The following is a 72,089-nucleotide window of genomic DNA, read 5'->3' as shown; positions in this document are numbered from 1 at the left end:
GAGTGATCACACCATTGTGGTTATCTAGGTCATGAAAATCTTTTTTGTATAGTTCTTCTGTGTATTCTTGCCACCTCTTCTTAATATCCTCTGCTTCTGTCAGGTCCATACCATTTCTGTCCTTTATTGTGCCCATCTTTGTGTGAAATGCTCCCTTGTATCACTGATTTTTCTTGAAGAGAGCTCTAGCCTTCCCCATTCTATTGCTTTTCCCTGTAGATCCTACACTTGAGAAGACATGAGACATTACAGAAAACAGTTTTCTGTACTTGAAGAGATAAGTGTACGAGGTAGGAAGGAGAAGGATTAGAGAGGGGTAAGAAAGTGAGTGCAGATGCATATTCCTGAATGCAGGCTCTGGTCTTGTGCCTCCTTAGTAATGAAACAGTGAAAGAAGAAAGGCAAGAGTTAGGGTTGAGGGTCTGAAGAAAGCCCTGCTTCTCCCCCGGAGTGCTAGGAGGCAGGAGCTCTCCCAGCGTTATGTGCCCATGTGGGGTGGCCTCCAGGGAGTAGAAACAGTGGCGGGGCTCACCTGGACAAAGCAAGGGCCCTGGGGGACTCCGGTGACAGCAGAGAAGGCTGGCGGGAGAGGTCACTACGGCGAGGGGTGCAGGGACCTGCATTCGACGGCCGCAGACTGGATGCTCCAAAGCCACAGCCAGGTGTCAGAGAGCTGCCAGAAGTGAGGTGAGGCCCGAGGCTCCCAGGGGCCCTCGGGCACAGGTCAGGGCAAGGAAACAGACTAATTACTGCCCTTGGTCACCAAGAAAGAAGGCCACCACCAAAGACCAAGCCGGACAAGGTTGTGGAGTAAAGTCCAAAGCCATGAGGTTACCTGAGACTTTTAAACCTAAAAGAAACTCAGGAAAATGTGAAGGCAACCTTGGTAGAGAAGAACTTTCTTCATATTTAATATCTCTGGGATGGGACGCAATTCACAGCCAATGGCCTCTCACAGGCTCAGTGGCCAGTTAGCAGTCATAACAGGTGCCATTGCCTCTATGTGTGAAGAAACAGAAGTACCAGCTTCAGAACTCGCAGATTGACGGCTGTCCGCAGCTTAGAAGAAAATGTCAAAGTAATAGAAGAGCAGTGACCACCCTTTGGAGTAAAGTTCTAGGTGAAAGAATCTGTCAATTATGAGCCAAGCACGAACCAAAAGTGTTATCAGTCAGGTTCACCGGGAAGCAGACTCTGACATGGGAGATAAGCATGCAGAAGTTTTATTAGGAAAAGCCCTTGGGTCAGACCTATAGACAGGAGCAGAACTGGGCAGAGAGAAAAACTGGGCTATGAAGCCCTCAGTCCAACCCACAGGGAGTTCTGAAGCTGAGAAAACCTTTTTGATTAGTTCCCAGTTGGGGCAGAGGCCAAGGCTTTCCACCCCTGTGTCAGTCAGCTTTTAGAAGGAGACACAACTTTGGGTGAGGTGGCCCTCTTCAAACAAGGCAGTGCCCAAAGGGGACTAACAGGTAAGGGCTGTCTGCCAGCAACATTTCTATCAGCTGAGGATATAAGAGTTTCCTTACTGAAGGAGAATTGGGGTGGCAGACCATCCTTTCCACCCAAGAAGCCTGGGTCTACCTCGTGGTCAATTCAGCCTAATAAAGCCCAGCCCCAAAGGCTTTGGGATTTCCTATGGATTCATTTTAAGAAATGTTGTGCCTCCATAGCTCTTGATGGCATTAGTGGATATTATGTGGAAAACACAACACCAATGACTTAAAAAAAAAAAAGATGCCCCTGGAAGATGGTGCTCCATGAGGCTCTGTGGGTATGAAAGGCAGACCCACACCCAGAATAGGGTCTGTTGTTGTGAGGACAAGTTGCCGTCAAGCGGTCAGTTGGTCTCCTGAAGGAGCAGTGCTGTGTCAGGGGCTCGGCACCGGCCTCTGTGCCGGAAGGTTGCGCTTTCAGAGAGGGTGGTAACTGCATCAGTCTTTCTGCAATGTCAGTGTCCGTAGGAATACATTTTTCCTAAGAATTATTTTAAATTGTTGTTATTAGGTCTTTTGAAGCAAGGGAAACATACATTAGTGATCTTGAATATATCTTTTAAAATTCAATTTTAAAATTCATTGAGGTTCTTCAGAATTCAGAAAGTTTATAAAGTTGGATGGGAAAAGGTACATCTTTATCTTTCAGTTCAGTTCAGTTCAGTCGCTCAGTCGTGTCCAACTCTTTGCGACCTCATGAATTGCAGCACGCCAGACCTCCCTGTCCATCACCAACTCCCAGAGTTTATTCAAACTCATGTCCATCAAGTCGGTGATGCCATCCAGCCATCTCATCCTCTGTCATCCCCTTTTCCTCCTGCCCCCAATCCCTCCCAGCATCAGTCTTTTCCAATGAGTCAACTCTTTGCATGAGGTGGCCAAAGTACTGGAGTTTCAGCTTTAGCATCAGCCTTCCAATGAACACCCACTGATCTCCTTTAGAATGGACTGGTTGGATCTCCTTGCAGTCCAGGGACTCTCAAGAGTCTTCTCCAACACCACAGTTCAAAAGCATCAATTCTTCAGTGCTCAGCTTTCTTCACAGTCCAACTCTCACATCCATACATGACCACCAGAAAAACCATAGCCTTGACTAGACGGACCTTTGTTGGCAAAGTAATGTCTCTGCTTTTCAATATGCTATCTATGTTGGTCATAACTTTCCTTCCAAGGAGTAAGCGTCTTTTAATTTAATGACTGCAATCACCATCTGCAGTGATTTTGGAGTCCCCAAAAATAAAGTCTGACACTGTTTCCACTGTTTCCCCATCTATTTCCCAGGAATTGACGGGACCAGATGCCATGATCTTCGTTTTCTGAATGTTGAGCTTTAAGCCAACTTTTTCACTCTCCTCTTTCACTTTCGTCAAGAGTGTTTTTAGTTCCTCTTCACTTTCTGCCATAAGGGTGTGTCATCTGCATATCTGAGGTTATTGATATTTTTCCTGGAAATTTTGATTCCAGCCTGTGCTTCTTCCAGCCCAGCATTTCTCATGATGTACTCTGCATAGAAGTTAATTAAGCAGGGTGACAATATACAGCCTTGACGTACTCCTTTTCCTATTTGGAACCAGTCTGTTGTTCCATGTCCAGTTCTAACTGTTGCTTCCTGACCTGCATATAGGTTTCTCAAGAGGCAGGTCAGGTGGTCTGGTATTTCCATCTCTTTCAGAATTTTCCACAGTTTATTGTGATCCACAGAGTCAAAGGCTTTGGCATAGTCAATAAAGCAGAAATAGATGTTTTTCTCGAACTCTCTTGCTTTTTTGATGATCCAGCAGATGTTGGCAATTTGATCTCTGGTTCCTCTGCCTTTTCTAAAACCAGCTTGAACATCTGGAAGTTCACAGTTCACGTATTGCTGAAGCCTGGCTTGGAGAATTTTTAAACTGTAACTGAAATTTCACATTTCCTTCATTCTACATGTAAATTACACACAATAGGGATGTTAGTAACACCTGTGACTATCACTAAGTGAAATCACAGATATTTTTATGCTATATTACAGTTACATGGTAGATATCTTAAAATACTGCTTATGCTCATCATTGCTTTAAAACTATTGTAGTCAGTGGATCTGCTACTGGATCTCAATATCTCATGTGTTAGTAAAGAAGCACTTTTGGTACCATATTATATTTTAAATATTTTGATAGCTAGACAATATAACACTATATTTTTTAATTAATTCACTCATTTATTTTGGAATATAGATGATTGACAATGTTGTGTTAGTTTCTGGTGTACGTCAAAGTGATTCATTTATATATACATTATATATATATTCTTTTTCATATGTTTTCAATTATTGTTTATTGTAGGATATTGAATATAGTTCCCTGTGCTATACAGTATATACATATTTTCTTTTATATAGTATGTTTTACCCACTCCAGTGTTCTGGCCTAGAGAATTTCATGGGTTGTATAGTCCATGGAGTCCTAAAGAGTCAGACAGGACTGAGCACCTTTCACTTTCACTTTTCACTTACGCATTTCAAAATCTGTTGTGCAAAGGAGTCCAGAGGCTTCACTGGATTGCCAAAAGGATCCGTGGATCAGATAAGATCAAGACCTCCTGCTCAAGACTGGGCAAGAGTATTTGTGCAAACAGCTTTCCACTATCCTTTAAAGTAAAAGTTCTGTTTCTTCTGCCCCCTCCCCCCAGACTGGCGTCTTCCCCCACCCCACGCCCCAGTTTTTGGGGCCCTAGATTGTCCTGGTAGCTGCTCAGAGGCTCGGGGAGAGCCAAGGGGGTGCATACAGAGCTCATTAGGGCCTGAGCCAGGGGGCGCCCCAAGGGATGGGAACACCGGGGAAACGTGTTCATATCTGATTCCTCCATTTCACATCCAATCACAGCACACGCCTGAACTGTGTGGACACTCTTCCGGATGACCTGTGGGCATGAAAGCTGCCTCCAGTTCCAGCTTCATTTTCCCTCCCAGCAGCCCAGGGTTTTCGCCTCATCAGACAAGCTTCTGCAATGAGGTGTGCAAGAATTGCTTTCTTCCTTGGCAAACACTCACAGCTTCTCCCTGCTTGGTTCCAGGAGTTGCTAATAAGTGCTCTTCTCTGGGACCTGATTTGCATACCTTATGGATTATTTGTGGTTTGTAGCTAATGGGGATCAAAGCTTGCACAGATAACCCCACCACAGCTACCCCACAGGACTCTGGACTGCCCCAGTCTGCACCTCCATGCTTGGTGTAAACGGGGTTATCAAGCTGGGGCCAGGACGCCCCTGGAAATGAAATCGACACACTTCCTCCTGCTCCTGCCTGACACAAAGGAAGCCCTTCCCCTGGGCATGTTTGGGAGGGTGGCTGCCCGACACAGGGTGCTGCGTGATTTAGTCCACTCTAGGAGATTTCTACTGGCACCCCTGCCCCCAAGCGATGCAATCACAAGCATGCTGGCATTAGAATTCCGGAGAGGTTTTCTTGGTTTTGTTCAGGGATTTTTTTTTTTCCCTCCTTCTTCTTCAAATCATAGCCTTTAAGTGCTCTTTGTGTTTATAATTAGCCATAAGCCCTGGGATGGCCCCATTGGCATCACCGTGCAGGCCGGCCCGTCCCCCCAGCTTGCCCAAGTGCTGTTAATTAGCCCTGCAAAGATCGGCGAGCTTGATTGGCAGCAGCTTTTGCAGAAAGGCTTCCAGCCCTCTGCGCAACAAAGGAAACCAGCTTCTCATCTTGGCATTAGACCTGTCATCTGGATTCTTTGCGTTTTCCCTCTGCCGCTGCTGAGAATTTCATGGATGCATTTATTTATTTTGAAATGTTAGCACTGATGTTTTGGTAGAAATTTGTAAATCTTGCAGTTGAGAGAGAATGTCACCTTTGAAATTTGTTACAACTCTAAGAAGCGATAGAATGAGGGCAGGACGAGTCTTTGTAGATGAAGAATAGGGTTAACAGTTTGGGACACTGACTATCACCAGGGCTAAACAAAGACGTACCCAGTGACCCAGCAATTCCACTCCCCAGTAATTCCCACAGAAGCGTGGTGTATGTATGTTTCCCCCTGCAAGCGTGGTGTATGTATGTTTCCCCCTGCAAAAGTACTAAGATGTGCCTAGCTGCCCTGCCATAATAGACACAAACTGGACTCTGCCCGAATACCCATCAACAGTAGCATGATTTTTAAAATTGTGGTGTATTCACACAATGGAACACTGCACAGCTGTGAGAATATGAACTACAATTACACACAACAATATGGATGAATCTCAGAAGGGCAATTTGAGTGAGAGAAGATAACAGAAAATATTCTGTTTATATAAGGAATGTGTTTAGTCACTCAGTCCTGTCTGACTGTCTGCAACCCCGTGGACTGGAGCCTACCAGGCTCCTCTGTCCACAGGATTCCCCAGGCAAGAATACTGAGTGGGTTTCCATGCCCTCCTCTAGGGGATCTTCCTGACCCAGGTCTCCTGCATCTCCTTCATTGGCAGGCAGATTCTTTACCACTGAGCCACCTCAGTGGCTAAGCACCTCTTCTAAGTGGAAGCCCTATGTAAGGAATAAAAATTGGTAAAAACTAAACAATGTTATTAATTCAAACAGTGGTTAACTTTGGGGGAGAAGAAGCATTAGTTAGAATAGAACGGTTTCCTGGGTGTTGGTGATGTTCTATTCCTTGATCTGTGGGTTGGTTATGGGAGAATGTGCGTGCTGTGCTTTGCTTAGTCGCTTAGTCATTTGCGACCCCATGGACTATAATCTGCCAGACTCCTCTGTCCATGGGAATTCCCCAGGCAAGAATACTGGAGTGGGTAGCCCATCCCTCCTCCAAGGTATCTTCCCAACCCTGGGATCGAAGCTGGCTTCCCTGGTGGCTCAGACGGTAAAGAATCTGCCTGCAGTGCAGGAGAAGGGTTGGGAAGATCCCATGGAGGAAGGAAGGCATGGTTATGGGAGAATGTTTAGTGAATGAAAACTTATTGAGTTGTAAATTTGTATGTGTACTTTTCTACATGAATACTGTAGTCATTCTACATGACTACATGAATAGTCAATAGTGAAAAAAAAAAAAAAAGGCTAAATTGAGGCTACCTGTTCAGTAGGAAAGTTTGTGGAGTAGTAATTAGAAGAGACAGGGTTGATTTTATCCTCCAAACCAGGTCTGGGATGTGATATGCCTGAAACCTGCCTTGAGGCCTGGGGTCCCTCAGGGAAGAGTTCCTACGAGAGCAGGTAGGTGGCCTGAAGAATCATAGCTGAGGGGGGGAGAAGGATTGGAGCCAAAGGGGATGTGACGATGTGTAGGGTTTATGAATTCATCCCCAAGGTTCTCTAGGCACCGTGGCTACCACCTGGGAGTGTCTTCAAGTCCCATGAAAAATTTTGAGGGTTTATAAAAACATATAATGACTCCAAAATGCAAAACAAAATTATATTCTCAAAATCAATACATGTTTAATTGAATATCTACAAAACATAACATAGGTCAAGTAATTCAGTGTTTCTCAAACATTAATAAGATTCCAAAAATCTGAGGTTCTTGTCTACATACAGATTCTAATTCTGTAGATCTGGGCTCCAGCCTGAGATTCTGCAATCTCACAGGTGCCCAAGTGATGCCTGTGTTTCCAGTCCATGCACGCTACTTTGAACTGCAAAGAAATAGTTAACTGCAGCTCAACTCAATTCTTACGTAGCTATAATAGAAACCAAAAATGTAAGATGAATATTTTATTTTTATAAAACTTAAAATTACATTTTATTATGGTAAGCCATACATAACATACAATTTAGCATTTTAACCAGTTTCAAATATACAGTTCAGTAGTATATTCAATAAGTACCATTTACATTATTTTGCAACCATCATCACTCCCCATCTCCAGAATCTTTTCATCTTCCCAAACTGAAAAACTTGGTACCCACTAAACAATCACTCCCGTCCCTTCCTCTCTCCAGTCTCTGTAAGTGCTATTCTACTTTCTATCGCTGTGAATCTGACTGCCCCAAGCACCTCATACAAGCAGAATCATGCACTGTTCGTCCACTTATGAGTGGCTTACATCATTCAGCATAATGTCTTCAGATTCATCCGTGTTATAGCATGGATCAGAATTTCCTTCCTTTTATAGACTGAATAATATATTCCATTGTATGTATGGACCACATTTTGTTTATCTGTTCATCCATCGAAGGACGTCTGGGTTGTTTCCACCTTTTAGCTACTATGAACAACGCCACTTTGCACATGGATGTGCCAATCAAATCACTACTTTCAAATCTCTCGAATATAGATGCAGAAGTGGAATTGCTAGTATTCCTGTGTTTGATTTTTGAAGAACCAAAATCCTAATTATTTACAAACTTGTTGGAGACTGTCATTTCGATGACCCAGATGGTCACATGTCCCAGTGCTTATGCCCTTGCGTAGGTCTCTCCCTCATTAACTGTGGGCCAGGCAGAGCCAGACATGACTGAGCGACTGAATAACACGGTCAGTCACTGCCTTGACTAGCAAAATACAGAGAAAGCAATGCTATGCCAATTCCAAAACTAGATTTTAATTGATCCTACAGCTTCCACTTCCTCCCTCTTGGAAGGCTTACTCTTGGAACAGTCCTGCTAGAACTTAGCCACCATGCTGTGGGCCAGGCCAAGTGGCCATCTAGAGAATCCTGCATGGAGAAGAACCAGGTGCCGCAGGTGACAATCCAGCTGGGCTCCCAGTCACGTGCCAACTGACTCAGATGCTCAGGGATCCCGGACATTTTAAGTTCAGCTGAGTTCCTGGTCAGTGCTTCAGATGATTACAATTGCCCACCGACCCAGCTAACCCTACCTGGAGAAGAACCACCCCATGAAAGACAATGCATTGTTTTAAGCCACTAAGTTTTGAGGTGATTTGTTATCCAGCATTAGCTAGCTGAAACAAAAATCCTTTCAAATGTTTTGGAACAAGAGCAAACTACATTATACCTAATGTAAGATTGGTTAGAATTTAAGATATTTGATACAGAGTGAAATAGGCCCAGAGTCTCCAAAGACCTTAAACATCTCAGGCACTAACCATAAAATTGTTGTTGTTCAGTTGCTAAGTCATGTTTGACTCTTTGTGACCCCATGGACTGCAGCATGAGACTTCCCTGCCCTTCACTATCTCCCAGAGTTTGCTCAAATTCATGTCCATTGAGTCAGTGATGCTATCTAACCATCTCATCCTCTGCTGCCTTATTCTCCTTTTGCCTTCAATCTTTGCACCATCAGGATCTTTTCCAGTGAGTCCACTCTTTGCATCAGGTAGACAAAGTATTGGAGCTTCAGTTTCATCATCAATCCATCCAATGAAAATTCAGGGTTGATATCCTTTAGGATTGACCAGTTTGATCTCCTTGCTGTACAAGGGAATCTCAAAAGTGTTCTCCAGCAACACAATTTGAAAGCATCAATTCTTCAGCACTCAGCCTTTTTATGGTCCAACTCTCACATCCATCCATGACTACTGGAAAAACCATAGCTTTGACTAGCTGGACCTTTATTGGCAAAATGATGTCTCTGCTTTTTAATATGCTATCTAGATTTGTCATAGCTTTCCTTCCAAGAAGCAAGCATCTTCTAATTTCAAGGCTGCAGTAACCATCCACAGTGATTCTGGAGCCTAAGACAATAAAATCTATCACTCTTCCACTTTTCCCCTTCTATTTGCCATGAAGCAATGGGACCAGATGCTATGATCTTAGCATTTTTAACATTGAGTTTTAAGCCAACTTTTTCACTTCCCTCTTTCACCCTCATCAAGAGGCTCCTAGTTCCTCTTCACTTTCTACTATTAGAGTGCTATCATCTGCATATCTGAGATTGTTGATACTTCTCCTGGCTATATTGATTCCAGCTTGTGATTCATCCAGCCTGACATATCAGATGATGTACTCTGCATTTCTGGAGGAGGGCATGGCAACACACTTTATTCTTTCCTGGAGAACCCCCATGGACAGAGGAGCCTGGCAGGCTACAGTTCATGGGGTCACAAAGAGTCGGACATGACTGAAGCGACGGAGCATGCATGCATGCACTCTGCACATAATTAAGCAGGGTGACAATATACAGCCTTGTCATACTCCTTTTCCAATTTAGAACCAGTCAGCTGTTTCATGTAAGCTTCTATTTGCTGCTTCTTGACCTGCATACAGGTTTCTCAGGAGACAGATAAGGTGATTTGGTATTCCTATCTCTTTAAGAATATCCCTCAATTTGTTGTGATCCACACAGTCAAGGCCATAGTATAGTCAATGAAGCATATGCTTTTCTGAAATTCCCTTGCTTTCTCTGTGATCCAATGAATGTTAGCAATTTGATCTATGGTTCATCTTCCTTTTCTAAATCCAGCTTGTACGTCTGGAAGTTCTTGGTTCGCATACTGCTGAAGCCTAGATTGGAGGATTTTGAACAGCACAAGCATGCAAAATGAGTGCAATTGAATGGTAGTTTGAACATTCTTTGACCTTGCCCTTCTTTGGCTTTGGAATGAAAACTGAACTTTTCCTGTCCTGTGGCCACTACTGAGTTTTCCAGATTTACTGGCATATTGAGTGCAGCACTTTCACAGCATCATCTTTTAGGATTTAAACTAGCTCAGCTGGAATTCCATCACCTCCACTAGCTTTGTTTGTAGTGATGCTTCCTAAGGCCCCCTTGACTCACACTCCAGGATATCTGGCTCTGGGTGAGTGGCCATGCCTTCGTGGTCATCTGGGTCGTGAAGGCCTTTTCTGTGCGGCTCTTCTGTCTGTCTGTGCCGCCTCTTGTTTATCGCTTGCCTCTGTTCTGTCCTCACCATTTATGTCCTTTATTGTGCCCATCCTTGCATGAAATGTTCCCTTGGTATCTGCAATTTTCTTGAAGAGGAAAAAAAAAGTCAAACAAAAAGATGAAAAGTAACTGGTGGAATTTGGGTCCCTAGAACCAACAGCAGCAACAGGAGTTTTGCAGCTGCTGTGGTTGTTGTTGTTCTGATTGAGTTAGAAGCCTGGCTGGCCCAGACCAGCATGCCAGTTAGCCCCTATCATCCGTATAGTAAAGACGGCAGCCAGGGATTTTTTCACACATGTAACTTGGCATATGGCTTTTTGGGGGATTTGAACTCTTAATTGGAAGCTTCCTTTTGCCCAGAAATTAACGTGTAACTGAGTGATAAGAATGAATTCAGCCAAGACAGATCTCAGATTCCCATGAACACAACAGATAAGCAGCCTGAACATGAAGCCTTGCAAGCCGTGGCTGAGATGAGGCTCGCTCACCTGGACCCTGAGTCCCCAGCCCTGTCTCACTGCCAGACGCTACAAGGGAACCAGCTTCTGCCTCGCTCCATCCTGCCAAGCTGAGGCCCCATGGCCCACACCTGCGGGAACAGTCCTGGTCTTAGGCGGGACGCGCAGTGGGCAGCGGTTCACTCGGGATTCAGTAATGTATAATGAGTGCATGCTTTGTGCCAGGCAGGTGCTATGCTGGCGACTGGGCGTATGATGTGTTGGTAAATAAAACAGACATGGTCCCTTCTGTCATGGAGACTGCAGCTCAGGGGAGAAGACAGATGGTAAACACACAAGAACAATACAAATGCTGCATTTGTTCATGCTTCGGGGACCTTTGCTTGATTTTGTCTTCTTGATGTTGCTCTTTATTCTAATGTTTTTGTCATTAAGTGTCAGCTTAAATACAAGCTCCTCACTCTCCTTGCTACAGTCACTCTAATACCTCCCACCGATATTTTTTCCTTTTCCGTTATGCTTTATCACAGGATATTGAGTGTAGTTCCCTGTGCTGTACAGTAGGACTTTATCCAATTTTCTCATAGTTGTGTGTGTTAGTCACTCAGTCGTGCCTGACTCTGCGACCCCATGGACTGCAGCCCACCAGGCTCCTCTGTCCATGAGATTTTCCAGACAAGGATACTGGAGCGGGTTTCCATTTCCTTCTCCAGGGGATCTTCCCAACCTAGAGATTGAACCCAGGTCTCCTGCACTGCAGGCAGATTCTTTACCGACTGAGCTGCAAGGGAAGCCCTTAGAGAACTTAAGAAAAGTTGTTTATCCATTCTCTACATAATAGATTTCATCGGCTAATCCCAAACTCCCAAACCATCCCTCCCCCACCACCCCTCCTTGGCAACCACAAATCTATTCCCTATGTTTGTTATGTTTCCCTTTCATAAATAAGCTCATTTGTTTCATATTTTAAATTTCACATATAAGTGATATCATATGATATGTGTCTTTGTGTGGCTTACTTCACTTGGTGTGATCATCTCTGCTGCTGCTGCTGCTGCTGCTGTTGCTAAGTCGCTTCAGTTGTGTCCAACTCTGTGCCACCCCATGGACTGCAGCCTACCAGGCTTCTCCATCCATGGGATTCTCCAGGCAAGAACACTGGAGTGGGTTGCCAGGCCCATCCATATTGCTGCAAGTGACATTCTTTTGTTCTTTTTTATGGCTGATTAATGTTCCATTGTATAGATATACCACATCTTCTTTATCCATTCAGCTGTCGATGGACACTTAGGTTGCTTCTGTATCTTGGCTGTTGTGGATAGCATTGCTATGAACACAGAGCTGCGTGTATCTTTTCACATCAGGATTCTGTCTAGCACATCCCTTTGATTTTGTTCTCTGAGTAGCACTCACTGTTATCAGATATTTTCTTGTGTATTTTTTAATGATTATTATCTATCTCTCACCCACAGGGGGTCAACTTCAAAAGGATGATCTTGTGTCTCTCGTTCACTGCCACATCTGGGGCCCTAAATCACTGACCTGCGTGTAACAGATGCTCAGGAAACTTGAATGACTAAATGAATAGGCAATGACATAAAATTGGCACCTCACCTTTCTATCACATAAAAAAAGATTTTATTTTTATCATGTGCAAATTAGCTGGTGATTTTACTTACTCCTCCTCACTCAAAAAATTGCACTGGCGTGATAAAAGGACAATTACATCTTCTGTTCCTCACGAAAAACCTAAGGACATCAGAGAGGACTGACATGACTCCAGCTGGATACAACACAAGTAAACCTTCATTCAGGGGTGTTTCTTAACCTGGGTCACTGTATGATATCCAGTTGGCATTTGGAAATCTTAAAACTGTGCACAGACCCATATTACAGTTCTCACAATTCCGGGCGGGCATGATTGACTCGAGGAGCTCCAGCTGACACCCTAAAATTCATTATCAAGCATTTCAGAGCCTTTGTTCATCCAGCCGTCCTGGTATGGAACAGGCACTGTGCTGAGCATGGCTGTCCAAAGACACACGAGACAGTCTGGCCTCAAGGTGACCATGGGGGGAGACTGAGATCACAATCAGCAGTATTATACCCTGTGATTCACGCAGTGATAGAGCTGGCAGCAGAACACGCTGGAAGGAAACCGAATATAATCTGCGACAGTCAGGGTGGGGAGCTGCCTGGAGGAGGCATTCTGCTCGTTGAATGTTAACGGATAGAGGAATGGAATGGGGGTAGCTGGGAGGAGAAGACAGCAAGGGGACAGGCACGGGGGAGACACGTCCTGAGTACTCAGAAAATGAGAAGCTGCTGTGGGAGCAGGAAAGAGTGGGAAGGAGGGGGTGAGCCAGGCAGGAGGACGCATCTGATGTGATGCTGCACCCCAGCCCAGAGGACCAGCTCCTTTCGTGTTCCTTCCGCCCTCCTGTCTCTGAATCCTGCCCAGGACCTAGGTGCCTGCTGTGCGAGAGCCAGGATCCAGATTCATGAAGAACAGGGGAGCATTTTTGTTACTGCTGTTCATTCCTTTGGGAAGAATTTTTTGCCTACCTTGGAGAATCTGAAGGTAAGCATTTTTTCCTTGTGCTTCTTTTTGCTTCTGGTAACAGCAAGCTTTTTAAAAATCAGCATATGTCCATTAACTTTGAAAACTGCAGCAAGGAATCCAGGAAATTTCCATTGTTTGGACAACAGGCAAGGAAGAGTAGCTTCCTCCCAGGAGCATGCAATACCCTTGTACCTACGCAGTTCATGGGGTCACAAAGAGTCAGACACAACTGAGCAACTGAACTGAACTGACCCTCCAGTTAGACATCAGGACAGAGAGACAGACAATTAGAAGAGATTAGCATTTAACACAACCGGGTTTTTTTTTTTCTGGTTTATTAGAAACCTCAGAGATCCAAATTTTGCTTTCCTCTTCCATGATGAAAATGTAAGTACTTCTTGTGGTTTTACTGCTTTGTTCATCAAAAACTTGGCTGTCAAAATAGCATCCATGTTACTGTAAAACCTGAAAGCAATTTTGGGAGAAGCACTGCAGTGGTAGATCTCCAGCTACCCTCCCAGGCTTCTCACCAAGGGACACACTAAATTCCTTTTAGCGTGAACTGCTCAGCAAGAAATCTTTTGCCCACATTTAAACCCATACCCAGAGCCCCCTGTAGTCTTCACATCTGTCTGTCCTGCTGTGCACATGCTCACACCGTGGCCGCTGACTTTGAGGCACAGCACTCCAGGAGACGGAAATTGGGGCAAGCGCTACTGAGTCACTGGGGAGAGACGGGCAGGGAGACCTCAGATGAGGGTGCTATGCCCCTGTTACTGCTGCCCCTGCAGCTTCCTGGAGCTGGGGGTCTGTGTGCAGGTCTGAGAGCAGCCAGAGAGGAAAGAATTAATGCCGGGATAGGAGCCACCAGAAAAGGCAAGATACAACTTTGCTAGATTTAGCAAATTGAAGTACAGAATCCTCAGTTAAATTTCAGAAAAAAATAAATAAATTTTAGTATAAGTATATCCCAAATGTTGCATGGGATATACTTATACTATATATATATATATATATATATATTTTTTTTTTTTTTAACTGAAATTCTAATGTAACTGGATGTCCTGCATTTAATCTGGCAACCCTTCCTGGTAGGTCTGCAGCTCACCCTCCACCTAGTGTCCCAGCCCACCCCTAGCCCTGCTGTTCTCTTCCTTCTTTCCTCCTCTTCTGGCCCGTCCTCCTCCTGTCATTCTTCTCCAGCAATACCACAGAGGATCTGACAGTAGGTCCCAAATCACTGAAGCTCATTCATCAGTGATATATTCTTTTCCCTCCATGCACATGTTTACTTCTTTGTGGCTGTCCAAAGCTTAAAGACTTTATTCCCTGCTCAAATCACCCCAAGCAACATACAAGCAAAGAGGGGAAATACAAGGACAACTGCTTTAACAATTCAAGCAGCCCCTTCTGAAGCCCTGGAGAGCATAAGTGGTCTGCACCAGGCCCCCTACTTTGACGGCACCTCCCTGGAGAAACCCCAGTTCACAGCCTCCACATCCAGTTTTTGCCACCCAAGCCCAAGCCACTCAGCAGCTTTCATCTGGGGAGCAGAGAGAAATAGAAAACACTGGGAACAGGAGGCCTAGACAAAGCACCCAGCTACTGCAGAGTGAGATCCAGGATCGTTGCAACTGCATTTATGTGAGTGTCAGCGTTCACACGTGGGGTGACAAGTGGTAGGTGGTATTGGGGATAACTTATGATCATGGAGGTTGATGATAGATACTGGTGACCTAAGCTAACAGGAAAAGTTAAATGGGTTTGGCTGTGTTGAAATACCACTGATTACATTTTGGTGAGCCTTCTGCCTTGGATGCCTAATTACCATATGGTGCCATGATACTTATGTATATCATTTTATATGCCTTAAATTAATTTTGTTAAATTAACTTTGTTATTAACTTTGTAATTTGATTAGAACAGGAGACCCAGCCTGTATTGAACTGCAGGATGGATATCTGCTGCTCTGAGAAATCCAGGGCAGCTACGGGCTGAGTCATAGTGAGAAGGCCCCCGTCCACAGCTCCCAGTAACTCTCCACTTTCTGGGTTCATGTGTACCCTGGGTCTCCTGACTTGTTTCTAACAGAAGGGATGGGGTGTCACTTCTGAGACTGGGTGGAATATGCCTGTGCCTTCTGCCCTTTTAGTTATCTCTCACCCTCTCTTGTTCTGGAAAAGCCAGTTGCCATGTCATGAGATGCCCTGCGGAGAGGCCCACACAGCAGGGACCTTGTGGAGGCCTCTGGCCAACAGCTACGGGGAACCTGAGACTTGGCAACAGCAGGGGAGTGAACTTGGTAAAGGATCCGCCCCCAGGTGAGCCTTGAGATGTAGACAGACCTGGTGGAAATTTCATACAATCTTGTGAAAAGCTCCAAGCCAAAGGCATCCTGACCACAGAAACTGAGATAATAATTTTTAGTAACAAAAATTCATTAATAATAACTGCTTCCCTGGTGGCTCAGTGCTAAAGAAACCTCATGCAATGCAGGAGATGAGGGTTCGATCCCTGAGTTGGGAAGATACCCTGAAGAAGGAGGAAATAGCTACCCACTCCAGCATTCTTGCCTGGAGAATCCCAAGGACAGAGGAGCCTAGTGGGCTACAGTCCGTGGGGTTGCAAAGAGTCAGACAAGATTTAGCAACTAAACAACAAGTTCAGTTCAGTCACTCAGTCGTGTCCGACTCTTTGCAACCCTATGAATCACAGCACGCCAGGCCTCCCTGTCCATCACCAACTCCCGGAGTTCACTCAAACTCATGTCCATCGAGTCGGTGATGCCATCCAACCATCTCATCCTCTGTCGTCCCCCTCTCCTCCTGCCCCCAATCCCTCCCAGAATCAGGGTCTTTTCCAATGAGTCAATGCTTCACATGAGGTGGCCAAAGTACTGGAGTTTCAGGCAATGGCACCCCACTCCAGTACTCTTGCCTGGAAATCCCATGGACGGAGGAACCTGGTAGACTGCAGTCCATGGGGTCGCTAAGAGTCGGAAACGACTGAGCGACTTCACTTTCTCTTTTCACTTTCATGCATTGGAGAAGGAAATGGCAACCCACTCCAGTGTTCTTGCCTGGAGAATCCCAGGGACGGGGAAGCCTGGTGGGCCGCCGTCTATGGGGTCACACCGAGTCGGACATGACTGAAGTGACTTAGCATAGCATAGCATATCATTCCTTCCAAAGAAATCCCAGGACTGATCTCCTTCAGAATGGACTGGTTGGATCTCCTTGCAGTCCAGGGACTCTCAAGAGTCTTCTCCAACACCACAGTTCAAAAGCATCAATTCTTTGGTGCTCAGCTTTCTTCACAGTCCAACTCTCACATCCATACATGACCACTGGAAAAACCATAGCCTTGACTAGACGGACCTTTGCTGGAAAAGTAATGTCTCTGCTTTTTAATATGCTATCTAGGTTGGTCATAACTTTCCTTCCAAGGAGTAAGCGTCTTTTAATTTCATGGCTGCAGTCACCATCTGCAGTGATTTTGGAGCCCCCCAAAATAAAGTCTGACACTGTTTCCACTGTTTCCCCACCTATTTCCCATGAAGTTATGGGACCAGATGCCATGATCTTAGTTTTCTGAATGTTGAGTTTTAACCCAACTTTTTCACTCTCCTCTTTCACCTTCAACTAAACAACAAAGCAAACAACAAAATAATAAATGTGGGTTGTTTTGCACCGCTCAACTCTCGGGTTATTTGCAGCAACAGGTAAAAGAATACAGTCACTCCCTGAGGACTGCACTTGTGTGGTACTTCACTGAGAGCTGAAGGTGTAACCACTCTGCAGTGCAGACCCCCCCACACACACCAACAGCTGAGGAGGCTCCAGTGTGCATGGTGATGGCGGGTGGGGGCTGGGAAGGAAGACAGACCTGGAAACGGGCAGTTTACTGCACCCACATTGCCAGGCTCTCGGGAGCTCTAGAAATGCTCCTGCATGTCACTGAACTTTATTGAAATCCTGCTGTCATAACCCTGATTCCTATTTACAAACTGAATACCCAATCGCCCATGGAGCCCGGGAACTGTTTGGCCTTTGCCTTTGATTTACATTCGTGACCAGGTTCCAGGCCACTTCTGCCTGAGACTCCCCAGATACAGACTCTTGAGGGAGGGACGCCCCCTATTCAAGGCTCTCGGTCTCTTGCCTCCAAGTCTCCTGTTGTGACCTCAGCTGTGTGATGCTGGAGGCAGCTCCTCAGAGGGTAGCCCGGCTTTGTCTGCGGCGCCGGGCCGGCCAGTTGGAGAAGACTCTTGAGACTCCCCTGGACTGCAAGGAGATCCAACCAGTCCATTCTGAAGGAGATCAGCCCTGGGATTTCTTTGGAAGGAAGGATGCTAAAGCTGAAACTCCAGTCCTTTGGCCACCTCATGCGGAGAGTTGACTCATTGGAAAAGGCTCTGATGCTGGGAGGGATTGGGGGCGGGAGGAGAAGGGGACGACAGAGGATGAGATGGCTGGATGGCATCACCGACTCGATGGACATGAATTTGGTTGAACTCCGGGAGTTGGTGACGGACAGGGAGGCCTGGCGTGCTGCAATTCATGGGGTCGCAAAGAGTCGGACACGACTGAGAGACTGAACTGAACTGAGAGGGCGCCGCAGGGCTGGAGGCAGCTCCTCAGGGTAACCCGGCTTTGTCGGCGGCGCCGCCGGGCCCACAGGGGGCGGTAGAGGGCGCCGCGGGGCTGGGGGCGGCTGCTCAGGGTAACCAGGCTGTGTTGGCAGCGCAGTGCCGGGACCGGCCAACAGGGGGCGGTAGAGGGCGCCGCGGGGCTGGGGGCGGCTGCTCAGGGTAACCCGGCTTTGTCGGCGGTGCGGTGCCGGGCCCGGCCAACAGGGGGCGGTAGAGGGCGCCGCAGGGCGGGGGCGGCGGGGCTGCTCCCTCTACTTCCCTACCCAGGGACTGAATCCGGTTTGCCGTTTCCTCGACCCTGACCCTCGCAGAGTCAGCTTCATGGGACCCCGCAGAGGCAGCAGCACCCCACCCCCCACTTGGAGACTGGAGTCCCAGCGGCCGGAACCCGTCGTCGAGTTTCTAAATTGGCATCATTTCAGTCTCTCCCTTATTTCTCGAGCACCCCCAGCCTAAGAGGCGGCTGCCTCGCAGATGCTGCCTCCGCAACCCCTTTGAGTTCTCCGGGGCCTCTGCAGTTACCTCCTCAACAAGCCTTCCGCCTACATCGTCTCTCTTGGAAAAGCAAGCCGCCGTGATTTCTGTCTCCTGCGTGGACCCTGGCGGACACGGCCCTTGGCATCCACACCTGGCCTCAGGCCTGCTCAGCGTCTCCTCTCCGGACCGGCACGCCGAACCCTCCACGGGAAGCCTGCTGTCTCCGTGCCCCAGGCTCCTGCGTCTCCTCACCCCCGGCCCAGCCCTACCCTCGGGGGAGGTGAGGACCGCAGACAGGCCAACCCCAGAGCCGGTGACAAAGAGGGCTGAGGCAGGGGGGAGTCAGCGCAGAGAGGCGGCAGCCCAGCGCTGGCAGTGCTGTGCCCGGTGTGTCCAGCCTCAGTGGGAACCACAGGGGCTGCAGAGAGCAGGGGACAACAGGCAGCAAGCGCTGACCACCCATCTGGGAGACAGTTCAGTGCAGTTCAGTCGCTCAGTCGTGTCTGACTCTTTGCGACCCCATGAACTGCAGCATGCCAAGCCTCCCTGTCCATCACCAACTCTCGGAGTCCACCCAAACCCGTGTCCACTGTGTCAGTGATGCCATCCAACCATCTCATCCTCTGTCGTCCCCTTCTCCTCCTGCCCTCAATCTTTCCCAGCATCAGGGTTTTTTCGAATGAATCAGCTCTTTGCATTAGGTGGCCAAAGTAATGGAGTTTTCAGCTTCAGCATCAGTTCTTCCAATGAACACCCGGACTGATCTCCTTTAGGATGGACTGGTTGGCTCTCCTTGCAGTCCAAGGGACTCTCAAGAGTCTTCTCCAACACCACAGTTCAAAAGCATCAATTCTTCGGCGCTCAGCTTTCTTTATAGTCCAACTCTCACATCCATACATGACCACTGGAAAAACCATAGCCTTGACTAGATGGACCTTTGTTGACAAAGTAATGTCTCTGCTTTTGAATATGCTATCTAGGTTGGTCATAACTTTTCTTCCAAGGAGTAAGCATCTTTTAATTTCATGGCTGCAGTCACCATCTGCAGTGATTTTGGAGCCCAGAAAAATAAAGTCAGACACTGTTTCCACTGTTTCTTCATCTATTTGCCATGAAGTGATGGGACCGGATGCCATGATCTTAGTTTTCTGAATGTTGAGCTTTAAGCCAAATTTTTCACTCTCTTCTTTCACTTTCATCAAGAGGCTCTGTAGTTCTTCTTTACTTTCTGCCATAAGGGTGGTGTCATCTGCATATCTGTGGTTATTGATATTTCTCCTGGCAATCTTGATTCCAGCTTGTGCTTCCTCCAGCCCAGCGTTTCTCATGATGTACTCTGCATATAAGTTTAATAAGCAGGGAGACCAGTTCAGTTCAGTTCAGTCGCTCAGTCTGTCCAACTCTTTGCAACCCCATGAATCGCAACACGTCAGGCCTTCCTGTCCATCACCAACTCCCAGAGTTCACTCACACTCACGTCCATCGAGTCAGTGATGCCATCCAGCCATCTCATCCTCTGTTGTCCCCTTCTCCTCCTGCCCCCGATCCCTCCCAGCATCAGAGTCTTTTCCAGTGAGTCAACTCTGCATGAGGTGGCCAAAGTACTGGAGTTTCAGCTTTAGGAGACAGTGGGGGACCTCAACTCGTGGGCTGCTCACTGGTTTTACCTGCTGCAGGGGCACCTCCATGGTCGGCTCTCTCCTTTCTTTAAAGGGCAGTGTTACAAACCTCCCCAATGTTTTATGATGCTTTTGTATGAGTTGGGGACCCATCCATAACGCGGTTGCTTAGGAGGGGCGGCCTGAAAGGGAAAACGCGAAACTGTTAGTCGTTCAGTCGTATCTGAATATAAACTCAAATTGAGATGTAAAACGTTCTATCTGGCAATGACTAAGGCTGATTTCAGTATTTAAACAGCTGATGCAGTGAACTGGTTACACGGGCAGTACATAATCTGAGTGCTTGAAAGGGGCAGGGGAGAGGAGCCCCACAGGAAGCCGTGTGCCCAGGCTGGGTTCTCAGGAAGCGCACACTTAGGCATAGTTCGGAGTTCACGGTGTTCACCGGAAGTCAGCCCCTGGGAGGGAAAGGAGAAACAGGATGGCGGAGGAAGAAACTGTCCTGTGACGCAGACCCGCCAGAACCTCAGCCAGGTCTGGAGTGTTGCCCACCAGAGTGTCCGGCCTTGAGTCAGAATGGCTGGGTGCTTAATACCCAGCCCGTTGGTCCCAGGATGTGGGCTGGTGGGGAAGGGCGTGACCACCAGCAGGGCTGACCCTGCAGGGGCTGATGGCTGGAGGCGGGCTGCCCGCTGCGCCCCTGCAGCCGGGCAGCGGGTCCCTCTTTGAAGGGGAACTGAGCCTCTCTGTCGCCCACCGTACAGTCGCCAGAGCCCGGGGGCGGAGGATCCCTGATGGAGGCTGGACCCACACTAGGTCTGAACAGGGGTGCTGGAGCCGGGCTCCTGACGGGGATTCGGCAGGAAACAAACACCTGGCCTTGCCCTCCCTTCTGTTTACAATGTCTGACTAGTGACTGCAGCCATGAGATTAAAAGACGCTCGCTCCTTGGAAGAAAAGCTCTGACCAACCTAGACAGCACATGAAAAAGCAAGGACATTACTTTACTGAGAGGGTCCATATAGTCAAAGTTACGGTTTTTCCAGTGGTCATGTATGGATGTGAGAGTTGGACTATAAAGAAAGCTGAGCACTGAAGAATGGATGCTTTTGAACTGTGGTGTTGGAGAAGACTCTGGAGAGTCCCTTGGACTGCAAGGAGATCCAACCAGTCCATCCCAAAGGAGATCAGTCCTGAATATTCATTGGCAGGACTGACGCTGAAGCTGAAACTCCAATACTTTGGCCATCTGATGTGAAGAACCAATTCAGTGGAAAAGACCCTGATGCTGGGAAAGACTGAATGCAGGAGGAGAAGGGGACGACAGATGGATGGGTGGCATCACCGACTCAATGGCCATGAGTTTGAGCAAGCTCCGGGAGTTGGTGATGGATGGGAAGGCCTGCCTGGCATGCTGGAGTCCATGGGGTCACAAAGAGTCAGACACAACTGAGCAACTGAACTGACCGAGTGGCTCCTAAAGGTCAGACCTGGTCAGAAATAACCACGGGAGCTGGAGAAATCCAGCCTGCAGCTGTGAGTGCCTTGAGCTGAGTCAGGGAAGGGAAAGGACCCTGCAAGCAAACAGAGCCAGGAAATCCTCTCAGCAACTCTCCTGACTTTCTTTCCAGAGCATCAAGGCTTAGAACCAGGGCTTACTGACTGCCAGCCACCAACGCCCCAGCCTGTGTGCTCCCCGTCGGGTCAGGCCACCTTGACTCACTGAGAAAAGCTCCTTCAGGAATGAAAGCCTCAGCTCCTCAGCTGCCGGGAGTGCTGGTGACCCCTTAGGGGATGGTGATCACTGAGAGCCATTGTGCCCAAGGGCATACCCCTTTCTGTGGTTCGTGCGTGTGTGCCAAGTCACCTCAGTCTGTCCAACTCTGCAACCCTGTGAACTGTAGCCCACCAGGCTCTTCTGTCCATGGAATTCTCTAAGAATACTGGAGTGGGTTGCCATGCCCTCCTCCAGAGGATCTTCCCAACCCAGGGATTGAACTCACATCTCTTATATCTCCTGCATTGGCAGGGGGGTTCTTTACCACTAGCACCCCTTGGGAAGCCCAAGCTGACAGGGGTGAGGAGTCTGCCATCTGGCCAATTATTTACAGTGTTAAACTGTGTGTCTCCACCCACTCAAGAGCAGGGAGTTTGGTTTTGTTCATAGCTGTATGTACACAGTGCCGTGTTAACACACAGTGTGAATTCAGATAAATTTGTTAATGAATTCATTCACTGAGCGCTAAGCCTATGCCAGGCACTGAGGACATAACCCAGAGGAGCCTATGGTGCGTTCCTAGGACAGACTCCTCTCCCACATCCTCTGCTGTAACTCTTCCCTGAAGTATCCAGATAATAGTATCTCACGCATATATCCTGAGTTTTCCAGGTGCTAAAAGCCACCACCAAATGGAAGAAATTAAGCTTGATGATCAAGAAACTGCTTGATGATCATGAGCACGTAGCCCTCAGACCTACTGATGCCTCAAGATTGATAATGTTAACCCAACAGCCCTGTTACCACACCATCATCCAATCAGAGAGCTGTGCATGAGCTGATCGCAGGCCCTGGGAGGCCCCTCCGTTTCCTGGATTTTAAAAATGCTTCGCTGAAACCCTTTGAGGAGTTTGGGTTTGCGAGGACAATCTACCCATTCTCCTTGCTTGGCCCTGCAATAAACATTTCTCTGCTCCAAGCTCCAGTGTTTGGTATTTCAGTTTGTTTGGCCTCACTGTGCGTCAGGCACATGAACTTGTGTTTAGTCGCAATGATGCTTTCGGAAATTCTGATCTACTGGGGAAATTAGACCAGTAGAAAAATAATGGTAACACAGTGCAGCAAGTGGTCAAGTGACGTGAGCTGCTTGCTCTGCCGGGGCAGAGCTTCATTGAGAAGGAGATAAGGGACTGCTCCCCAGGGAGGAGCCAGGCAGAGAGGCCCGGCACTGGGTGAACCCCAGGATGACCTGAGCAGGCAGGCCGGTGATCGTAGAGGTCTCTAGGACATCAGGGTCAGGAGAACAACAAGACGGGGGAGGCCAGGCAAGCCCTAAGATCCCGCACCACCACTTCCGGAAACTTGTTGTCAGAACGCGAGCATGAATGTGCCAAGTCTCACACAGGAGGCAGATCACTGCCACGTCAGGTCTGCCACGTCGGGTACAGTGGCAGGAAACAAGGAGTAATGTCCATGTCGATCAAGAGGGAGACAGCCGAGTAAATAAAGCAACTTCCGTACTTTGGAACTGCAGCTTTCAGAGGGAGTTGCGTCGTTGGAAAGACTGTACATAATACATTAGAGGGGAAGGGAGATTATATACTGATACCCATTTCATTCAAGTATGTGCACACATTGTTTATATAAACAGAAAAAGTCATCTGGAAGGAAGCATACAGTTGGGACTGTAGAAGTGAAACAGACAAGGGGAGGCTATCACTTTGCGGTATTATATGAATCTGTTAAAACCAGCATGGATTAACTTTTAAATCAAGGGGGAAAATATATAAAAGAAAGTCCAGGGAGCTTGTGGTCACTGGGCATCAGGGACAAGCTGAAGGTGCACAAGATCAGGTCAGGATAATTGATCAAAACAGGTCACAGGAGTTAAAGCAAACGAGAGTCAGAAATCAGGGAGGTGAGCTAGTTCAGGAGCAGGACAGGGCGGTGGGGAGGGGCAGAGACCCAGGAGACCTGCGTCCAGGAGACGCACTGCTGACCTCTGCAGGGACCCGCTTCCTGCAGCCTCACGTATGCAGTAGGCCTCGGAGGGTGAGGGTGTTCTCAAAAGGAGGGCCAAGCCTTCTAGCTCTCTCTAAGCCAGCCCCTGCTCCATCCACCCCGAGGAAAGAGAAGATGGACGGCTTCTGCTGTTTCTCACCAGCTCCTTACACCAAAAAAAAAGGCCTTTCTATTTTGCTCCTTGCAGGACCCCTCAGAGCCTTATTTTTTTTTTAAAGTATTTATGTATTTAGGCTGCACTGGGTCTTAGGTGAAATACACAGAATCTTCGATCTTCGTTGCAGTGTGTGGGATCTTTTTTAGTTGCAGCGTACAGATCTCCAGTTGCAGCATATGGAGTCTAGTCCCCTGACCAGGGATCAAACCCCGGCCCCCTACATTGGGAGTGTGGAGTCTTCGCCACTGGACCACCAGGGAAGTCCTGTCTTAGAGCCTTTAGCAAGCTTATTGTTTGCCTTGTGAGTGTCTAAGGCATGCCACGTGCAGTATTTCCAAAAAGGATCTAACAGGGCACTCCTGCGTTAGGTGATAGATTTTACTTACCGCCAAGTTTTCATTACATGAGTATTATGTGGGTGCTTTCTCCTTGTCAACAACCCCAGGCCATCTTCCTGGAGGGAAAGGCCACGTGGAAAGGGAGGGCCTGTGGGAGAAGCCACGTGCCAAAGGCCTGTGGTGCCCAGCCTGAGAGTCGGGCCCTCCTAACCCTGCAGCCCAGCCCAGCGAGTGCAGCCCCCAAAAGAGCCAGCTGGTTCTAGTGGGACAGAGACCCAGAGAATCACGAGTTTTGTGTCAAGCCACTAAGTTTTGGGGTGATGTGTTATGCAGCCGCAGATAACTAATACTCGCCTATCCTATCCCCAGTGTCAATCTGCTCCACTTGCAAGGGAAAAAACCTCAAAATTTGTTCATATCATTACTTTGTTTTTAATAGTGCCATCAACTATCTTTTTTTTTTTTTTTTTTGCAATCCCTTTTAGCTTTTTGAGTAGTTTCTGAGCTTTATAAACATAGATCCACACTCCATGTATTGTAGTGAGAATGGAATTGTGGAAAACTCACCCAGTGAAATATCATTACAGCATGAAGTAAACGTTGCCACACACAATACCCAGGAAGGACGAAGCTTTGAGGCACGGTTATTGTATTGAAAACATCACCTTGCAGAAAACTAAAATACAGATCATTCATCTTTTTATATGGTTCTTGGCCATTTCTTCTTCAGTTTCTGCTACATTTCTTTTATCCATTTTTCTCTGGGATTGTCTTTTTCTTCTTAATTTGTTGGAATTCTTTATAAATTTTAATAAGTGTCCCCCAAGATTGGAATACTAGAAATTACTCGAATCTTGAGAAACATTTCTAAGGATAGAGTTTAAAATGACCAAACCAAACCAACCAATTAAAAAACACTCTGGAAGATATTGGAAAAAAGAACAAATAAAATTAACGTGTTACACAGCCTCTTTAACTTCTTAGCTGAAAATCCCAAGGCTCAGAGACCCAGTAGAAATTTGCCAGGAAGAGGCTATTTACATAAATCCACAATGTACAGAGGTTCTATTTCATATTTTCTTTCTACCAAAAGGAAATGCATCATTAAACTTGAGATATGACCCCCTTTTAAACTATTTGCTGGATAGACCAATGAATTACTGTTCTTTCCAGTAGTGAATTTATATAGCACTAAGGAAAGATAAACTCCTTTAACCCCTGTAGAGTCACATTTCTTTCGCTTAGGTCACTTGATAGGGCCATTATAGACTCAGATGACGCGAGGGACTCTGTTTAATATCTGGCAATTTTCTTGTGCCTCTTCACTTATTAAAAGAATGTATCCATTAGCAGTCATTAGTACATTCTGTCAAGATGGGAGCTAAATTCTCCTTAACAGCTTAAGAGAATGCTTTTTCAAGAGAAATAATGGACTTAATTGCTCAGTGAAATAGTTATTGCTTTCTTTGTCATAACCTCTCCCTCCTCCCCGCAGTGGAATCAGATACTGCTTACCCCGGTCAAAGATCCAGGCCGTTTCCTCGCTACCCTGTGAGTCAGCCCTTGCTCCAGCCTATGGCCTCTCTGGTGGCAGGCCACTGTCCCCAGGAATAAGCCGAGTTCCTCACCCATCACAGGGAGGGGCCAAGGCCTGGAGAAAGAGGAATAAGGCACTCACTGAGCAAGCAGCTTCGTTTGGAGGGACTGTGTTTTAGCAACAAGCCACATAACATGTTAGAGAAATGATCACCCGTCCTGGGACTCCACGCTGACATTAATCTCCTTTTTGACCTTTCATTTGAAACATATGCTCTGTGGAAAATGTGGTTCACAGGAGGGAGCTTGTAGGAGTGTGTGTGTGTGTGATTAAAAAGAGTTTTCTGTGTCGCTTATTTATATGAAACCTTAAAGTTTATATAGTGAAAAGCTTCTACCTCTTAAATACGGTATCTCTCTCCAGGCTTTGTCTTATTCTTACTCCTTTCCTCACAGGTCAGTCCACCCTCAGGGACATTTATAATTGGCACCCACATCAGCTGAAACATCTTTAGGTGCAAATAATAAAATACTAACTCACAGAGACAAGAGACATTTAATAAACGTAAGTGTCACAAGAAGTCTGCTGCTGCTGCTGCTTCTAAGTCGCTTCAGTCGTGTCCGACTCTGTGCGACCCCATAGACAGCAGCCCACCAGGCTCCCCCGTCCCTGGGATTCTCCAGGCAAGCACAAGAGGTCTAGATGTTGGCAAACAGATCTGCTGCACTTTGTCCAGCAGATCAACAAGGGCACCAGCGCCCGAAGTTCTTCCTGTCTGTCTGCTTTTCACCCTCAGTGTCAGCCACACCCTTCAAAGTGCTGCTCCAACAGTTTCCATTCTCTCCTGGGAGGTCACTGTCAGGAAGGAAGGAGGTGAGTGCAGAACAGCCCTTCTCCTCATGGAGAAAATCCTTCCCAGGAATCCACGAGTCTCACGGGCTAGAGCTGGATCATGTGGCTCACCCCTGGGCCAATCAGAGGCAAGTGAGGCACCACATCTGGACTCAGGCCGATCATGATTTTTCCTCTCTCTCTGGGCCCTGGCAACCCAAACACAGGCGGCATTCTACTCAGAAAGATGGAGGAAGAGCTGTTGAGGGGGAGACAGCTCCCAGATCCTTATTTCCAGCCCTGACAGTTCTGTCATCTGATTACACCTTTCCAACTGTCTGGACTACCTACCTCAATGTTCTGTTGCCTCAAACACAGTCTGTCAGGGGGAAATTCCTTTTCCCGTCTAATAGGTGGCTCCTTTTTCTGCATTTCTCAACTTTTCCAGTGGTAGTTTCATCCATCCATCCACCATGGAGGTTGCAACCCTGAGAGTCATGTATTTTTTTAACTTTTTTTGTTTTAAGAGCTGAAGTTCCAATACTTTGGCCACCTGATGCTAAGGGTCAACTCACTGGAAAAGATCCTGATGCGGGAAAAGACTGAAGGCAAAAGGAGAAGGGGATGGCAGAGGGTGAGATGGCTAGAGAGCATCACTGACTTGATGGACACGAATTTGAGCAAACTCTGGGAGATAATGAAGGACAGAGGAGCCTGGTGTGCTGCAGTCTGTGGGTTTGCAGGGTCAGACATGACTTAGCAACTAAACGACAACAGCTTATTTATTTATTTGGCTCTGCTGCTTGGCATGTGGAATATTAGTTTCCCCAACCAGGGACTGAACCCATGCCCCCTGCAGGACTGCCAGGGAAGTCCCCAGCATCATTTTTGACGCCCTTTCAGTCTGGACTGCCTTATCCAGTTGGTCTCCAGAGCAGTAGAACCTTCATCCCATGCTGGCTCACCACCCCCACCATCTCCACCACCTGTCAGTCACCTGTCCCGGATGTGCATGGACTACTTCATTTCACCCGCAATGGGCGCCAGCCTCCAGGGCCATGTGCTCTGCAAGCAGACCCACCTTCCTAAAAAAAAGCCTGCAGCCCTCATCCCTCCTGGTCTAGAATGAGGCTCCCATGTTCCTACAGGAGGAAAACCCATAGTACTTAGTTTAGGTATTAAGATCTTCTAAACACTATCTTTTAAAAAGGATTCCCCATTATTTTCTGCTCCAGCCACACTAGTTGAGTCATTGTTCCCTGAAGTATGTTTTAATGCCTTCCCATGACGACACATTTGTCCACATCATTCGCCGAGATAAGACCTTTCTGCTTTCTCTCTCCTTTCTGAATCCTACCTGGTCAACTCCTGTCTCACTGCTGAAATCTCCTTAAAATATCCTAGGCTTCGGTGAACGTTTTCTCCTCTGAAATCCTACCTGCTAGTGGAAATATGAGTCAATTTTTAAAAAGAAATTTCAGGATTAAATAATTAGGCAAGAATAATTCTCTTATGGCCATATTACAGTGCTTTGTAATATGCCATAATAATGCTTACATGGTAAATAATGATACAATACCCATTGTTCAATATTGAAGAAATTTTTAAAAAATATTCCATTCTGATTATTAAACTTCAGAAAGTTTGGAATCTTTTCAAAAGATTAAAGTATTAGTACTATAAAACAAGACTGCATCAGATTCTTCAAAAAGCTGCCAGTGAATCTATGCAATTTGATGTCATCTATCAGTGGAAAGACCATTCATTCATTCATTCACAGTCAGAAGATTGCAATTTTATTGCCTGACAACTGTCACCAGAATTCTTGGCAGGAGAACTCTCTATATTTAGGAGAATATCTTGACAAATTGCTTGAGGATAGAGAGTGAGATTCAGAAAGAATCTGACGACACTGTGTGTATCCGACACCATGCTCATGTCCAGGGAAGTGGAGGATTTAGCCTCCTCACCATTTCCTCAAAAAGAAATGCCAAGCCATTTAAAGAAAAATGACAACGTTATCAAGACAGAGCATTATGTAGAAAATCAGAAGACACACAGAACTCTTTTCTGTTCACATATTTTACAAGAACTATAGCAAAAGAGCAGAGGCCTTGAAATTGCTCCCAAACTTAGGTGAAGTGGCCCTGATACTAAGTCACCCATAGAGCTTCTCTGAAGCAGTTTGTGCAAATGTAGCTTTTGGTGGATATCTAGGATTTTTCTATTTATTCTGGCTGTGCCACTTAAAGCTTTGTCAAAACTCTCTGAACTTATTTCTTCATTTGGGAACTAGAAGAGGGAAGCCAACACTACACCCAAGCCTGTCTGTATTTTATTTTCTAGATGCACATATACATTTATGTTTCTTTTCCGTGACTGAGTTCTCACTTTTCAATTCACATTTCTTTGGTAACATTGTCTACATTTGTAGTGATGCTTTTGGTTGCAAGTAAAAGAAAACTGCTTTTCAATCAGCTTATACCCTAAAGGAGACTGATGTGTTCATGTAGCTGAAACAGTCCAGATGCTGGGTAGCCATCAGGTCTGGTTCCACAAGTCCCCCAATCTGCTTCTCTATGATTTCCTTGTCCCCTGCCTCTTTTGTGGGCTGATTGCACACTCAGGCTGACAGCAAGGTGACTGGTGCATTTCCTGACCTTGCTGCCTGGCCACAACAACGTCCATTAGAAGAATCATCTCATCCAGCACCACTCTTAAGATCAGAAACCCTCCTGACCAGAAACCCCTACCAAACCTTCCATTTCATCTCACTGGTCAGAATTTGGTCACATGACCACTTTTAAACCAATCTCCTTGGCCTGAGGAATGCCACATGCTGATTATCTAAGATCTAGATTCTGAAACTAATCTCTGGGGCAAGGGGGCTGGATTACCCATGGACCAATCAAAGCCCCGTGCAACTGCACGTGGAGTTCGCTTCTGTAAACCTCGGGCAGGAGGGGGGTGGGGGGCAGAGTATCTTTGAGCAAAAAAAAAACAAGGGTGCTTCCAGAACGAGGCGAGAGGAAACGGACGCTGAATCGGCATCTTCAAAGTTTGTTCTGTACAAAACTGTAGAATACCCACTTCAGCCTGGGGATCTGAACCGGATACGGCGGCGTCTGGTAACCAAAGGCCCTAATGTTCACAGAGTTCAAGTCTGCTAGATCTTTATCTAACAAAGTCTAAAAATTTCCACAAGGAAATGAGAAACATGTAAATAATTACAGCTCTGTGGGTGACTGTACAGCAGCATACGTGAAACCAATTGTTTCCACTCCATATGGGAAACTAATCAGCTTAATTACATGGCAAAAAAATTTCTCAAGAACCAAAACTGCCCCAGTGTTTCATCAGAGGCAAATAATAGAAGCTGAAAAATACACTTTCTTCAAACAGAAAAAATAGGTAAAATCTTGGAAAGGATCTATCAGTAGTGAAATGGTCTTTAATTGCTTTCTTTTAAAGGAGCTAGTAAATACACTCTTTTCAGATAGAAAAATAGATGAAATGTTGTAAAAAAAAATCAGAGACTGCAGTTTTTAATTGCTAATCATTAATATCCATTTTTATTCCTCCACCAAGCTTACATTCAGAATTTTCTTAATGCTTTCAAAAGACTGTCAGTTCTGTGGCAGTGGTGGGCAGTCTGTGAATCCCTTCCTGCTTTAAGCTCAAATTGACTTAGAAGTACAGTTGACCCATTCTTCCAACAAAACAGCTATTGAGGGCCTCTGAGGTACCAGGCTGCCCTGTGCCCGTCGCATCATCACGTGGTCAGCCAGCTGCCTCCCTCCCCTTTCAGAGGAAGGGGGCTCCTTGGAAGCCATCTTCCGATGTCCCCTGTGACATTAGGCCTTCTTTTGAGCTGCCTTGACCCTTCCTCTGATATCTGTTCAGATGGGTCACTGACTTACTGGGTTCCCCCTGCCAAGAAAGAGCTGCATAGAGTGCGATGTGGGAAGGGAAGACAGAAATCACTAACAGAGCTCTCACTCCAGAGACCCTGGCAGCCTTCCTGGAGATGGAGCTCCACCAGGAAAGAAAGCAGGACACACACAGATCAGAGAGCTGGAAACCTGAGACCCAGAGGATAGGCAGGACAGGAGGGAAATGCGTCTTTCAATCCCAGGTTAACTCGAAATGCATCTGGGATGAGAACAGCTCCTACTGCTAAGTCGCTTCAGTCGTGTCTGACTCTGTGCGACCCCATAGATGGCAGCCCACCAGGCTCTGCCGTCCCTGGGATTCTCCAGGCAAGAACACTGGAGTGGGTTGCCACTTCCTTCTCCAATGCATGAAAGGGAAAAGGGAAAGTGAAGTTGCTCAGTCGTGTCCGACTCTTCGCGACCCCATGGACTGCAGCCCACCAGGCTCCTCCGTCCCTGGGATTCTCCAGGCAAGAGTACTGGAGAAGGGAGCCTGCACCAATAGAGAGCAATGGGAATGAATGAGGGGAGTAAAGGCTACACTGTCGAAGGCTCTGGAAATTAGAGACAGAAGTAGGCCTGGTGAGCAAAGGAAAGGGCAAATAGCCTGCGTCTCAAAAGCAGGGGTGTGATGTATATACATGTGTGATTGTGTGTGTGTTGTGCCTATTACTGTATCTGTGTGTGTGTGTAAGAATGAAGTTACACTCAGTGCTCTGTGTGGTCTAAGTAGGAAGCAAATCCCAAAAAAGAGATGGTGGTGGTGGTGTAGTTGCTAAATTGTGTCTGACTCTTGCAACCCCGTGGACTGTAGCCCTTCAGGCTCCTCTGTCCATGGGATTCTCCAGGCAAGAATACTGGAGTGGGAGCCATTTCCTTCTCCAGGGGATCTTCCCAACCCAGGGATCGAACCCAGGTCTCCTGCATTGCAGGCGGATTCATTACCAACTGAGCTACAAGGGAAGCCGCCCACAAAGAAAAGGGGGGGTGGATATATGTAAACATAAAGCTGATTCACTTTACTGTACAGCAGAAAGTAACACAACATTGTAAAACAACTATACTGCGAGAAAAATTAAAAGCAGAATGAAGTTCCAAAGCTCACCCCCTAACAGAGACAAGATCGACAGGATCTGACCACATGTGCCTCTGCAGAAAATTGGAAATGGTCCACATGGGTTTTCCACCCAAGGTTTTCCCATCCTTTTGGACATAAAGTCCTCTATTCTGATGGCAAAAATAACTAGCCACCTGCCCTCTTCTGCTGTTTATCAATATCTGCGGATTGGGAACTTAGGTGATACCCGCAAAGCCCCTGCTGTGCTCACATGCCTTTATGGAGCTAAGGTAAGAGAGAGCTTCTTAGACGGACCTCTTCGGCAATGGTGCTCCTTCTCAGGGTGGGCTCAGCCCCAGAGCAGGACAGATGGCCCGTGGAAGAGAGCTGGGGCTGGTGCTCAGTCCTCGGGTGAGTCCCTCAGGTGGGCACCTTGGCAAGAGGAGAGCGGATGCCCCTATGCCGAGGCCCCGAGGACCAAAAGGCGCTGAGGGCTCAGGAAGACTTCATCATGAGACCGTGTTTGGGTCACAACACCAGCGTTCAGGTGCATCTGAAAAATAGTCATCCTGAGCTTCACAGACAAAGTTTTGGGCACTGAAAAGGATTCGGATACTTCTTGCCATGACTGCCCCTCCCCAAGGCTCTGCGGTCCACAGCAGGGGGTTCAGACCACCCCAACTTCTGTCTAAGGGCCACCAGGAGCATTAATCAGGGGGGGCACCCCACACTCAGTTCACAGCTGCAGACCAAGAGGGCGAACCGGAGCGAGAAGGAAGGCGGACTTAGCACTTTGCCCCAGCAAACAGATCACAGGACTTCGTGCTAAATGAATCCCTTCACATTTTGTTCACACATTTTTGTGTGTCTGTGGAAAACATGCCAACACATGAATAATCTTAACATAAAATTCTGAGTTATTAATATCCTTTAACTATAGCCATGAGTTAATTTATTCACTCAAGCATTCCAGCATAACCAAAATGTACCACTTTAAAACCTACTCGGAGGTATTGTTTTCCGCCCAAAGGGCACAGATTCCACTGCAACTTTGTCCCATCACTCCCACATCCAGCCAGACCCTGAGGTCAAGGAAATAGGAAAATAAGCCTTGATATCTGTTACCTGTTCTCTTGAGCCTTCACGATACTTTGTCACAAGGCCTTTTATACTGTATAAGGTATTCATTTTAAGGCTTTTATTAAACCACAAATCATAAACCGCAGAATAATTTTTGAGATTTGAGGAAGTTTTGTTTTCACAATAAACTTACGAGTTAACAGAGCGAGTATTATATCTTTGCCTGCTGAATAGATTGAGGATAGAGGGACAGAGATGATACTCTCAAAGTATTAGGGGAACGAATCCATGAAAAGGTACCTCCGCTGCATGAAGCCGCTTTATACAGGGCGAGTCTCATTCACAAGTACCGGAGTTTTCACCTTTTTAGTTGAAGATGGCCTCCTGTGGCGTCCAGTAGACTTTACCTCACACCCGTCCTATACGTAACAGTTTGCACCTGCTAACCCCCGACTCCCCAGCCATCGCTCCCCACCCCCTCCCCATGGCAACCGCCAGAATGTGCTCTGTGTCTGTGAGTCTGTTCCTGCCTCAAGCAACAGTCCCCTTGTGTCATATTTTAGATTCCCCATATGAGTAATATCATATGATATTTGTCTTTCTATGACTTACTTCGCATAGTATGATGATAAAGAATGAAGTAATGCCACTGCAGCTGATTTCCAGCTCTGAATGCAGAGTTGGGAAGAGATGTATCAATAGCACAAAATTATTGGTGTTTGTACCATAAAACGTAGTAAAATAACTGGGAAGTGAAGAATTTTGAGCTTTTGTTGAAACTGTTTTTGAATATAATTTATTTAATTGTGAGTGTATATAATTTGATTTTTAATAATTTGTTGTTGTTCAGTCACTAGGTCGTGTCTGATTCTTTGTGCCCCCATGGACGGCAGCACACCAGGCTTCCTTGTCCTTCACCATCTCCCAGAGTTTGCTCAAACTCATGTCCATTGAGTCGGTGATGCCATCCAACCATCTCATCCTCTATTGTCTCCTTCTCCTCCTGCCTTCAATCTTTCCCAGCATCAGGGTCTTTTCCAGTGAGTCAGTTCTTTGCCAAAAGAACTGGCCATCAGGTGGCCAAAGTATTGGAGCTTCAGCTTTAGTATCAGTCCTTCCAATGGTTGATTTCCTTTAGGATTGACTGGCTTGATCTCCTTGTAGTCCAAGGGACTCTCAAGAGTCTTTTCAGCACCACAGTTCAAAAGCATCAATTCTTTGGTGCTTCACCTTCTTCATGGTCCAACTCTCACAACCATGACTACTGGAAAAACCATAGCTTTGACATACCTTTGTTGGCAAAGTAATGTCTTTGCTCTTTAATATGCTGTCTAGGCTGGTCAAAGCTTTTCTTCCAAGGAGCAAGCATCTTTTTAATTTCATGGCTGCAGTCACCATCTGCAGTGATTTTGGAGCCCAAAATAATAGTCTGTCACTGTTTCCTTTTTTTCCCCAACTATTTGCCATGAAGTGATAGGACTGGCTGCCATGATCTTAGTTTTCTGAATGTTGAGTTTTAAGCCAGATTATTCATTTTCCTCTTTCACTTTCATCAAAAGGCTCTTTAGCTTCTCTTCACTTTCTGCCATTAAAGTGGTATCATCTACATATCTGAGGTTGTTGATATTTCTCCCAGAACTCTTGATTCCAGCTTGTGATTCATCCAGCCTGGCAATCTGCAGGATGTAATCTGCATGTAAGTTAAATAACCAGGGAGACAACATAGAAGTCTTTACATACTCTTTTCCCAACTTGGAACCAGTCTGTTGCTCCATGTCCAGTTCTAACTGTTGCTTCTTGACCTACATACAGGTTTCTCAGGAGGCAGATAAGGTGGTCTGGAAAATTCTCTTTAAGAATCTTCCACAATTTATTGTGATCCATACAGTCAAAGGTGTTAGCATAGTCAATGAAACAGAAGTAGATGTGTTTCTGGAATTCTCTTGCTTTTCTATGATCCAGTGGATGTTGGCAATTTGATCTCTGGTTCCACTGCCTGAAGTCCAGTGCCCACTCTGGACTTCAATGATGTGAAATAAATTGCTCTTGTTATTTTGAGTAAGCCCGTTTGACTCTGTTTTCTGTGACTTTCATTGGAAAGAGTTCTGTCTAAAAGGTCAAACAAAAGTCCCTATAGAGACTCAGCAGCACACCTAGAAACCAGGCCTGTTTTTACTAACATCTAGTATTTAACTCAGAGAAGGCAATGGCACCCCACTCCAGAACTCTTGCCTGAAAAATCCCATGGACGGAGGAGCCTGGTAGGCTGCAGTCCATGAGGTCGTTAAGAGTCGGGAACGACTGAGCAACTTCACTTTCACTTTCCTCTGCCTTTTATAAATCCAGCTTGAACATCTGGAAGTTCTCAGTTCACGTACTGTTGAAGCCTAGCTTGAAGGATTTTGAGCATTACCTTGCTAACATGTGAAATGAGTGCAACTGTGCAGTAGTTTGAACTTTCTTTGACATTGGCCTTCTTTGGGATTGGAATGAAAACCGACCTTTTCCAGTCCTGTGGCCACTGCTGAGTTTTCCAAATTTGCTGGCATATTGAATGCATCTTTTAGGTTTTAAAATATATCACCTGGAATTCCATCACCTCCACTAGCTTTGTTCGTAGTGATGCTTTCTAAGACCCACTTGACTTCACACTCCAGGATGTCTGGTTCTGGGTCTATGACACTATTGTAGTTATCTGGGCCATTAAGACCTTTTTTTGTACAATTCTTCTGTGTATTCTTGTCACCTCTTTTTAATCTCTTCTGCTTCTGTTAGGAACTTACTAATTCTGTCCTTTATTATACCCATATTTGCATTAAATGTTCCCTCTTATCTCTTACTTTGAAGAGAGATCTCTGGTCTTTCCCATTCTATTGTTTTCCTCTATTTCTTTGCATTGTTCACTTAAGAAGTCTCAGTTCACCGGGTTTACCAAATTCCTGAAAATGTAACAACTGTCTGTCACCAATCTGTGGGAACCAACACTGCGTGTCACTGACCCAAGCTCTCCTTTCAAGTTCTTTGAAATTTAAAACAAAATAAAATATTATCCCCTACCCAGGGCACATAACTAGTTGTAGGCCTTAATAGCCCTCTCACAAACCAACACACACCTTTTGAGAATTTTTAGATTGTGCAGGTGAAGACATAGCCATCTGTGGCTAAACTCAAAGTCCTTGAGCCAGTGGGACAAGGATTGTTGATACAGTTAAGGTATAAGGCAGCTGAACATTGTTCATACAAACTTCCTGAAGCACAGAACAAAGAAAATCCATCCTCCTGTTGCAGAGAAAGGGAGTATTTTTTGGTCTGGATTATTCAGCTTGGCTATTGACCAAATTCAACCAAATAATTACACAAGTCTTTATTTTATTATTATTATTATTTTTTGGCTAGTCCTACATTGGCCAAAGTTTTAGCCTTGGGACATGAAATACTGGCACTGGGAAGGACAGTAAACAGTCAAGCTCAGCTCATCATTTTACAGGTGAGGAAACTGAGCAGGCCCAAGACTAGACTAAGGCAAAGTAGACAGGAGGCTGCAGAATTTAAGGAGGCACGTATTCTAAGTATGGGGTAAGTACACTCAGCCCTGAGCAACCTCCTTAAATGTTGTGCCCTAACACCTAGCTTGCCTCACCCTTGATCTGGTCCAGAAACTGATGCCCAGAAAGGCCTAGTTCACCTGCCTAGTTGGAATCAGAGCTGGAACTAACACAGATCCTATAACCCCTGATCTGGCACCTGCCCCCATACAGCAGGTTGCCTCCAGATTTGTCTGCCCTTCCGAGAAAAGACCCTCAAAGCTAAGCAGGAAGTTTTCTGCACAGCTGGGCCAGTGGTTCTCAGTCTTGGTGGCAAACTAGATTTCCTGAGGGACTTTTAAACATTCTGATTCCTGGGTATCCATCTCTGAGACTTTATTTTATTTTATTGGCCATGCCACATATCACATGAGATCTCAGTTCCTGAACCAGGGGTCAAACCCATGCCCCTGCATTGGAAGTACAGAGTCTTAACCACTGGACCACCAAGGAAGTCCCATGTCTGAGATTTTAAATCAACTGTTCAGGAATGAGTCCTGGAAACATTTTTGCTTATTTACTTTTAAAGCTCCTCTATAATTATTATTGGAGAAGGCAATGGCACCCCACTCCAGTACTCTTGCCTAGAAAACCCCGTGGACAGAGGAGCCTGGTGGGCTGCAGTCCATGGGGTCGCTAAGAGTCGGACATGACTGAGCAACTTCACTGTCCCTTTTCACTTTCATGCATTGGAGAAGGAAATGGCAACCCACTCCAGTGTTCTTGCCTGGAGAATCCCAGGGACGGGGGAGCCTGGTGGGCTGCTGTCTATGGGATTGCACAGAGTCAGACACGACTGAAGTGACTTAGCAGCAGCAGCAGCATGATTATTATATTCATCCAAGGTTGAGGACCCTGCACAATAACAGTAACAATGACAGTAATAACTTTGCTTGTAGAAGACCATGTTAGTCAAAGAGAAGGTTGTATTTATACCAGGATGTTGAACATCAGTGTTCATGTCTTTTTCCATTATTATTGTTATTGTGCATCCATAAAGAACCATCCTGTTTTGTTTTGTTTTTTAATAAATAGAAATAAAATGAGCAGGGAACACTTTAGCCTGGATTAAGACCCTGGGCAGGAATTGCTCCTGGCAAAGGGACATTAGGAGTGTGGCAAGGTGATCACCCCATCCTGTTGGACTTAACTCTCATCAGGGAAAAAAATGCTTGTTAGGCAAATCAATATGTAAATAAGGGAAAAGTGTATTGTCCTTAAGAAGGCAAGCCAACAAACTATTTTTAAGTACTTGGAAAATTATTTTGAATTGAATCATTTGACCAAATGATGGCTTTACTCACTTACAGATCACTCTTCCTATTGATGGAAACACAGAAGCTCCTCCAAGGCACAGAGCGGCTTTACCTTTTACGTCACTGTTAACCAGGGATTAGAGAGTAAGTGTTCTGCACTTAGTCAAAAACATTCTAAAATATAGGCTTTTCCACAACACAGCATGTCCAGAAATCCCTATATTACTCAAGAGAAATGTAACCTCTATCAATCAAGTTGTAGTAGTAATTACTTGATTTTATGCATTTTCAAAAATTGTAGAACTGTATGCTAAAAATGGGGGATTTCACCATAAGAAAATAATATCTTATAATTTAACTATATAAATATCTATATAAATATAATATATAATATTATATTATCTATTTAAATATCTATGCATGCGTGAATGCTAAGTTGCTTTAGTCGTGTCCGACTCTGTGCGACCCTATGGACAGCAGCCCACCAGGCTCCTCTGTCCACGGGATTCTCTAGGCAAGAATACTGGAGTGGGTTTCCATTTCCTTCTCCAATAAATATCTATAGATATTATAGTATCTATAAAGAAAGCTGAGTGCTGAAGAACTGATGCTTTTGCACCGTGGTGTTGGAGAAGACTCTTGAGAGTCCCTTGGACTGCAAGGAGATCAAGCCAGTCAATCCTAAAGGAAATCAGTCCTGCATAGTCATTGGAAGGACTGATGTTGAAGCTGAAACTCCAATACTTTGGCCACCTCATGCGAAGAGCTGATTCAATGGAAAAGACCCTGATGCTGGGAAAGATTGAAGGCAGGAGGAGAAGGGGATGACAGAGGATGAGATGGTTGGATGGCATCACTGACTCTATGGGCATGAGTTTGAGTAAACTTCGGGAGTTGGTGATGGACAGGGAGGCCTGGCGTGCTGTAGTCCATGGGGTCACAAAAAGTTGGACATGACTGAGCAACTGAACTGAGCTGAAATTATATCTTAATTTTTAAAAAATGGACACAGAGATGGGTGCAGACATTGAATATATGCTTGCTAAGGAAAAGAAGACAAGGAAATTTTCTTCTTCATGTTACCAAATTAGAAATTTTTCTCAAAACAACTAAATTAGTCTCAGCTATTAAAATAGCTCTTCTGAAGGCACTGTGTGTATTGCAGCTCAGCATTGGCTCCGCTCTGAAACCCTGCTGCCTGCATCTGTGGGTGCATCTCTTCAAAGCACAAGCCATTCATCTTTGAGAACCATCAAAATTTAATAAAGGCATACCTGTGCTTTCTTTATGCTTCACAGATAGTGGGTTTTTGTTTTGTTTTGTTTTTTTGTTTTGTTTTGTTTTTTAACAAATTGAAAGTCTGTGGCAACCCTGCCCGGAGCAAATCTACTGACTGGCTCCATTTTTCCAATAGCGTTTGCTCACTTGATGTCTCTGTGTCATATTTTGGCAATTCTGGTGGTATTTCAAAGTTTTTCATCATTACTATATTGCTGATCTGTGACCCGCTATCTCTGATGTTACCATTGTCATTGTTGTGGGACACCACAGCGCATGCCCTTGTCAGGTAATGAACTTGACCCATAAACGGTGAGCGTGTTCTGACTGCTCTCCCTCCCTTTCGTCAGGCCTCTTGGTTCCCTGAGACACAACAAGATTGAAATGAGGCCAATTAATAGTCTTATGGTGACTCTAAGTGTTCAAGTGAAAGGAAGAGTCACACAGCTCTCACTCTGAATCAAAAGCTGGAAATGATTAAGCTCAGTGAGGAAGGCATGTCAACAGCCCAGGCAGGCCACCAGCTAGGTCTGCTGTGCCTAACAGTTAGCCAAGATGCGAATGAATGCAAAGGTGACTCTTGAAGGAAATGAAAAGTGCTGTTCCAGTAAACCAGTGATAAGAAAGCAAAACAGCCTTATTACTGATATGGAGAAAAGTTTGAGTAGTCCAAATAGAAGATCAAATCCCTTAAGCCACCAATTTCCTTAAGATTCCAGAGACATTAATCAGGGAATTAATTAATTCCACCAATTCCCTGATCTAGAGCAGGACCCCAACTCTCTTCAATTCTGGGGAGGCCGAGAGAGGCAAGGAGGCTGCAGAAGAGAAGTTCAAAGTTTGAAGTTCGCAGAGGTTGGTTCACAAGGTTTAAGGAAAGAAGCCCTCTCTGTAACATAGACGTGCAAAGTGAAATAACAAGTGCTGTTGCAGAAGCTGCAGCAAGTTATCAAGAAGATCCAGCCAAGATGCCATCAGCTACGCTAAACAGTATAGTTTCAATGTCAATGAAACAGCCTTCTACTGGATAAAGATGCCTCCCAGGACTTTCATAGCTAGAGAGGAGAAGTCAATGCCTGGCTTCAAAGCTTCAAAGAATAGGTTGACTTCCTTGCTAGAGGCTAAAGCGACCAGTGATTTGAAGTTGAAGCCAATGTTCATTTACCACTCCTAAAATCCTGGGGCCTTAATAATTATGCTAAACTTACTCTGTTCTCTGTAAATGGAACAAAGCTGGGATGACAGCACATCTATTTACAACATGATTTACTGAATATTTCAACTCCATTACTGAGATCTACTGATCAGAGGAAAAGATTCCTTTCAAAACATGACTGTTCATTGACAATGCACCTGGTCACCCAATGGCTTTGAGGGAGAAATACCATGAGATTCAAGCTGTTTCCACACTTGCCAACACAATATCCATTCTGCAGCCCACGAACCAAGGAGCAATTTTTACTTTCAAGCCTTATTATTTAAGAAATACATTTCATAAAGCTATAGCTACCATAAAGAGTGATCCCTCTGAAGGATCTGGGCAAAGTCAATTGAAAACTTTCTGGAAACGGTTCACCATTCTAGATACCATGAAGAACACTCATGATTCATGGGACTAGGTCAAAATACCAACATTAACAGAAGTTTAGAAGACGTTGATTCCAGCCCTCATGGGAGACTTTGAAGAGTTAAAGGTTTCAGTGGAAGAAACAACTGCAAATGTGGTAGAAACAGCAAGAGAGCTAGCATTAGAAGTGGGGCCTGAAGATGTGACTGAACTGCTCAATCTCATGATTACATCTGAATGGATGAGGAGTTGCTTCTTATGGATAAGCAGAGAAAGTGGATTCTTGAGATGAAACCTACTCCTGGTAAAGATGCCGTGATGCTTGTTGAAATCACAATGGATTTAGAGTAATACATAACTTAGTTGATAAAGCAGTGGCAGAGTTTGAGAAGAGCGACTCCAATTTTGAAAGAAGTTCTCTAAATACACAGGTACAATGCTATCAAACAGCATTTCATACTACAGAGAAATCATTCATGAAAGGAAGAGTCAGCTGATGTGGCAAAATTTATTGTTGTTTAATTGTTGTCTAAGAAATTGCCACAGCCATTCAGGCTGTCAGCAAGTACCACCCTGATCAGTTAACAGTCACTGAGGCCAGATCCTCCACCAGCAAAAAGATTACAACTCTCTGAAAGCTCAGATGATGGTTAGCATTTTTCAGCAATAAAATACTTTTAAATTAAGGCATGTACATTTTTTAAGAGATAATGCGGTTGCACACTTAAAATGCTACAGTATAGTGTTAAGATAACTCTTCTATGTACTGGGAAACAAAAAAAAATTTGTGTGACTCACTTTATTGAAATATTCACTTTATTGCAGTGGTCTGGAACTGAATCTACAATGTCTCCATGGTATGTCTTTATTAGACATCATGATATCATGTGGTAGAATAAATAGCCTGTAAATTTAAATGCAACAGTATGGCATATGCCAAACACTGTAATATGCATGAAATTTCTATGAGGTAAATGAAATGAGCTTTAAAATGTTCTCAACAGGATTGATCTGGCTGCTATGTTGAGATTAGATTGCAGGTGATGGGATGGGGATGAACAGTTGGGGTGGGAGACTTATTAGGAGACTATTGAAATATCCAGGTGAGAAATGATGATGGCTAAGTCCATAGAAAAGATAGTGGAGGAGCTAAGACGTGGTTACATGTGGAGTGTTTTGAAGGTAGAGTCCACAATCTTGGCCAATTGATTGGATCTGGGGGATGAAAAAAAGAGAGAACTCAAGAATGCCTTATAGGTTTTGAGCCCCTGAACAACTAGAAGGCTAGAGTTGTGTTGCCTGGGATGGGGGGATGAAGGAGAAACCAGTTGTAGAGGACAGAAGGCCAGAGGTTCAGCGTGGTGAGCTGACTTACCTACTAGCTGTCCGGTAGGGTTTTCAAATAGGCAACTGGATAAAGGAGACTGGAGTTTAGAGGCGGGGTCAAAGCTGGAAAGGGGTGATCGACAACCATGACACTGGATAAATCACCACTGAGGAGGGCAGGTAGGGAAGAGAAGGGGTCCAGGGACTGGGACCTGGGATACTGTGACATTGGAGGTTATGAAGAGAAGCCGGTAAATAAGTCTAAGGAAGCGCCGCGAGCAAGGCGGGAGGAGAACCAGGAGATAGCCGCGTCCTGGAGCCGAGGGAGGAGAGTGTATCCTGAAGGGGAAACACCCACTGTGGCAGAGAGCGTCAGAGGTCAAACCAGCAGCCTCCCAGGCTTCAGTCCAGGAGCTTGGCACTTTGCCTGTCTCCATCTCTGCCCACTTCTCATCACACTCCCCCGGAGTCAGCTCCCTTGTCCATGTTGAGCTTCTTCTCTTGGTCCCGTCAGGATTTGCAGGGCCCAGCATCTGCTCGATAGACGTTTGTCTAATAAACAAAAAGTGGATGAGGGACTCCAGGGGCTAAGAATCCACCTGCCCATTCAGGGGACGCTGATTTGATCCCTGGTCCGAGAAGATTCCACATGTCCCGGGTCAACTAAGCCCGTGCACCACAGCTACTGAGCACCCTAGAGCCTGTGCCCCGCAGCAAGGGGGCCACCGCAGTGAGGAGCCGCGCAGCACAAGGAAGAGGAGCTCTATTCACCCGAACCGGAGGCAGCCCGCAGGCAGCGACACAGACGCCCGCAACCGAGAAGAAACCAGTGAAAAATGTGAAACGATGAGTGAGTCAGTGAGCGGTTAGGCATGGGGCTGGACCTCAGAGAAGCTGACGGGCCTTCATCCCTGGTCCCCAAGGAGTGTGTGTTTTTTTCAAGTGCCACAAGGAAACTTGTGAAGGAAATGGCAACCCACTCCAGTGTTCTTGCCTGGAGAATCCCAGGCAAGAGAATCCCAGGCGGAGCCTGGTGGGCTGCCGTCTATGTTAGTCGGACAGGACTGAAGCGACTTAGCAGCAGCAGCAGCCACAAGTCAGGGGTGAGCTGGAGCCACTTGTATTGGCTCATATGAACTAGTAATTGCTATAATTTCAGGAATTCTGAGAGCTAGCTGTTAAACACAGCCATAATTAAAAATCAAATTATTGGGGCAGGGAGGGATAAATCAGGAGTTTGGGATTCACAGATACACGCTACTATATATATAAAATAGATAAACAACAAGGACCTACCGAATAGCACAGGAAACTATATTCAGGGTCCTGTAACAAACCATAATGATGGAAAAGAATACATAGCTGAATCACTTTGTTGCACACCTGAAACTAACACAACATTGTAAATCACCTATGTGTGAAAGTGTGAAAGTCGCTCAGTCGTGTCCAACTCTTTGCGGCCCCATGGACTATACAGTCCATGGAATAGCCTTTCCCTTCTCCAGGGGAATCTTCCCAACACAGGGATCAAACCCAGGTCTCCCGCATTGCAGGTGGATTCTTTACCAGCTGAGCCACCAGGGAAGCCCAAGAATACTGGAGTGGGTAGCCTATCCCTTCTCCAGGGCATCTTCCTGACCCAGGAATTGAACCGGGGTCTCCTGCATTGCAGGGAGATTCTTTACCATCTGAGCTATCAGGGAAGCCCAACTATATACTTCAATTAAATTAAATCAACTATACTTCAATTAAAAACTAAATTATATAAATTTATATCTAAATATATTTTTTTTAAATACTCAAAATTTCCAATTATTTTGCTACGTTTCACTATTATCTATGCTCCTGAGTTCATTTATATCTATGGTATCTGAATGATGGAAACCCTCTGAAGTGGTGTGTCCATCTCTCCCCAAGACCACATCCAGTGATGTCAAGTTGGTGACTTGAAATAGACTGTGTGAAAGTATTTACACAACAGAAATTAGCAATTTCTACAAATCAGGGCACCCCTCCCCCCAAACCCCCTGCCAACCGCCCTGCCCTGTGTGTTGTTATACATTTGCCACGTGGTTCTATTTCCCACAAAGCCCTCCAGGAAGCAGCCTTTCTTCAGTGGGGGGTGGGGGGTGGGGGGAAATCACTGAATTGTGCAGAAAGCAGGATTTCCTCCTCCCAGTCTCTAACGCTCACTTGTGTAAATCCCAGGTGGACAAAACCACCAGAGGCTTGACTAGATTTCCCCTTCTCTCCCACCGGTGGTTTGCTGGTGTGCAGACAGCTGATGTTCAATGCCATCAATCAAATGGGTTTTGACACCACTGCTGATGACTTAGCCCCAAGCACCACCCTGCAGCCTCTTCCACTGGGTTCTTCTGAGGGAACGTTTAGATTTATGAAAATCACTCATTATTATTTAACTGGGTCAGCGGCTGAGCTGGTTATGAAACGGGTGTCTGGATCGGAAATGTGAGTCTCAACTGCCAGACTTGAAAGAATCTTTTTAAGAAAACATACATGGCGAATGTGGAGAGGAGTGGGATTATTCCCTTTGAATGAAAGCTGCAACTCCAGCCAGATTCTTCTCCAGGGCCCGTTCCGCTCCTGGATGACGCGATCCCTCTTTCCGCTGGAGCGCGTTATGCTCTCTTTAAAGACTCGAGCTAATGGAATACTGAGAAAATCAATCTCTCCTTACTATGCTGGCCTGCTGTTTGGTAAATGGAAAGCAAATTCTTTCTTTTTCTAAGTAGGCAGGAATAACCCCTGGGGGATACCTTGATTATATCTTCCACATGTCCTGAATGAGTGTCCACATGTCATATCTATGCTTAACATACATTTAATTCAAAAAGGCCAATGTCCATATCCACTCACAACTCAGTGGGGACTCTGAGGGACAACTATTAAGGGACAGACCTACCCCTCTCCTCTGAAGAAGGCACATATCATCATGTAGTGCTTTTTGAAGCGAAGTTCAAATGACATCTAACATCCATAATAATATTTAGCATTTACTGAGCATTTGCCATGTGTCAGGTATCATGCTTTTTCACAGCCTCATAAGGTAGATTGTCATTTTATCCCCATTTTACTATTGAGCAAACTAGGGTAGACAAAGAGACCAAGTTCACTGTAAGGAGCAGAGTCTGAACTTAAACCCAGTTCTTTCTGACTCCAGACCTAGGGCCATGAAACACATTGTTTTGTGCCAATGGTCAAGCCTCAGAACCAAATGAAAACTCTGGGCAGTTTCAGCTTTAAAAGGGCTTTCCCCTGGGGCTTAGCGGTAAACAATCCGCCTGCAATGCAGGAGATGCAGGAGTCGCGGGTTCCATCCCTGGGTCTGGAAGATCCCCTGGAGGAGGAAATGGTAACCCACTTAGTGTCCTTGCTGGGAAAATCCCATGGACAGAGGAGCCAGGCAGGTCCTTGGGGTCACTAAGAGTTGGACATAACTGAAGCGACTGAGCACGCGTGCATGCACACACACACTAAGAGCGAGAATATATTGTCTTACAAGATGGTAATGAATCCCTGTTGTTGAAGGCATTCAAGGAGAAATGCAAAGAACACTTAGTAGGGTAGGCTTCCCAGAGCAGCTGGCCTCTTGTTCAGGGAAGAATGACTGATCAAATCTGCTGCTTCCTAGAGCTGATTGCTCACGAGGGAAACAGAACACATATCTTGGTAAGAAAGCAAGCATTCTACAAAGTCAGATTAGAAATGAAGGGCGAAAATGCAATAAGCTGACCATATCATGAGGAAAGACTTGTTTCAAGTCCATCCAGTGGACTAGGCCTCTTCTAGGAATACTGACCTTCTCTCCACGGGACTGTTTACGGAAAAGCTGATGAGCACAGAGTTCCTTTGGCCTCCAGCCTTGTCCAGGACATCACCTGGATATCCCACCTGTAATTTTGCCCCAGTTTCCTGAGCCCTTCTCTGAACCTAGTTCATCCTCACACCTGAGTTATCAACACCACCACTGAAACCAATCTGACTTTTTATTCTCTTGCCTGATGTCAGTTCCATTCATCCAAAGTCAAGGTGCCAGCAGGGCCATGCTCCCTCAGAAAGCTCTGGAGAAGAACTGGCTTCCTCCTCATTTCCAGCCTCTGCAGCTTCGTTCTCTGCATGCCTTGGCTCATGATTCCCTCCTCCACCTCCAAAGGCAGCAGTAAAGGGCCTTGTTTCCTCATCAAACTTTCTGCTGCTTTTAAATCCCTCCTTCAGGACACCTGCGGATGCACTTAGGGCCCACCACAGGATAATACGGGATAATCTCTCCATCTCACGGGCTTCCCTGGTGGCTCAGATGGTAAAGAATCTGCCTGCTATGTGGTGAGGCCTGGGTTCAACCCCTGGGTTGGGAAGATCCCCTGGAAAAGGAAATGGCAGCCCACTCCAGTGTTCTTGCCCGGAGAATTCCATGGACAGAGGAGCTTGGAGGGCTACAGTCCATGGGGTCGCAAAGAGTCAGACATGACTGTTCAACTAACACTTTCTCTCCCAATCTCAAGATACCACTTAATCACATCTGTAAGTCATTTCTATCCTATGCAGTAACATTCACAGTCTCCAGGAATCAAGACCTGGATATCTTTGGGGGTCATTATTCAACCAGCCACATCTGCCTTGACCCACTTACCTCTCTTTCAAGTCCCAGCTCGATGGTCACCTCTTCGGGAATCTTGCCCTGACACTGTCAGGGAGGTGGGATTGGTGCCCCTTTTAAATTCCACGGCAATTTCGTCCAGGTCTTTATTTTAGCCTGTCGCCCTGTTATGCTGTAATTCACTCACTGAGTGCCTGCTGTGTGCCAGGCACTGTTTTTATAGCCATAAACAGACAGGACACAGAGCCCTGCCCTTGTCGAGTTTCCATTCCAATGAGAGCGGACGGTCAATTTTTTTTTAAGTTAAAATGCCTACTACATTAAAAAGAAACAAATAATAAAGCACCACACACACACACAAAAACAGCATCAGAAGAGCTTTCTAGGGAGAGGGCGGCGCCTGTGCACGTGTTCTCAGGCTAGGGTGTGGCTCGTGTGTTCAGGCAGCAGAGGAGGGCCGGATCCTTTTTATAGGATCGCTTTCTCAGGCCTGCGTCTTACATAACTGCACAGGGTATGCATTCCATCAGCATCCAGAAAGTTCCTTTTACATTTAGCCCATTTACACAGACTATTCCAGGTAGCAGAGCAACTCTAATGGCTACTGCCTGAGAAAAAAACAATTGGAGGGGATAGCAGGGCGGAAGGAGGAAGACCAGTCAAAAGGCATCTCCCTACCTCCGCTGAATCCCCAATACTCTGCTGGAACATACAGGAGAGCAAAGAATGGACGGTTACATTCTGTAGCGTGATATAAGCTAGATTAAGGAGCCAAAATCTTCTGTGTATCCCAGGGCACTCCCTGATTACTTCCTAGATTCTCCTTTCTTTCTTCTTTTAAAAATATATTTGTTTATTCATTTAGCCACATCGGATCTTAGTTGCGCCACGTGGGGTCTTTCGTTTTGGCTTGAGGGCTTCTACTTGTGAGGCACGTAATTGCGGCAAACAGGCTGGTTGCCCAAGGCATGTGGGATCTTAGTGCAGTGACCAGGGATCAGACCTGTGTCTCCTGAATTGGAAGGCAGATTCTCAACCACTGGGCCACCAGGGAAGTCCCCAGGTTTCACATTTCTTGAAAGAAGAAGCAGGTCAGATGACTTTTCAAATCCAACATTCTGTCACCCCAGCTGCCATCGGGCCTTCTTCACTCGGCTGTTCCGCAGTCGTCCCCAATTCTGCACGTCCAACCTGAATTGAGCCCTTTCTCCTCCCCACCTGGAACAGCCTCCTCCTGACTTCCCTCACCTGTCGATGGAGGCCTCATCTTCCCGCCTCATTCTGAAATCTGCTCTTCTCACCAGTCTTGCTGGGCCCCAGTCCTGGGACAGCATCCCTGCAGGCCCACGCCCCCACCCTGCCCCCAGCCTCTCTCCCAGGAGCTGCGGAGCCCTCTCCATCTCCATGTGCCGCCAGGCTCCTCCTCTGGCCGTCCCTCCGCAATCCAGGGATGCCCTTCCACTCCACCTCCAGGACCTACCTCTGAGTTCAAGTCCTTCGTTAGTCTGTCCTGGGCGTATCTCTTCATGACCTCATCTTCGTCAGAATTCCTCTGCCCTTTGTGATCTGTCACTTGGCAATATCCAGGGAGGAGGTAAAGTGAAAGTGCAGGCGCTCAGTCGTGTCCGACCCCCAGCGACCCCATGGACTGTGGCCCACCAGACTCCTCCGTCCATGGGATTTTCCAGGCAAGAGTACTGGAGTGGGGTCCATTTCCTTCTTCAAGGTAACGGCTAGGGAAAAGAATGCACACTTGGGAGGAAGATGGATAGGATTCAACTCCCAGCTGAGTCAGTCACTCTGTAGTATGTGAATTCATTCATCCTCTCTGGGCCTTAGTTTCTTCATATAATAGCTTGATAATAAAAAGATTTTAAAATGTAAAACCAATGTGAGCATCCAAAGTTAACAGCTACGAAGCACCCAGGATTCATTAGCTGCTCAATAAATGCTGATTCCCTCTTCCCTGCCTGATTTCCCTCACCAACAATCCCACTGCCTGCAGTTGACATTTTGATTCCTTTCCCTACTGCCTTATTATATTTAGTTAAAACTTTATTTATAGATAAGTGTTAGTGACACATTTATTCCAGGTCATACCAACCCAGGTTAGAACACAAGTTAATGAGAACCCCTTTCGGTAATCATCTACTTGTGTGCATCAAAATCACCTTACAATGATCCAAGTCAATTTTTAAAACTTCTTTGAATATTTTTAAACATGCCCTACGGTAGAAGAGGAGAGTATGATAAACCTCTGTGTACCTGTTACTCAGCTCTGGTAATTGTCCATTTTTAGCCCATCTTGTTTCATCTATCCCCCCACCAGCTCTCTATTTTTATTTCTGGAGTATTCTAAAGCAGATCTCAGACATCATAGTGCTCCACTCATAAATAATTCAGTAGGGATCTCTACTATGTAAAGACTTGCCTTGGTTAGCCAGGGCTGCCAAAACAAAATGCCGTAACCTCAGTGACCTCGGCAATGGAAATTTGTTTTCTCACCGTTCTGGAGGCTGGACATCTAAGATCAAGGTGCTGGCAGGTTTGGCTTCTCCTGAGGCCTCTGGGCTTTTTGGCATGCTCACGTGGCCCTTTCTCTACGCGTGCACTCACGGTGTCGCCTCCTCCTCATAAGGACCCCAGTCCTGTGGGACCGGGGCCCCACCCTTATGGCCTCACTTAACCTTGATTTGATCTTTAAGGGACCTGTCTCCAAATACAGTCACATTAGGGGTTAGGGCTTCAACATAATGAATTTGGGGGGAAAGACAATTCTGTCCATGTTTAAGAAACATGACCTCATATCATAACATCGTTAGGCCTAAAAATAATAGAAACAATTTCTTAGCACTATTTAATATCCTTCCATGTTCAAACTTCCTTAGTCACCACCCCCCAATATATTTTTTAACAGATGGCTTGTTTGAAACATTCTTTTTGAAATACAGATTCCCAGGCCCCATCCTGGAGTGGCAATTTAGCTCCCACTTTGCTGCTTCTGGGGAGGCCTGATAGTTACTGATGGTTATTTAAATGCTAATGGAAGTTTGGCCTTTACATAGTGTGATCAGAATTCTGCCAACATTGATGGATTTCTACCAAGAAAGTAACTTCTAGAACAAGTGTCATTAAGTAAAGAAATTCACTCATTAGTTTTCCCTACAGCACAATTAGTTTCCAGTTTTACCATTTTTTATTAAAGTTTATTGGAATTATCTTCACTGGCATCAATTGTTTTCCTGTTTAAATTTTATAATGAAATTTGATTCACCATCTGGTTTTTGTCCAGGCCAAGTTTTACCAGTTATAACATCTGCCTTTGTGATTTTCTCTTTGTGGCCAGTATTTCTACCAAATCCAGCTGTTCCCGGATTTGCAGGTCCACATTTTGTCAAGTTTTGATTCTTCAGGTAATTTTCAGTCAAGTCATCCTTTTCCCCCTGTATGTAGTGTTAGAAGTTGTCAATCTTGTTTTGTATTGATTATTTCTACCAATTATGTTCATTATTGCTTTGAGAAAAGGCTGAGAGCTTGGATTTTTCTACTTAGCCATGAAAAAAAAAAAATGTTCTGTATCTAAGAGATGGCAAGGGAGACGGCGTGTGGGAGTCAGCCAGGGAGAGAGACACACCCGCAGAGGGAGAGAGAGGCTTGGGGAGGAGGCTGCAGCTGGCTTGGGATAGAGTTTGCCCAGCTCTCTGCTGGCTGCAAATGTGCTTGGAGGTCAGAAGGGCAAGATTAAAACAGTGTGGAGGCTGCAGTATGGTTGGTGAGCATGGGTTAGGCAAATAGCTGCAGGACTTGAAATCCTGGGAAGTTAAACACACACTTGTCAGCTTGCCCCTCCCGGACCTCCCCGCTTTATGGCTCTTTCTCGCTTCCTCATCCCTGTGAGTCTGGGGTGAGTGAGAGCCCCCTGCTCTTCTTGACCTTCAGACCAACTGCCACAGCCCCGAGCCTCGATTCCTCCCCACGGAAGGAATGGCCTCCCCCTCAATTTTGTCAGTGCCTAGCCTGGTGCTCCATGAGCAGTGAGGTCCAAAAACCACCTGTTGACTTATTCATCTTAAAACATTGCCATTATGATGTCAAGTCCCATAAGCTAGGCCACTGTTAAATGCAAACACATTGAACTCAACCTACCACTTCCTGGGGGGGTAAGTGGGCGGACGGATCCAGATTCGGCAGTTCTGAACTGTTGGGAGGCCTCTCAATCTGTCTACAGGAGTGAAGCTTGAGAAGTTTTATTTTTTGCTGACGTTCCCCAGCAAATGCCTGCTGCACACCCACACGCTTAGCCAGCAAGAACAGAAGAGCTGCTGCAAGGATTGTTCCCTGAGGCTTGCAGTCCTGCCCGGGGCGGGGGGCGGGATCCCCCCAGGAGGAGGGGGCGACCGATGAAAGTGCAGCAATGGCTGCCCATAGTCCTGCCAGGGGACAGTGAGGCCCAGTGGAGACCTGGTGGAGGCTTGGAGGAGGGCCACCCGGAGGAGACAACCAACTCAGAGACAGGGCCGGGGGAGGACTGCAGGGCCGTGTGTGTGTGTGTGTGTGCGCGCGCACGTGCTCAGTTGTGTCCAACTCTGTGACCCCATGGTCTATAGCCCACCAGGCTCCTCTGTCCATGGGATTCTCTCCAGGCAAGAATACTGGAGTGAGTTGCCATTTCCTTTCCAGGGGATCTTCCCAACGCAGGGATCTTCTGTGCCAATGTCAAGCGGCTTCATTATGAGTGGCAGCACCCATAACATAAACTGTGCTTACAGTATTCAAGCCCAAGAATTAGCAAAAGAAAATAGGAGGAAGAAGAGAAGGGTGCTGGCCTTCAAGAGAATTTGAGACGAGAGAGAAGGAGAGGGCTGCCCTCCGTGTTTCTCAAATTCCCCTTCAGGTTGGAATTAGCTGGGGTGGCTGGGGTTGGGGTGCTTTAAAAAGATTGAGGCCCCAGCCCCACTTCTACCCCAGAGGCTGATGTAATTGCTCTGGGTCCGGTCCTGGTCATCCAGTTTTTCAAAAGCTCCCCAGGGGGGTTTAATGTGCAGCCTATGGAGACAACTGGGCTAGATTGAAGACAGAGAAGGAAACCTGAGCTCGCTGGGTCTTCCGTGGCCCGCAGTGACAGGGAGAAGCCCTTGGACCTGACCTTTGGTGTTAGGTGGCAGGCTGCGGGGCTCGAGGCCAAGCGCGGGGCGTGGCATCTTCGGGTCTGAGCGCAGCTTTGGGACTGACCGCGGACCACTGCGAGGGCTTGGCCAGCGAGCTTGCGGGGCACAGGAGACCTGGGCTCCCCAGGTTGCTGGGTGCCAGGCAGTCCCTTCCTGCCTTTGCTCCCCTCAGAGATTCTCCAGCTCTAAACCATTCCGAATCTCAGCTTTCATTAAAATAGCCCAGTCACTTCTAGCTCAACAGATTTTTTTTTCCCCTCCATGAATTATTCAAACTTAGGAGTCGAATGTTGAAAATAACATGTTGGAGTTGTCCTCATTACAAAGCTTTTAGCTGTGACTCGCTGGCTGCCTTTATATTTACAAAGCCTGGTCTCTGCAGATTGGGGGGTAGGGGGAGGTGACTGCAGTCAATCATTTACAGAGTCTCTAGAGAATGCCACGTGGAGATGAAGTAAGTAATAAACCCCCACAGAGTAAACAGAGGCAGTGGAACCACCATGGGCTCCCAGAAGGGTCCCCGGCCTTGGGCGAACCTCCCGGTCTCCCTGGGCATCCGTTTCGGCCGCGTTCATAAACGTCTGTCTCACGCCTGCCCTGTAGACGGGGATTAAGTGGCTGACACCTCCCCTCGAGGAGCCCCCAGCTGGGGGGTTGAGGCAGACACGTATCCAGGCAGTGATAAGAGGATATGAATAAGAGGCGGAATATGCTACAGATTTTAACTTGTGGCTTTCTCCTTGACTTCTAACCACCACACAGAAAATTCAGAATAAGCAGAAGGTGGGACCAAATGATGACAGCCCTCAGTGGTGTGGGGGAGGCAGAGTTTCTGCCCGCGGGCCACCACCGCATCATCGCAGATGTTGCCACGTTCCAGACCACGCAGGGCTTCACTGTGACGGCTTCTAGACCTGGGATTGTCAAGGTGGGGAAATGAAACCTGGGTGATTGGTGTAATTTGCAAGAAAGTTATAAATATACTGTCATGCCAGAGGAAAGGTATTTCTAGAGAACAGAAAAGAGATCAGATTCATTTGCTTAATTTTCAAAATCATTCTCTCTCTCTCTTTTTTAACTGCTTCCTGATTAAACAAATCCCACCCAAGGCAGTAGAGGAAGTTATATCTGGTGACTGTGCAAGAATCAGCAGACAATAATATCTGGGAATTTTCACAGCATATGTCAAGGAGCTGAGGAATTTCAAATGCTAAGACATTTATGATGTCGTTTTACTTTGCTTTAGAAAAGATGGTTAAGGTGCTATCACGTAAACCAGTAATTTTGAGCCTCTAGCGTATGTCTGAAGCGCGTCAGGCTTGCTAAAACACGGATTGCTGGGCCCACTGCCAGGGTTTCTGACTCCAGGGCCTGAGAACTTGCATTTCTAACAAGCTCCCAGGTGATGCTGAAGCTGCCAATTGGGATGGAGCTTTGAGAAGCACTGATATTAACACCTACTTTCAGTATTTGAAATGCTGTTCGAAGCAGCAAATACAGCGCATTGAAGGACTCTCAGGGCTGTGCTCCCACTGTCCTGCCTCCTCTCTTTTCTTGTCTGTTCCTGTTCTGACTTGGTTCTCATTACCTGTAACATGAAAAGTGAAAGTGAAAGTTGCTCAGTCATGTCCGACTCTTTGTGACTATACAGTCCATGGAATTCTCCAGGCCAGAATACTAGAGTGGGTAGCCTTTCCCTTCTCCAGGGGATCTTTCCAACCCAGGGATCGAGCCCAGGCCTCCCACATTGCAGGCAGATTCTTTACCAGCTGAACCACCAGGGAAGCCCAAGAATACTGAAGTGAGCAGCCTTTCCCTTCTCCAGGGGATCTTCCTGACCCAGGAATCAAACCAGGGTCTCCTGCCTTGCAGGCAGATTCTTTACCAACTCAGCTATGAAGGAAACCCACCTGTAGCATGGATCTGTGGCCAATCAGCTGTAGAGAAATGTGTCCCTTCTTGGCCACCATCATCTTACATAATCATTAGCACAATTACGCCCTTTGTAAAATCTGCATCTTGGGTCATCCAGATTATTTTCCCCTCCAGTTTCTTCCGGTGAAAAAAAGAAAGTGGAAGTTGCTCAGTCATGTCCAACTCTTTGCGGCCCCATGGAATTCTCCAGGCAAGAATACTGGAGTGGGTAGCCTATCCCTTCTCCAGCGGATCTTCCCGACCCAGGAATCGAACCCAGGTCTCCTGCATTGCATGCGGGTTCTTTAACAACTGGGCTATCAGGGAGAGCAAATAATAAATTTTTAAGAATTTCCCCAGCTGAAGAGTCCATGACTTTTTGAAGCAATGGATTTAAGAACCACTGTCCATTTGTTTTGAGAGGAGGCAAAAAACCACTTTTACAGAGCATCCACTTACCTACTTGTGTTCCAAGTTTCATTCAGTTCTCCTGAAACCATTTGAGTCATGCCATTTTCAAGATAGAGGTTCAGCAGTTGAGAGAGTTTAGGTCAGTTGCCCAGTCACCCAGCCAGTGAGCTGTGGAGCAGGGTTTGAACTCTGAACTGTCCTTGGTCCGTTCAGCATAATGCAGGCTTTCCTGCTGCGGGGGCAAAACGAGAACGATGCCAGGGAATTGCTTCCTCCCATGGACTGCTCGTCTGACACTTGGGTGTTTGCACCCAAGAAGGAGGCCTTGGCGCCAGGCCCCTTTGTTTACATACAGGTCTGGAATCCCACACACACGAAAACTGAACACAGAGCCCCGGGCCGGGTGGAGAGCCAGGCCCAGCTTGGATGGCATGCCTGTCAACGCAGCAGAAATACTACAGGGGAAGGCAAAAACATTTCAAAGATACAATCACAGCCATTTTCTTCTTCCGGGAGCCAATAGCTTTTGACTCTCTATTTGAATAGGCTTTTCTTTTCCTTAAAGAAAAAAGAAAAAGCTGTTCTATTTGTAGCTCTCCTCATGACAAGGTCACGGTGGCCACAAGGATGATAAGAGGAAACCTCTCTGTGACACAGGCGAGCCTCGCCAGTCTTAACATCCCGTAAATTCAAAATCGCTGGTCCGAGTGACACTCAGGGAAGAAAACGGATGTCTTTCCCAAATCTGGTCATTAGTGAGAAGGAAGTGAGCGCCATCAGCTGCCACTTATTAGCGGGGGCCATCTGCTTTTTCATAAGCAGCCTTTAAATTATCTGCAGTCAAGAAGCCCAGCTCAGTCCGTCTCAGAGGCAGCTGGAAACTGAACCAGGGACGTCTGGGAGAACTGAAGTCAGAATCGTGAGCCGCAGATGCTGGAGAGGGGTTTAAATGATTACCCATGCTTTGAAGGAAGCCACACAAGAGCCAATGCCTGAACTGAGGTTTGGGGGACAGGGGAGTACTAACGGTCTAGTCCAGTGCTCGCAAACTTCAACGTGTTGATGATAAAACCATGAGATTTCTGTTACGTGCAGCTTCTGTTTCTTTTGGTTCAGAATGGGGTAGAGATGATGCTCTTCTAGCAAGCTCCCAGCAATGCCAACTTCCCTGTCCACAGACTTGCCTGTCCAAGTTGGAGGGTCTGGAGAACTTTCCTTGTAGAGTCTTCAGTGGTCTTAAAGGAATCGATTTCTAGATCCTCAAAACCTATTTTCACTGTTTCCTAAATTCTAAGGAAGTGAGATCAAAGCTGTGTGCTCCCCTTTACAACAGACTTCCTCCTGCTTCTCTTCCCTCCTGTCCTGCATCTCAAAGCTTACAATGGTGCATTGCTTCAGGGCGCAGAAACCCACCGATTCCCGAGCAAAGCAACACTTTGAAATGTTCGTGTTACTGTTGAGAAAGTGACTAACTCTAATCACTGGTTACAAATATTTTCACAAGTCAAATGGTGTTGATTCATTGCTCTCAACAAAGCTGAAGGAGATGTGAATTATTTGCTAATAGTTATTTTTAGATAATTTTGAGGGGAAAAATCACTAAGTGATTTTTAGCATTTATTCAAAAAGAATTCAAAGAATTTAATGACATCTCTGTAACAAAACTTCCAACCCCACTGCCGAAATTTGAAAAAAACTTCTCAGCATTCTATTGAAAAAAAGAAAAAATAAGGTGAGTATTGATTCTGCGAAGGGAAAGTCAAACTGGAGTTCTTATTGCTAAGACAACTCTCTAAAATGGAGCTGGGAGGCCACTGAGGAAGTGGACCCTATGCAGGTCTTGGTCCTGATAAAGTCTGAACTTTGACCACTTACTTTCTTAACGCAGGCCTCCAGAACACCTGCCCAGTGTTCCAGAAACCCAAGCTACTTGTTGGACCCCTACCCTAAAATAACTCATGACAAAAAATCAAATAACTTATGACTGTCTATCCTTTATGGATAAATATTTATTTTCCTGCATCAAATTCAATTTAATTCCTGCCAGACAACTAACAACCTTGTGACTTTTGCCTTTATAAGCTCCTGACTTTCTTCCTCAGAACACTGTTAATGATTTTACCAGAATCTGTGCATTCTGAATTGCAGATCTTAAGACCACAAATTATTCTTTGCAGAGAATTATCCAACATTGCTGAATCCTATTCCGTTTTAGCAGTAATAGTCAACATAGAACTATTACTTGGTTGTTTTTAGGAAGTAGAACAAAGAAAGGAAAAAGTTGATCCAATTATGAAGCGATCCATTTCCAATAAAAATTGTGTTTGATAATAATAACTACCAAAACATATATTTGTGTTTTTATCCATTGTTTACCATTCACGATTGTATGACTCAATCTAGCGAAATGTTTTAACCCTTAGAGACTTATGAGCTCTGAGTTTATATGCATATTTTTTGTTGTAAAAAAATATGATGCAAAATATGTTTCACAGGAGTAAAGTTCTATATGGTAAAGGAATGAAAATATGAATCAAAGAGAGGAAAGAATGAGGCAACATTTAGAAGAGCTCATTCAAATATTTCTAAACAGATAATGATATCAAATCACTATGGTACATAGATTCCATTGGAAACTTTTTTAAAATTATATAACAGTCTTGCTTAGTGGCTCAGTTGGTAAAGAATCTGCTTGCAATGCAGGAGACCCAGGTTCGGTCCCTGAGTTGGGAAGATCCCCTGGAGAAGGGAATGGCAACCCACTACAGTATTCTTGCCTGGAAAATCCCATGGACAAAGGAGCCAGGCAGGCTACAGTCTGTGGGATCACAAAGAGTCAGACACGACTGTGTGATAACTTTCACTTTCTTTCATAACTTTCACTTGCTTTCAATGTCAATATTTTAAGAAAAGCTGGTTCCTGTATATTTTTAATGGATGATTACACATAGGTTTCACTGGAAGCATTTTTTTATAAAGCAGTTTTTAAATATTTGTATTTATTTATTTGGCTGCTCTGGGTCTTAGTTGCAGCATGCAGGATCTTCAGTCTTTGTGGCATGTGGGAGCTAGTTCCCTGATCAGGGATAGAACCTGAGTCCCCTGCTTTGGGAGTGTGGAGTCGTAGCCACTGGACCACAGGGGACGTCCCTGGAAACATGTTTTAAATTATATAAAGTTTATTTCAAAATATTAGTATTTATAATAGGGAATTGGCTTCTTCTTAAACTTAGGTGTAAACATAAAAATTATGCGTTGCATAGTTTTTTCAATTCTTTTTAATTTACAGAATAAACCAATGTTTGAAGACCAAATGTCATGGCAGAACATCCCTCAGACTTTAGGAGAATATCTTTGGTATCTTCATTTTACCAACCAGTTTTTTATTTGGCTTGCTTTTTAAATCATGAATTCCACTTAAATTATGGTTTATTCATTCATCTGTTTGTTTGGTTTTTGTTTTCTGGTTTGGCAGGAGGAGGTAAGAGGGATGGGGAAGGTTGATGGAAAAGATAAAAGAGAATATTGGGTTGGTATCTCCAAGAGATAGTACTTCTTTGGGTTATTATATAGATATAGTATATATATAATATATATATTTTATATAGCCAACAATTCCAGCCATCTTCTCATCTTTTATCTCTATTCTACCTTATTTCATACTTCAAAAATGTATAATGAAACAAATGTGCAAGGTATTACTACTACTAATAATATGAACCCTTATGGATTTACCACTCTGCTCATGAAGGAGAATGTTTCCATTCTGTTGGAGTCCTCTTCGCACCCCACCTTCATGCCATTCTCCTGACCTTCCTTCTCCCAAAGGAAGCACAAGTCTAAAGTCTGTGTACATGATTCCATCACTCAGAAAAGAAAATAGATTTCCACACATGCCCTAGCGACCTGCAGTTCCGTTTTGCCTGTTTCTGGACTTTCCACAATTGTTATCATATTGCATATATTCTGCAATGTGAGCTTTTTCACTTGGCATTTTTTTTGAAAGATGCATTCCTGTTGATACATGCAGCTAAAGTTCATTCCTCTTCATTATGGTAAGGTATTGTGTAAGTATGGCAGAAATGGTCCATTAAGAAGATGCTATCGTGAACATTTTTGTATATGTCTTATGTTGTACACACATTAGAGTTGATCTGGGGCTAAGTGTGTATGTGGTGTGCTTACACATCTCTGGGATTGCTAGGTAACAGAACATTTTATGTGTGTGTTCAACTTTACTAGATAATGCCAAATTATTTTCAAAATGTTTGGAATAATTTATATTCCCATCAACAGTATATAAGGATATAATTTGTGTGTATATATCTCACAGTTGCCTCACCAACATGTTCTAAAATGCTTTATCAATTTGGGGGCTGTAAAATGGTATCTCTTCCAGGCTTAATTTCCACATTCCTAATTATAAATGAGATTGAGAGTGTTTACATGTTTTTATCGGGCATTATGCTTTCTCTTCTGTCAAATGCCTTTCCGTGCCTTTTGTTTGTTTTTTCAGCTAGCTTTAGTCTTTCTGAAAATTAATTTCTAAGATATGTGTGTTATACATATGTTTGCTATCAAGTGTTTTATACATACAATATGTATATTATAAAACATATTTTTTTTCTGGATAAATTAGTTTGTTGGTTATATGTTCTGCATGTTTCTTTTCCCAGACTGTAGCTTTCTTTCACATTCAGTTTGCCCCTTTTGATAAATAGAAGTTTTTAATTTTAATGGCACTGAGTTTGACAATACTTTCCTTCATGACTTGCACTTTTTGTTCTTGTTTAGAGAATTCTTTCCTACATTGAGATCAGATTGATATTCTCCTATGTCTTCTGCTATAAGTTTCGAAGCTTTCCTTTGCATACTTAACTGGTTGCTGTGTGTAGTGTGAGGTAGGGATCCAGTTATTTTCTTTACACCAACTACTGAATGGTCTACACTTTCTCCAACAATATGCAATGCCAGCTCTGTTGTAGATAGTTTCCACTCATGCTTGGGGCATCTTCTGGGGTCGATTGTTTTCCATGGGTTCCATTTCTCAAAATCCCTCTCTTCTATAGCTTCCTTCCAACTGTGCCTCAATCAATGTAGGGAAGTCATGCCTTTATCTTTACCTTGTCTAAGGATTCTTGGAGATATTTGCTTCCTCTGTACCTGCATCTCAGCATTGGTGCAAAGCAATCAAATAGGCGTATAGTCGGGATGGAGGAGTAAAAGACACGTGCTCTTCTTCTCCTGTGGGAACACCAAAATCAGTAGAATGGGAAAGACTGGAGATCGCCTCAAGAAAATCAGAGATACCAAGGGAACGTTTCATGCAAAGATGGGCTCAATACATGACAGAAATGGTAAGGACCTAACAGAAGCAGAAGAGATTAAAAAGAGGTGGCAAGAATACACAGAAAAATTGTACAAAAAAGGTCTTAATGACCTGGATAACCACGATGGTGTGGTCACTCTCCTAGAGCCAGACATCCTGGAGTGTAAAGTCAAGTGGGCCTTAGGAAGCATTACCATGAACAAAGCTAGTGGAGGTGATGAAATTCCAGTTGAGCTATTTCAAATCCTAAAAGATGATGCTGTGAAAGTGCTGCACCCAATATGCCAGCAAATTTGGAAAATTCAGCAGTGGCCACAGGACTGGAAAAGGTCAGTTTTTATTCCAATCTTAAACAAGGGCAATGACAAAGAATGTTCAAACTACTGTGCAATTGTGCTCATTTCACATGCTAGCAAGGTAATGCTCAAAACCCTTCAAGCTAGGCTTCAACAGTACATGAACCAAGAACTTCCAGACATACAAGCTGGATTTAGAAAAGGCAGAGGAGCCAGAGATCAAATTGCCAACATTCATTGGATCATAGAAAAAGAGAATTCCAGAAAAACATCTACTTCTGCTTCATTGACTATGCTAATGCCTTTGACTGTATGAATCACAATAAATTGTGGAAAATTCTTAAAAGAGAATTTTCCAGACCACCTTATCTGCCTCCTGAGAAACCTGTATGCAGGTCAAGAAGCAACAGTTAGAACTGGACATGGAACAACAGACTGGTTCCAAGTTGGGAAAGGAGTACATAAACACTTGTATATTGTCACCTGTCTTACTTAACTTACATGCAGAGTACATCATGCAGAATGCCAGGCTGGATGAATCACAAGCTGGAATCAAGAGTTCTGGGAGAAATATCGACAAGCTCAGATATGCAGATGATACCACTTTAATGGCAGAAAGTGAAGAGGAACTAAAGAGCCTTTCGATGAAGGTGAAAGAGGAAAGTGAAAACGCTGGCTAAAATGCAACATTAAAAAACTAAGATCATGACATTCAGTCCCATCACTTCATGGCAAATAGATGTGGAAAAAGTGGGAACAGTGAGAGACTTTATTTTCTTGGTCTCCAAAATCACAGAAGACAGTTGACTGCAGCCATGAAATTAAAAGAGGCTTGCTCCTTGGCAGAAAATCTATGACAAAGCTAGACAGTATATTAAAAAGCAAAGATATCACTTTGCTGACAAAGATCCGTCTAGTCAACCTATGGTTTTTCCAGTAGTCATGTACGGATGTGAGAGCTGTACCATAAAGAGGGCTGAGCACCAAAGAATTAATTGATGCTTTTGAACTGTGGTGCTGAAAGACTCTTGAGAGTCCCTTGGATGGCAAAGAGATCAAACCAGTCAATCCTAAAGGAAATCAACTCTGAATACTCAAAGGAAAGACTGATGCTGAAGCTGAAGTTTCATACTTTGGCTACCTGATGGGGAGGACCAACTCATTGGAAAAGACCCTGAGGCTGCGAGAAATTGAAGGCAGGTGGACAGGGGACAGCAAAGGATGAGATGGTTGAATGGCATGACCGACTCAGTGCACATGAGTCTGAGCAAACTCCAGGAGATGGTCAACGACAGGGAAGCCTAGTGTGCTGCAGTTCAAACGAGTTGGTGACTGAACAACAACAATAATCAAATAGGATATTACACATAATGTGCTTAGTCAGATACCTGCCACAGAGTTAGCCCTTCAGTTCAGTTCAGTCCGACTTCTTGCGACCCCGTAAATCACAGCATGCCAGTGAACTGTAATTATTATCATCATGGTATCTTGTAATCCTTAATTTATTTCTTTAGCATCACTGTAGATAGATTGTCAAAAATGAATTATTTGAACATCTTCTAAGAGGGGCCAGGCCATGTAGCATAAACTGCCTGCCTTATGCCACCCAAACAAATTAATGGAAAAGAGAAATTAAGTTATGAAAATCTATGTGCATATATCATCAAGACCCTGATGCTGAGAAAGATTGAAGATGCGAAGAGAAGGGAATGACATAGGATTAGATGGGGTTGGATGGCATCACCAACTCAATGGGCATGATTTTGAGCAAGTGCCAGGAGATGGTGAACGGCAGGGAAGCCTGGCGTGCTGCAGTCCAAAGAGTTGCAAAGAGTCAGACACGACTGGGTGACTGAACAACTACATCATGACCACAGTGCCAGGCACAAAATGTTCATTCAATACAAGTTTATTGTAACTGGAAGATAGATTCTCAACGTAGTAATGCGTGGACTTTGGAGCCAAACTAAACCTGAACTTGAATCTGGTCGCTTCGATTTACTAGGTATGGTACCCTGAGTGAGTTACCTCATATCTCTGCACCTCAATTTCTTCATAGGTTTGCTGTAAGAGTTAAATGCATTCCAAATGCTTAGCACAGTTCCTGACACATGGTAAGCAACTAATAATCATTTTTGTTGTGTTGACTGTTGACATGTCCCAAGTTTAACTCTCCTTGGAGCAGCTGCCTGCTGTGAAACCTGCTGTTGGCACCTCTGCATTTCAGGGAGTCACCCAAGCACCACGGAGGTTGCCCCACTTATTTGGCCATGGGGCTGACCTTGTCTTCTTTCAGAATGTCTCCTGACAATATGAATTATTTATTTCTCCTGGAATTCTTAACTTGTGATAATTATTTACCAAATGAAGGGGAAAAAATGATTTCCAGTTAGCATGACAGAAAATTTTTAATCGCAGAAAGGGGGAACATTGATAAATTTAATAATGTGATATTTCTAGTGAAGAAGAATGCTGAAGCAAGAGAAACCTGACCATACCCTAGCACGTGTGCTTGGGGATATTAACCAACTTCTCTGACCATCTGCTTCTTCATGGGTAAAATGCAAAGTTTGCTAGATTGTGAGGACGATTTGGATGTATGTAAGTCACCTGGAATGGTTTCTTATGCATAGTAGGTCCTCAATCCATGGCAAATAAACACGTTTGCTGATTCAAAGAGACTCAGACCCTAAGTTGGATAGCAAAACAACCACAGAAGGAACGTCTCCTTCTTCTGCATCATGGCTTCTGGAGCGTGGATCGCAAACTAGCAGTTTCATTTGGATCGTGCAGGGTATTGAAGCACTTTGACTCTGTGGTCGATATTTCTAAAATTGGCAGACGTATTGACACTGTTGGATGACTTCCACCCTCTTCAAGGTAAGCTTTCACAAGATGTATCAGAAGAGGCAGTAGATACTGTCTTCTAGAAGTTAAACATCATTGTAATAATTCTCTAATTTATGATGAAAAACACTAACAGCTTCAGAAATCAGGATTCAAGTCTCTCATCAGCACTTTCTCTTCTAGGAGGAAATGCACATGGATGGCCAGATTGTGAACAGAGAATCTCCTGGTGAAGAAGAAATCAGAACAAGCGGGATGTTAAACAATCCCAGTGGCCAATGACATCAGTCTAGATGAACTGAACCACCCATGCCCTCCACTCGGCAAGAGGCCACAGAGACAGTTATCTGCATCTGCGCCTCCCTCGAGCAGACAGCCTTGGAGAATGCCATCAACTTTTATGCTCCTCAACTCTTCTTTATTTAGGCTCCATGCAGATATAGTTCAGTACAAGCCCTCTTATCTAACCAAACTGAGAAATGCTGTTGGGAAAATGTGTTTTAAAAGTTCATTGAAAAAAAATGAGAAAATCAAAAAAGAATGCACTTAGCATTTCTTCTAAAACATTTAAAAGTGCCTTTCTTTGTATGCCAATGTTTTGATATAGGACAAATACCTTTTCTTTAAAACTGACCTTCTTTCCTTTGTGTAAAGCCTACTCATAAGGCATCATCTATAATTTCTAGTTTAAGTTTCTTTAAAGTAGAGAAACAACATAAAGACAGCTACAAAGTAATTTGAGATTTTTTACAATTTTCATCACAGTTTTCCCTTTATGTGTTATTCAATAGCAACTTTATATTTTTTAATTGGAGGATAGTTGCTTTACAATATCGTGTTGGTTTCTGCCATACATCAACATGTCCATCAACAGACAAATGGATACAGCAATTGTGATACATATACACAATGGAATATTACTTGGCTATAAAAAAGAATGCATTTGAATCAGTCCTAATGAGGTGGATGAATCTAGAGCCTATTATACACAGTGAAGTAAGTCAGAAAGAGAAAGACAAATATTGTATATTAACACATATACATGGAATCTAGATGGATGGTACTGATGAACCTACCTGCAGGGCACCAGGGGAGACACAACATTATTTTAATAAAAACCTGTCAAGTTCTTCCATAGCACCCAAATTAATTTTCATAAAAACAATAACCCATTATTTTTTGTACTCATTATTTCATGAGTTAACACATATTTTAATTGAACTGCATAATTACAAGATAGCACAACTGGCACGAACAGGTTTGGAAACAAGCTCAACTGATTGACTCTAGGAAAGCCTACAATATAACCAGTGGGCATGTACGAGACCAGACCACCAGCCAGAAGTACCCTTTGAGATCAGTATGTCTCACAGAGAAAATACATATTAAGTGGGGGTCAGTTAAAAAAAAACATATTTTATAAACATTTTTTTCATGTTATGTCTTGTGTACCTGGTTGGAGTTAAGCTCTTCTTTTTTTTTTAAATTTTATTTTATTTTTAAACTTTACATAATTGTATTAGTTTTGCCAAATATCAAAATGAATCCGCCACAGGCATACATGTGTAAGCTCTTCTAAATATGGTCATAATCCTCTCTTGCCTGCGTCAGATAACACCCATCTTCTCTTCTCTTGGCATCCAATGAATGATTATAAGTCAGGGAGATGTGGTATATATACAATGGAATAGTTTTTAGCCATAAAAAAGAATGAAATATCACCATTTGCAGCAACATGGACGAACCTAGAGATTATCATATCAAAGGAAGTAAGTCAGACAGAAGAGAAATATTACATGACATCTCTTATATGTGGAATCTATAAAAGTGATACAAATGAACTTATCTGTGAAACAGAAACAGACCCACAGACATAGAAAACAAGCTTCTGGTCATCAAAGGGGAGAGTGGGGAGGAGGGGTAAATAAAGGGCTTGGGATTAACAGGTAACACTTCTTACATATACATATGGGCTTTCCAGGTGGCACAGTGGTAAAGAATCCACCTGCCAGTGCAGGAGTTACAAGAGAGGCTGGTTCGATCCCTGAGTTAGGAAAATCCCCTGGAGAAGGAAATGGCAACCCACTCCAGTATTCTTGCCTGGAAAATTCCATAGACAGAGGAGCCATAGACAGAGACAGTCCTTAGGGTGGTAAAGAATCAGACATGACAGAGCACATACACACACACACACACACACACACACACACACACACACGTGTGTGTGTGTGTGTGTATGTGTATATCTGAATCACTTCGGTGTTGGAGAAGACTCTTGAGAGTCCCTTGGACTGCAAGGAGATCCAACCAGTCCATCCTAAAGGAAATCAGTCCTGGGTGTTCATTGGAAGGACTGATGTTGAAGCTGAAACTCCAATACTTTGGCCACCTGATGCGAAGAGCTGACTCATTTGAAAAGACCCTGGTGCTGGGAAAGATTGAAGGTGGGAGGAGAAGGGGACGACAGAGGATGAGATGGTTGGATGGCATCACCGACTCAATGGACATGGGTTTGGGTAGACTCCGGGAGTTGGTGATGGACAGGGAGGCCTGGCATGCTGTGGTTCATGGGGTCGCAAAGAGTCAGACACGACTGAGTGACTGAACTGAACTCAATCACTTTGCTGTCCACCAGAAATTAATACAACATTATAAATCAACTATACTTTTAAAAAAAGTCAGGGAGAGTTCCTTCTAGTTTATCACAAACTCACTTTGTAGCTCCAAGTTTGGAATTTGTTTTGCTATAGTCACTCTGTGCTGCTTCCAGGATCTGTTATAAGGATCAAATGAAACCGTATCTGTGAAAACACTTGGCAAGCCCAAAAGCCCTAATCTACTGGCTAAGTCATGAATTCTGTGTGTATTCATCACACCATCCTACTAGATCGTGGGTTCCTTGAGGACAGGAATAAAACCACAACTGCACCGCATACAAAGCCAGCACAATGTGAAGCTCACAGTGAGAACCGCTGTGGGGACTGATCATGTTTGTACCCATGCAGATCTTCCTTGCTGTTTTTATCTGCCAGGTACAAGCACACACTGAACACAACATCCCACCGATTCTACCTGTCCCCTAAGTCCTAGGACACTGGTGGCGATTGAGAACATAACAAATATTGCTGCATCTTCCTGGAGGAATCCACTGGTGGCAGCTCCTGGAAGTGACCTGGGATGACAATGGAGATTGACAAGGGAGTTTCCCTCGCAGGTGGTTTTGTGTGGAAGGAGTGGCAGTTTCACATAAAACCACGGCCCAGTTTTGGGGCCATTTTTTCTTTCCTCTCTTCCTATTCTATAAAAATTCTCTTTTTTAAATCATTAAACACTTTTTTTTAAAGGAAGAATTCCTGTTTTTTGAGGAAGGATACAACCTGCCACGACTAACTTTTTCCCTGGCCGCTGGTAATAGCTGGTGACCAGCACTGGTGATGCTGTTTTCTCTTCTCTTTCTTTCTTTCTTGATTGCGCACTTGCAAAGGGGGAGGGTGAAGATAGAGAGGTATAAAGATATGTTGGTTATAGATTAAAAAGTATCTGAGTTCTTGACAATTTCAAACATACATACAAAATAGAGAAAACAGTATAATGCAACTGTACAAATCCATAAGCAACTTTAACAATTAATGACTTACAGCCGGTCTTATTTCATTTATCACCTATGTGTTCACTCACTTCAGTTATGTCAGGCTCTTTGCAACCCCATGGACTGTAGCCCTCCAGGCCCCTCTGTCTGTGGAATTCTCCAGGCAAGAATACTGGAGTGGGTTGCCGTGCCCTCCTCCAGGGCATCTTCCCGACCCAGGTATCAAACACACATCTCCTGCATCTCCTGCATTACAGGTGGATTCTTTACCACTGAGCCACTGGAGAAGCCCCATTTTGCCACCTGCTACCCCGCATATTATTTTGAAATAAATCCTAGATATCAATTCATTTCATCTGTAAATATTTCAGCACGTATCTGGATATATACTTCTTTTTTTTAACAAAAAGCCCAAACCTGAATAATTTCATCATGCTTCACACAATAAAAATTCCTTAATATCATAAAATATCCAGTGTTCAAATTTCCAGTTGTCCCATAAATGTCAAATAATATAATTATCTCTTTTTCCTCCTCTCCTTCTTCGTTTTTTTGTGTTTTTTTGTGGTTTTTTTTTGCTAGCAACTAAAATACACAGAGTGCTTCCTAGACTCTTGATACTATTCTAAGCACTTTACATGTTTATTTTCTACAATGATCTTAGGCAAAATTGCTTAGCTTCAACAAGTGCCTGTATTCTCATTTACAAAATGATGTTAATACCTCATATACAGGGGGATGATGAAATCTGAGAGATAATGGAGCTCATTTTATCCCTTTTTCTTTTTTCCAGTTTGTTTGAAAACGAAGAAGGCCCCGGCAAATGACTGGTGTCTTTTTTTTGGTGGGGGGAGGGTTGAGCAGGTTTTAGCTGTGACATGAGAACTCTTAGTCGTGGCACATGGGATCTAGTGGGATCTAGTTCCCTGACCAGGGATAGAACCTGGGACCCCTGCACTGGGAGCATGGAGTCTTGGCCACTGGACCACCAGGGAAGTCCTGATTGGTGTCTTTTAAATCTTTTGAATTTGAGAATCCAGCTCCATGTAGTACGTGGCCTTTCTCTCTCTCTCTTTCCCTCTCTTTCCTTCTCTCTCCTTGTTGAAATCATTCATTGAAGAAACCAGGTTGCTTGTCCTGTCGAGTTTTCTACCATATTAATCTGCGTGTGCTGCCATAACAAAGTATTCCAGACTGGTGGCTTAAACAACAGAGATTTATTTTTCCGGTCCTGGGACCAGAAGTTTCAGATCATGTTGCCAGCAGGGTTGGCTTCTGGTGAGAACTCTTTCAGACTTGTGGACAGCTACCTTATCGTGGGTCATCATGTGGCCTTTCCTCTGTGTGTGTGTGCACACCAAAAGCAAGGGAGAGATCACTGGTGTCTTTTCCTCTTATAAGGATACCAGTCCTAATGGAGTAGGGCCCCACTCTTATGATCTCATTTAGCCTGAATTACCTCCTTATGGTCCTGCCTTCAAATTCAGCCACATTGGGCTTTAGGGCTTCAATATGATAACAGAGGGAGAAGGGAAGGAGGGGACTCAGTTCAATCCATTTCACACACGGTCTGGATTTTGTTCATTGCATCCCCATGATGTCATTTAACATATTCCTCTATCCTCTGCATTTTTGGTAGCTTTGTAACTAGGTCTAGATGCTTGATCAGATAAAGATTTAGTTTTTGATAAAAGATAATTTCATAATAGAACTTTGTATCTCCATCTATAATATTACTTTATATACACGAATCTCACATTTACTGGAAGTCTTATAGTTTATCCAAACACAGAATTCAATTCCTCAAAGTAGCCAAAATACAGAGTATATTTTCTTGTATAACCCTGTCACATTTTTCAACGGTAAAATCCCAAACTATGATACTGAGAGCTCGTGTTTAATGAGCACCATGCACCAGACCTTTTTGTTCTTCAGAACAAGCCTGTCACGCGGGACTGTTGTTTCCTAATTTTGTCAATGGAGAAAATAAGATGGTAGGAAATCTTATTAATCTGACTTTTAAAAACATCTCCTCAAATATTTCGTCAAATGCTAAGTGAAGTCCATTCTGTTTGGGAAGAGCTTTCGATGGGAATTGGGTAGGGCATTAAATCAGGAGAAAATCTCCCTAGGAGAGAGAGAGCAGGTCGTCAATAAATACTCACCCAACTTAGTGACATGAAGTCTCACCACAGCAGTTTGGTTCCTGGTGAGACTGAAATACAAAATACGTGCCGAGAGATACATTCCCCAAACCCTTTTATATGTTTGAGTTCCTACTACCTGACTATGTCTCCTTTTACTTTTAAGTATTTTCACCGATTTTTGGTAAAAACCCTTATTTGTTGGACAGTAGCCCTTCGTGGTTATAAGTTTAGTTTTTAGACGGTGATTACTGTATATGGGATTCTAAAATTCACTTTGTGGATTGACTCCATCAATTCTCACAACAACCCTCACAGATGAGTACCATTATTCTCCCCATTTTGTAGATGAGAAAAATGAGGTCAGAGACGAGGATGAACTTGCCCAAGGTCAGCCAGCCAGTGAGTGCCGGCATCTAGATTTGGATTCAAGCCGACTGGCTCCAGAGTTTGCTCTCACAACCTCGGGGGCCTCACGTGCCGTTCGCACCCAAGGGCCTGAGGTGCGGAGCCCACAGCCCACTGCTCTTCAGGAGACCCTGCGGCCGCGAGGCCGCATCTGGCTCTCACGGCCCCCTCAGTCTGTAACTTCTCATGCTCATCACCCAGCAGGGTTCCCGGCCGGCTCCACACCAGAGCCACGCACATTCGGGAGAGCCAGCTCACACATCCAGACGGCTGGCCTCTCAGACATAGCAGGACCCTGCCATTCGCCAGTCTTCCGTATTCCTCATAGCAGGGAAGCCTCTTTGGAAAAAGTCCTTTGGGTCGGAAAACTCAGAGCCAAGGACATGAATGACGCGGGATCGGAGAATGCAGCCCGGCTGATGGACTGCAAGGCGGGGAGGGTGGGGTCGGGAGAACCAGCTAGAGATCCGCGCGGGTCCTTCCGTGTCAGGCCTCCTCTCCTGCACACGCTCCCCGCCTTCCTCTGCCCGGCTCTGCGCTCAGGAGGCTGATCCCAGGGCACCGCATCAGCCTGCTCCCTGGCCAGCTGGCTTCGCAGCAGACCCAGCCATGAAAGGCGCTGACGGGAGAACGAAGGGCGGGAGGAGAGCGGGAACAGCGGCTCTTCCCCTCTCTCCTCCTCCCTGCTCCTTCACACCACAGTCCCTCCAGGCCTGCAGCTCATCAGCCTCCACTCAGCCTCCCTTCTCCTGCCCCTTCCGAGCGTGGAAGGGTGGGGACAGCTTCCCGCCCCTGCTGGTCTCTGGGTGCCTTAAGCCCTCACTTGTTCCCTTGACCCCATTCATCCCTTGACAAGCAATTCCTTCATTAAAGTCTTTTCGTTGTACTTTCTGGGTGAACTTGGTTTCGTGCTGGAACTCTGATTCGGGTACCAAAGTGATGCATGTGGGCCGAGCAAAGGGGGAGTCAAAAGACCTATGGAGGGGCCGACTGGGGTGGGTTGGCTTGGCCGCTGGCCCTGAATCGAAGTGTCAGCCTCAGATACCCTCCAGACGTGGTGCTGCCTGGGCCCCACAGATGACTTTAAGAGGCTTTATTTACCATCTACCCATTTTGGTAGCCTGGCAAATCCCTCCTCCTGTTTGAAAGTGATGTTTCCAAGCCTCTAAAGGTCTTCCCTGTGGCTGCCCAGGCTGCCGTTTATTCTAGGACAGGGGTGGAGAACTCCTCAAAAATGTGTTTTGCTTCTGCTATGGCCCCAAACATTGCAATAGGTCCTTTCTAGTATAGGAGTTAGATGCCCCAATGGCTCAGCTCTGACCCTGGTTCTTCCTCTTGCTAGCCATGTACCCTTGAATACATAGGTAATACCTCGAGGCCTCAGCCGTTCTCATCTGTAAAATGGGGGTAATAATGGAGTTAGAGCAAGAACTAAGTGACCTACTACATATAAGGCTTAGACCAGTGCCTGACAGCAGCGAATACTCAAAACACGTTAGTATCTCTACAGGACCCTAACAGCTTGCTTCACCTTTCTGTGCTTCCACTCATTTCTCCATAAACTGGGAAAACAACAGTGACCTCCTGGGTCAGTGATCTCCTGTGTGGAGGTAAGGAAGAAAACGTCATTGAAAGCGTTCTAGAAACTGTAGCGCATCATACAAACGCAAGGTCTTTTTAAAAATACATAACGATAATTATCACAACTTAAAAACTACCAAAAGGCCCTAAGTAATGTTTCAAAAAGCTTTTGTACCAATATTCACAATGATAACAGAGGAGGAAATTTAATAATAAGGCCCATGAGAAAGTCTTGGATAAAGAACAAACCATTTTTTCAAAAAAGATCAAGAAAACTTCTGAGAAGTGGATTCTGTTTCCTTCTGAGGCTAGCAACTTGAAAGTTGCTGCTGAAAAGTAATTTCTACCATATTATCTAATCCAAATTAACTGACCATTAAACCAGCCATGAGCAGTGACGAAAGGACACCAGATCAGATGCACTGAAATGAGTAAGTCACCTCTGAGAACTGTCAGGGCCCCCTCCTCCAAGCCACTCCCCTCTTCAGGGCAGCACACCTCCCTGCCCACTCCTGCCCACACCCAGGAGGGCGGACAGCCATAGTCCAGAATCCATGGCCATGACTCTGTTTGGAAGACTAGACTCAAACTAGAATGCTTTTGTTTTCCTGCCATTCATTCCTTACCTTCCCGTCATAATAATAAAGGCATGGACTTTGTGGTGAGGGTGTTAACCTCGTGAAACTCAAAGGATGGGCTGTGGCCAGCAGGACCAGCGTTACCTGGAGCTGGTTAGAAATGCAGAACCTTGGGTCCACCCCAGACACACTGAAGCAGAATCTGTATTTTAGCACAATCCCAGGTGATTCATATGCTCGTTAAAATTTGAGAAGCACTGTTTTCATCTTTCTGAGCCTCACACTGGGTTGGCCAAAAAGCTCGTCTGGGTTTTCCCAATAACGTCTTATGGAAAATCCAAATGAACTTTTTAGCCAATCCATGCCTATCCCAAAAGGTTATTGTGAGGATTAAAAGTGAAAGTGAAGTCACTGAGTCGTGTCCGACTCTTTGCGACCCCATGGACTATAGCCTACCAGGCTCCTCTGTCCATGGGATTTTCCAGGCAATAGTACTGGGGTGGATTGCCATTTCCTTCTGCAGGGGATCTTCCCGACCCTGGGATCGAATCCAGCTCTCCCGCATTGTAGACAGATGCTTTCCCGTCTGAGCCAATGTACTCAAAGTGCCTGGCAAGTGGTAGGTGCTAACTATGTTATCATCATCTTCCTTCACCCAGCGCCTGGCCCTGCCGTGCCTCTGTGCCCACTCCCTCTCCTTGGCCCAGGCTTCTGAACACTGACCTTAACTTGCTTCCTTAGACACTGGCACTTGGCTGGTGCCCCAAACTGACCTCAGTTCTTTCCTTGGAGTCCCTGGCAGGCTCACTGGGGGCTATTGCTATACTTCTCAGCGCTCCCCACTGACCCAGACTCTCCGCAAGTCCCTCCTTTCTTGGCCTGTCCTTGCTTGTGGACACCAAATACCCTACAGCAGCATTTATTTTTAGTCACGTTGCCATTGCTCAAAATGGCCTTGGAACTGCTCCTTGGTATTTGCCTTCACGGTGCTGGGCCCAGCATAAGCACTTAACTAAATCTGCTTTAGGAGAGTGAAGGAAGAACAGGGCTTTGCTGAACTGAACTGAACTGAAGCCACAGTATGAGGGTTTGTATCTTTGGGCGGATTTGGTCTCTTTGCTTTTCCTTTTTCTCACTTTTCTTAATCATCCAAAAGTGTGATGCACAAGGCTGAGACTGCATGTTGGCCCAGGAAGAAAGGGCCAATGAGAATGCCTGAACTATTAGGATTCTAGACCCTGAGCCTCTTTGCATGGGAGCCCCTGTGGCTTCTCAGGGTCCAGCCCTGCTCACTGTGATTCCACACTGATGCTTGAGGCCAAAATACCAGATGGCGATAAAGTGCTCTGGTCCCGGCCTGGTCTTCTCTACTTGGGTCTTCACAGGCTGATGGTGTCCTGTCCAACCATCTCCACCAGGCAGTGCTTCCTGCCTGCTGCAAGTCCTGTGGATGAAAACATCTGCCTGTGGCCTTCTCTGGGTACCCTCTT

General features: G+C 45.2%; 3 long non-coding RNA genes across 7 annotated transcripts; 1 reads left to right on the top strand and 2 right to left on the bottom strand.

The window, feature by feature from the left end:
- Positions 1–11,938: 11,938 nt before the first annotated feature.
- Positions 11,939–19,006, top strand: LOC112587112. Of its 2 annotated transcripts, none has more exons than XR_006553646.1 (3): positions 11,939–13,305; positions 15,475–15,608; positions 18,250–19,006. It is a non-coding gene; the product is annotated as an uncharacterized LOC112587112 (long non-coding RNA). The 2 variants fall into 2 exon arrangements; XR_003111663.2 differs by having other exon boundaries at positions 15,471–15,608.
- Positions 19,007–40,884: 21,878 nt separating this feature from the next.
- On the bottom strand, positions 40,885–50,645 carry LOC123335230. Of its 4 annotated transcripts, none has more exons than XR_006553634.2 (3): positions 46,368–50,645; positions 45,237–45,377; positions 40,885–42,268 (listed from the first exon to the last, which is right to left on the bottom strand). It is a non-coding gene; the product is annotated as an uncharacterized LOC123335230 (long non-coding RNA). The 4 variants fall into 4 exon arrangements; XR_006553641.2 differs by having other exon boundaries at positions 45,237–45,370; positions 46,368–50,644; XR_006553636.2 differs by lacking the exon at positions 46,368–50,645 and adding an exon at positions 45,537–46,100.
- Positions 50,646–52,438: 1,793 nt separating this feature from the next.
- Positions 52,439–55,554, bottom strand: LOC112587106. Its single transcript, XR_003111660.3, has 3 exons — positions 53,876–55,554; positions 53,413–53,554; positions 52,439–53,090 (listed from the first exon to the last, which is right to left on the bottom strand). It is a non-coding gene; the product is annotated as an uncharacterized LOC112587106 (long non-coding RNA).
- Positions 55,555–72,089: the final 16,535 nt, after the last annotated feature.

The sequence above is a fragment of the Bubalus bubalis genome, chromosome 1 (genome assembly GCF_019923935.1).
Source record: "Bubalus bubalis isolate 160015118507 breed Murrah chromosome 1, NDDB_SH_1, whole genome shotgun sequence".
NCBI classification, from domain to species: Eukaryota; Metazoa; Chordata; class Mammalia; order Artiodactyla; family Bovidae; genus Bubalus; species Bubalus bubalis.
The sequence above is the reverse complement of the archived record's forward strand: the minus strand, read 5'-3'. Positions and strand labels throughout refer to the sequence as shown.